Source organism: Sceloporus undulatus, chromosome 4, assembly GCF_019175285.1.
Source record: "Sceloporus undulatus isolate JIND9_A2432 ecotype Alabama chromosome 4, SceUnd_v1.1, whole genome shotgun sequence".
Classification (NCBI taxonomy): Eukaryota; Metazoa; Chordata; class Lepidosauria; order Squamata; family Phrynosomatidae; genus Sceloporus; species Sceloporus undulatus.
The window spans coordinates 979,667-1,041,917 of NC_056525.1; the positions used below are offsets into that span (position 1 = coordinate 979,667).

Sequence of the window (62,251 nt, forward strand, 5' to 3'; positions counted from 1 at the left end):
TTCAAATAGATTAATTATGTGTTATGAATATATAAATATCTACGTAAACATCAAATAGATTAATTAAATATGTATATAAGCTTCAAAGAGATTAATTCTATCTCAATGCCCACTTTTTTATGTGTCTTTAACTGTTTACTGTCCCTTTAAATGGCCAGCGCCCTTCAGCCCCAGTTGGCTTCTGCAAAAGGGCAGCGGAGAGGAAACTGGCCTTGGCTCAAATACAGTCACTGTACTATATTTGAATATATCTCTATAGATCATCAAATATTTCCGCGTGACCTGGGCTGAGGAAAGGAAATTCACTGTGAATTGGCTTTAAGAAAATGAACAACAGCCAATTCATATTATTAGGCCAGACACTGGAAGCCTTTTGGCAGCAGAGCTGTAGACGGACGAAGAGAGTCAGAGGCCAAAGGCAGCAGAGGAACCCAGTCTCTGGAGGGTCTTGGAATCAAGACAATCCATAGGATACAATGTGACCATGCTGGGAGCGGTGGAGCTGCAGCCAGGCCTCTGTGTCCGTGGGGCTCCTGGAACCAAAGCCCCACTGTATTCCCTATCTCTGACTCTGGAGCAAAGGGCCGGGGCTGCTGCTAAACCCGACGGCTAGTCCTCAGTCTCATGGTGTTGTGTGCCTTCCAGCCCTGTCTAATTGACAGCGACCCTAAAGCAAACCCATCCCGTGGAGGTTTGCCGATGCCTCCCCCAAAGTCACCAAGCGGGCTTCAGGACTGAGCTGGGAAAGACCTCCAAAAAGGGCCATCCAGTCCAAGCCCGTTCTGCCAGGCAGGAACTCACAATGAAAGCAGGCCCAAAGGATGACCATCCAGCCGCTGTTTCAATCAAACACTGGTCTCCAGAGCTGAGGTTCAACACTCCCCAGAAGAGTAATTCTAACGGTGACCCAGCTGTAGAAGGGTCAGCCCATAGGGAAACCCCACTGGCTCCATGGGCGTCCTCTGTCCAGACCCAGAAGCCGGAGGGCAGGGACCCCAACATGGCTGCCCTGCTGCCACCCACTTCCCAGAGAGTCCCATCATCACCTCAAGGGTTTGGTTGGCTAAAAAGACCTGTATTATGTTTCAAGGGTTTTCACTTTGTGTTTTAAATGGGATTAATGAAAAAACACACACTATTGTACAACAGGTTTTTAGCTATCCTTTGTGGTAACGGCACAGAAGCTGTATGTGGAGAGATCTTGTAGCAGCTAACTGAAAGGAAATTGGCAGCATGAGCTTTCGTAGGCTCCAGTCTCCTTCCTCAGATGCATCTGCGGAAGTAGACTGAAGTTTACAAAAGCTCATGCTGCCAATTTCTTTCTTTCGGGTAGAAGATTATTGCAGTACACTCTTAAAATGGGGCTAATCCACTTTAACTGCTCTGGCTGCATCCTGTTGCATTCTGGGGTTTGTAGTTTAGGAAGGGGCATTCAGGATGTTCAGCCAGAAAGCTCTTAGGCCTCACAGAACTACAACCCCCAAAATGCAACAGAAGGCAGTAAAGGTGGATTAGCCCCGCTTTAAGAGTTTACTGCAATCATCTACTTAGCCTTAAAGGTGCTACAAGATCTCTCTACATACTGATTCTACAGACTAACACGGCTGTATCTTTGAATTCTACCTGTATAGAAACTGCTCCGGGTTCTGTGAAAATAAATATCATAATTTGATTGATTGATTGATCTCCCGCTCTTTTCCAGGACTGGGACTCAGAGCAGCTTCACAGCAATTAAAAAACAAACAGTACAGTTAAAACATTTTAAAAAATAGATAGATAAATGACATGCATTAAACAGAATGATTCAACTAGTCCAACATTCCTGCCTGTTCTTGTAGTGATTCCTTAAATGCCTGTTTGAACAGGTAGGTCTTCACCTGCCCTCGGAAAGCCATCAAGGAGGGAGCCGTTCTTCTCTCCCTGGGAGATCAGGGACTCCCAGAGTCCAGGGGCAGCCACCAAGAAGGCCCTCTCTCGTGTCCCCACGACAAACGTGTTTGTGAAGGTGTTGGGATGGAGAGAAGGGCTTCTCCAGAGGATCTCAGAGTCCGGACAGGTTCATACCAGGAGAAACGGTCTGCCAAATAATGTGGACCTGAGCCATGTAGGGCTTTGTAGGAAATAACCAGTACCTTGAATTGTGCCCGGGAACGAACTGGCAGCCAATGAAGCTGTTTCAACAGGGGAGTTGTATAGGCTCTGTAATCGGCGCCCGTTAACAGCCTGGCAGCAGCTCTTTGAACCAGTTGAATTTTCCGAACACTTTTCAAAGGCAGTCCTATGTAGAGCCCATTACAGTAGTCCAAACGGGATGTAACCAATGTCAGGAAAAAGCCACATGGGATATATAGTCACAAGAAATATAATATGTATATGGATGTATTTGAAAGTAACATGACAAAGCAAAAGCAATTGAAATGTCACATAGGTGTTGCATATAATGTAATTAGAAGGTCCTAAAAGCCAAGGACATATGTGGCAAGGACAAAGTGAAAAGGTGCAAATTGATATCACCTGAAAGTCATTGAGTGGACAGTAATGTATGATGCAATGTGAGCTCTAGATTGAGCCAAGTATTGTATGTCAATCATAGTGTATGTACACGCCCAGGAGGTGGCAACATAAATGAATAGAGAGACAAAATGTCTATATAAGCAATAAGGTATGGCATACTTTTTTGTGGTATTGAGGAGTAATAGTAGTGTGGGTTTTGTGAGTAGTGAATTGGTTTTGTGCATAGTGTAATATAGAAAAAAGTAGATCTTTTTAGAAGACTACTGTGTTGACTGTGGTGTCTTGAGAGCTGAACAAGAACCAGCAGACTCCAAGAAGATGAGAAGACATCTTCAGCCAATTCTCAGAGCTACTGGTCAAACTGGTTGTTCTTCCGCTGACCAGGGGGTGAGAGTGAAAGCCAGAGAAGAGCTGCAACTCCCATCATCCCTAACAACCAAGGCAGTACCACTGTGGCCAGATCTGGCTTCTCAAGGAACAGGTGCAGTTGCGCACAAGTTTTTAATGTGCGAAACACTCCTGGTCACAGCAGAGACCTGGGCCTCCAAGTTTAAAGCTGGAGTCCAAGATTACCCCAACTGCGAACCGTGTCTTCGGGGGAGTGTGACCCAATCTAACGACAGGCATCCCTATTCCCTGATCTGCCTTCTGACTGACCAGGAGCACCTCTGTCTTGTCTGGATTAGTTTCAACTTGTTTGCCCTCATCAGTCCATTACTGAAGACAGGCACTGGTTTAGGACCAGGACTGCCTCCTTGGATTGAGGTGGGAAGGAGGACGAGAGTTGAGTGTCATCTGCATGATTGACATCGCACCCCCAAACTCCGGACAACTTCTCCCAGCGGTTTCATGTATATGTTCAACAGCATAAGGGACACACAGACCCCTGAGGGACCCCACAGTCAATGGCCGGGGGTTCGAAACAGGAGTCCCCCAGTACCACCTTCTGATTTTGCCCTCCAGGAGGAAACGGCCACTGTAGACAGTACCCCTCCAACCCCATCCCAGAGAGGCGGTCTAGAAGGATACCATGATCGATGGTATAAAAGCTGCTGTGAGGTCCGAAGAACCAACAGGGACACACTCCCACTGTCCAGTTCCCTGCGTAGGTCATGCCACTAAGGCTATCAAGGCTGTCTCTGTTCCATGCCAGGTCTGAAACCAGATTGAAAATGGATCGAGATAATCTGTTCATCCAGAAAACCCCTGGAGTTGGGAAGCCACCACATGTTCCAGAACCTTGCCCAGAAATGGTAGGTTGGACACTGGCCGATAGTTATTTTCATTATGGTGGGATCCAAGGAGTGACTTTTTGAACAGAGGCCTCACAACAGCCTCCTTTAGGCAGGATGGAATTCTGCCTGTTTGTAGGGATTACGTCCTTTACCCACTCAGTCAGTCCCCCTCTGGCCCTGTTTAATAAGCCAAGAAGGACAAGGGTCCAAGACACATGGGGTGGCTCTTATCTTTCCAAGGATTCGTCCCACATCATCAGGCTGCACAGTTGAAAAGTATCCATAACACGGGGACAGCAGAGCCAAGGTAACATCCACTGACATTGTTTAATTATAGCTACCAATTTTGGACCTAATCTGAGTGATTTTATCTGCAAATGATGCTGAGCAAATTCTTCACAGCGAGCTTTGAGTGGTCTGCATTTTCTACTTGAGGGTGAGTGTGTAAAAGACCCTTGACCACTGGAACAGCTCGGCTGAACAGCTCCCATTTGCAGATGCAATGCTGGTAGCAAAAAATAATTTCTTTGCTGCCCGTATTGCCAAAGAGTAGGCTTTCAAATAGGATCTAGCCTGTATTTGATCAGATTCACTCCGAGTCTTCCGCCAACGCCGCTCTAGTCTCCTTCTCATTCACTTTATCAACATCAAATCCCTAGAGAAGCAGGGGGCTGGTGAGAGGGGACACTCAGGAGCTACTGTGTCCACCGCTCTGGCCATTTCCCCATTCCAAAGGCTGACTAGGGCTTCAACAGAATCGCCTGCCAAGGTGACAGGAAACTCCCCAAGAGCCCTCAGGAATCCACCTGGATCCATCAGCCTCCTGGGGCAGACCATCCTAATCGGTCCCCCTCCCCTGCAGAGGTTCTGAGTCCCAGTAAGTCTAAACCTGACCAGATAATGGCCTGTTACAGACTGCCAAAATAAAGCTGCTTCGGTATTTAAATGATGCATGGGTCCTAAGAATCCAGAAGCTGCACCAAAGCTGCCCTCAAGTGCTTAGGAATGGAGTGTGGCGCGACCTCCGGACTCTTAGGACCCATGCATCATTTAAATAGCATACCTCCAAAGAGACCCGAAGCAGCTTTATTTTGGCAGTCTGTAACAGGCCAATGATCTGTCCATGATAATGGAACTGTGGAGAGTTCCACCACACCAAGATCATCATCATCCCACCCAGCACAAAAAGCAAGGTCCAGAGTGTGCCCAGCAATAATGCAACAAGAGTTATCTGGAGGCCTCTCCTTTGTATGATGGCCGTAAATTGAAGCAAACCATGGCAATTAACAAACCTAAGACTTGTATTACCGTATTATCTGGTGTATAAGATGATTTTTTAACCCTGGAAAATCTTCTCAAATGTTGGAGGGGGGGGGGGCTTATATGCCAGGTGCAGAAACTTCCACGCTAGACTGGTCACCACATAGGGTGGGGGGAGCTGAAAAATGGCTGCGGAGCTCCGCTCTGGGCCCCACAACAAACTCCAACTCCCAGAATTCCATAGCAAAGAGCCAGACCTAGAGTTAACGCACTGCCAAGCCTCTTTATTTCTCCAGTGTGGATGCAGCCACAGTTCTCCTCCTCCTCTGTCTCCCCCTGGATCCCATCCTCCATTTCACAACAGCAGCAGAGGAATGCAAAGCTTGCAGCTGCACCATTTTGCAAGCAAAGCAAAGGCAAAGCAATGGGGAAAGCGGAGCCAAAGCCTCTCCAAATGGGACTCCGGAGGGGAGCCTCCTTTTTTCCCTGCCAGGTCCTGAAAGGGGGTAAAAAAAAAAGAGGCCTGGCTTTCTTTCTTTCTTTCAGTATCTTCCTCTGGCCCTTCTCTCTCTCACTCATATAGAAGGAAAGCCAAGAGATAGGGAAAGAGGGGAAAGGAGGGGGAAAGGGTGGACCTTTTATTTTTAAACCCCAGAGTGGGTTTTGTGGTGCTGTAAGGACCCACCTCAATGTCGCAAAATGAGGATTTTGCACTAGAAAGGGAGGAGAGGGAGGCTGCATCCACACTGGAGAAATAAGCCAGCTTGGTACCGCTTTAACTGTCCTGGCTCAAGGCTATGGAATTCTGGGAGTTGGAGTTTGTTGTGGGGTCCACAACAAACTCCAACTCCCAGAATTTCATAGCCTTGAGCCAGAAAAGAGTTAAAGTGGTGCCAAACCAGGTTATTTCTCCAGTGTGAATGCAGACTGAGTGTGCTGAGGGGAAAAAGACACCCCTCTCTGAGGCATCTCTTAGCCTTAGCATGCGCTGGAAGAGGGGTAGTCTTACATGCCAAATATATACCAAACTCTAACTTTTAAAGGGAAAAGTTGGGGGTCGTTTTATACACCGGAAAATAGGGTAACTTAATCTTCAGGCATCTGAGGAAGTAGACTGAAGTCTAGAAAAGCTCATGCTGCCAACTTCTTTCTTTCAGTGAGTCTCAAGGGTGCTACAAGATCTCTCTACATATTGATTCCACAGATTAACATGGCTGTATCTTTCAATTCTACCACTTAAGATTCAGGGATTTTATTGAAACCAGAAATGACTCCAGGCTTCATTTGGAGAGGCTGCTGTATTTCTTGAAGGTCTAGGAGCCAGAGTAGGCCCTAGTTTGTTCTCCCGCACTCAAGGAAAAACTTTCTCCATAGTCCCCTGAACTAGGTACCTTCTCAAAGTGTGTGTGTGTGTGTTGGTGAGGAATGTCCCTTTAAATTTTTCTGGCATAATCTGTCCATCACAAATCCACAACAAGATCTTTGCCAAAATAACCTGGGAAATGAGGAGAACTGGAAAATAAATCCAGCAACAAAGGAGCAGAGTCAAATCTGTATTTTAAACAATTAAATTTGTTCTAATTACATAGCAGCAATCTTGCCCCAAGCTAACAGAGCTTCGAGCAGTCAAGAAAGCACCAGCTGAGCACTGCCAATCTCCCCGCCTCCTCAGTACCAACCAGTTGCTTGGTGAGTGACGGCCCGCCTCCACCCCGGGGCATCAGGGCAAAACAAATGGAACAGGATCCAAAACCAGTATCGCTTCCAGATTGTGGTGCAGCAATTCTTCCACACAACAAAGAAACAAAACATTGCATGTGGGTTTGCTCAAAATGATTATGCCAACGAACAAACAACGGAAAGCAGGGAAAGGATTCATAAGGTGAATCAAGAAAACTGAAGACACTGAAGGAATCCTACCTGGAACCAAGTATCATGGAAATAAACCCTCAGTATGAAGTACTTCCTGATGTCACCCTTGCAAAACCTGAAGGCCCTCACACCGCTTGCAATACTGCCTGTCTCCTGCACAGGGAGGGTGCGTGTGTGAACTGCATTCAAGTAACACGCCTCAGTTGCTACTGAGCAGGAGGAGTCCTCTCTCTTGCACATTCCCCTGAAAGCAAGCACCACGGGGGACATGGAAGAGGCCCTGTTTATTGCTGAGATGCCAAAAGCAACCCTGAGCTTCCTGAATGGAAGAACCAAGTGGGCTTGGGACACAGTCAGACCAGTTCAGCCCAAGCAGCTGTCATGACCAGAAACTGACTGACCTGACGGGGGGTGTGCTCTCAAGCCAGAGATCTGACTGCCTTCCACAGCCGCACCATGAGCTAATGAGGAAACTTTCTATTTCTTCCATCTCTTCCTTCTTCACCCAGAGGAAGGGGAGGTCCCCCACATTCCGGATGTTAAGGGACTTCCCTGTGCTGCCACCCCCTTCTTCTTTGCAGCTCAGAACATTTAGTCCGATGCTCACAATCATCTTGAGGGTGGCGCTACGCTCTCCAGTCTCCCCGTCAACTCTGCAGCAGCAAGGTTTTGCCAAGCTCCTGTTGCTATGATTGGATCTTGTCCTGTCGCTCCTCTGACTCTGCTTGTTGCTTGGGGCTCCGGTGGTTGCCTTTTGGGTGCCCAGGATACTCCGCAAGTTTCTCCCCCAATGGACAATTGTGGTATTTCTTCTGCAACGCTTGGCCACCATGGCTTCCTCCACAACCTGTCGCTTAGCCAGGAGCACAAGACAAAATGTGCCGCAGGGCAACTGGACGGCCGTAGAAGATAAATAGCAGCTGCAGCTCCTACCTCTTTTGCCCTGGTGCGTGTCTCCCAGCAGTTGAACCGCAGTCTTGTGCTGGGATGCATGAGCTGGGTGGACTTCTGTACCACATCCCACTCATTCAGAACAAAGCTGATGATAAGCGAGGTCAGTGCAAGTCTCCTGCACAGACGGCTCAGCCATGGTGGCCACAGGCTTGGTGGACTTGCCTTTGGATGCTTGGGGAATCTCTGTGGCCACTTTGACCGGCAGGTGCTGAGATGCAGTGCTGGGCTGTGCTACAGAGGCCCGGGTTCTGGATTTTTCAGCTCCTCTATGAGCTGCTGGGCTGTCCTCCTCAGGTTGGAGAAACCCTGGTTAGGTTCTCTAGGCCTTTGGTGTTGAAAGCAGTCGGGTACTCCATAAAGCGAAGGATGCTTGTCTCCAGGGACAGTTGGTGGTAAAGAGGTTTGACAGTTTCTGAGTTTATAAGATCCAAGCTGTCTATGTACGTGCTGCAGGAATGGAGACCCTTCTTGGCATGCATGTCCACAGCATCTCGTCAGGAGAACAAGTGGTATGAAGGTAATCGTACACTCTGGGTCTACCAGGCGCTTTCACGGCGAGACAGGGTGTCCGGTTTGTGTTTGAGGTGGAGAAGACAGCCCCCCTCAAAGCCACTTTCAATTGTTTCTAAGGAGAAAGAGGTGCGGGATTCCTTCAGCTTCTTTTCCAGGAAAGCCGCACAGTGTGGTAGACGGAGAGGAGAACTGCGCTGAGGGAGAGCTTCCTGCAAGCACCTGTGTGGAGAAGGACTGTCCACAAAGACACCTGATCTTCTGCGCCTCCGGGTAAATCCCTGAAGGAGGAAGGAAAGCATTTTTGTGCACGTGCTCCTCCGTGTCTCCTTCAGAATGGCAAAGTGTACCAGCTTCCCCACCCGGTCCTTGCTCTCCAGGAAGCATACAGTATGTGGCCCCTCTCGCTCAGCCCTGATGCAGCAAGAGGCTCTCGGGGAACTTGACAAACAAGCTCTTCATTTTGCTGGTCTGAAGTTCAAGCAGCTCAGGTCCTGGTCGTTGCTCATGGTGATGGAGGCCAAAGAGCCTGCGTCCACTCGCAGAAGTTTTTATCACTCAGCAACTCGGGTCAGAAGTAGAGTTAGAAGCTGCCATTTTTCTCTGTCTGCGGGACTTCCAGCTGCTTGAGAGGGGAAGGGCAGAAGTTCCTCAGAATCCACTTCAGGGTCTGCTCTCATCGCTCTCCACTTTGACCTTCATTCCCAGGTCAGCCTCCATATTACAGGCTTCCACCCTGTGGGCCTCCTCTGCGCAGCTTGGGCGGAGGGCTGCCACAGGCTTTTAAAGGCAGCCATCCTGGCTCCAGTCTGGCGAGGGGAAGATTGAGTCGAGAGGCCTTGTCCAGTGGAGTGGTTGCAGTTCAGTTCGGTGATTCACAGCTGGTCTAGCTCCTCGCTGTATTGCAGGACTAAGTTGACGGGCACAAACGGGGTCTGGATGCTGCTTCTTATCGTTGTTGGTTCTCTCAGTCGGACACAGCGAACTTCACCTGCATGAAACCTGTAAGATCAGAGAGAAAAAGACAGGCTGTAAGGGTTGGCATCCAGCCCTAGTTCAAGTGGGGCAATGCTGAAGGACACTGCAGCGCACGGGGCCAAGGTCCTAAGGAAACTTTGTAGGCTAGATGGGATTTGGAGGTCTACAGGGTTTAGAGGGCATGATCATCGGCTGGAGACTTTGGGGCGGCCGTAGGCGCAACTTTCCCCGCCGGATCGGGGCCTCAGCGCCAGACGGACCCTGCTTTGAAGCCCCCCCGCCGCTTTCCGGGTGCGGGGAACGGCAAAAGCCCTTTCCCGCCGCCTAAAGGGGTGTCCTTGGGGCTTCAAGCCAGGCACCCCAGTGGGCGGGGAGAGGAGAAGGGGCCGTTTGGCCCCTTTCTCCTTTGGTCGCTGGGCGCAGCGTCTGAAGGTGCGCCCAGTGACCAAACAGGAAGGGCTCCGAAACGGAGCTCCTTCCGGGGTGTGGAAGGCGCTGTGACCCCAATAAGTCACAACACGCGCCGCCTCGTTTGAGCGCGCGGTCATCACATATAGGTGGCGGTGCGTGTGGAAGGCCGGCACACATTTTTTGAGCGAGAGCGTGCACTAGGTTAGGGCGGTGCGGAAGCACCGCCAGTCTTACCCTAGTAGCGCTCTGGCGTAATTTTAGCCCGTCTGTAACGGGCTAAATTCATTTAGAATTAAAAGGTATTCCTCTACTATCTCTTTACTTATTTATCCTCTGACTCCATTATCCTCAGGTTGAGCACCCTTTGCCTTTTTCTGAGAGACTAGGCAAAGAAGGTCTTGAGTAATTCTGCCTTTTCTATGTTCTTCTCTTAGCATTTTGCCATCTCTTCCATGCAGTGGCCCTACCCTTTCCTCCTTCTTCCTTTTGCTGCGGACATATCCAAAAATCTCTTTTTATTCTTTTTAAACTCTCTAGCAAGCCTGGCTTCATGCTGCCTTTAGCTTTCTGACTTTTACCCCTACAATGCTGCTATTTCTTTGAGTATACTATCAAATTGTGGATGACACCAAATTGGAGAAAAGCTATAATCCAGAGGACAGGACAAATTCAAATGATCTGAATAGACTGAAGATGGACCAAAGCTAAACAAAATGAAATTCAGACAGAGAAATGTAAGGTATTGCACTTAGGCAGAAAATGAAATGCACAGATATAGGGTTATGGGGGACATTGCTGAATGAAACTACGTTTGAAAGGATTAGGAGTCCAAGTAGACCACAAGTTGAACATGAGTCAAGTGCGATGCGGCAGCTAAAAAGGCCAATGCAATTTTAGGCTGCATCCATAAAAGTATAGTGCCTAGATCAGGAAGGAAGTGCATCTATTGCTCTGTCAGGTCCCACCTGGAATAATGTGTCGTGCTGGCACCACAATTCAACAGGATGTGGGAAACTGAAGCCATGTGTCCAAAGGAGGGTGACTAAAATGTGTGAAAGGTCTGGAACCTTGCCCTATGAGGAACGACTCAGGGAGTGTTTAGTTCAGCTGCGAGAAGAGAGGTAAGAGGTGATATGATAGCCCTGTTAAATATTGAAAGGATGCCATATTGAGGAGGGAGCAAGCTTGTTTTCTGTGCTCCAGAGAACGGGACCTGGACAATGGATGCAAGCTGCAGGAAAAAGAGATTCACTTCAACATTAGGAGGAACTTCTGAGAGTAAGGGCTGTTTGACAGGGACACATCCTTCCTCGGAGTGTAGTGGAGTCTCCTCCTTGGAGGTCTTAAGCAGAGGCTAGATGGCCATCTATTGGGGATGCTTTTGATGGATTTCCTGCATGGCAGAAATGGGTTTGGACTGGATCAGGCCTTGCGGTCTCTTCCACTCTATGATTCTAGGATTATAAGTGTCCTGAGCAGGCACCTTGCTGATCTGAGCATGCCTGCACTGCCAGCATCTGATGGGAAACAGCCTCAAAATCCCCCCATATGTGTACCCCTTCGTGGATGGAACGGCAAAAAATGAATGATGCTCACCATAACCAATTAGAGCCTACTGAATTACGGAATTCCTGTGGACCATACAGTTTGGAGGAAACAAACAGGCCTGCCACGGTACTTGAGCTGGGGGTCACAGAGGCCAGGTCTGAGGAGGAGGGCAGGAATCCTCAGGCCACATCAGACTTTGCTGGCAGGGACCTTCCTATGCTTTACTTCAAGAGCCAGTCCCTACTAACCTTCCTGCTTCAGGATCTGCTGCAGTCCTTCACTCTCCAGGCCTGCTGTGGACCAGAGGATTGCCAACGTGGCCCCTCTGTGCTACCAGCCACTGCTCCTAGCTGCCTTTCATCTTTGTTTGCCTAGCACAACATCCTCCTGCACCTGTTGGCCACAGGAATAAGAGGTTTTGCTTCCTTTCTTGATCATAAACGCCAGTTCTTCCCTCTTGACAACAGAGAACACAAGAGTTGGTAGAGACTGCAAGAGCCGTCCAGTCCAATCACATGCCAATGCAGGAACATCCTACATGCTTCTTTTTTGTGAGTCTTTCGAGCTATGTGGCCATGTTCTAATCTAGAAGATGGCCACATAGCCTGAAAAACCCACAAAAAACTATGGATGCCAGCCATGAAAGCCTTTGACTTCAAATCCTATATGCTGTTTTACGAGACCCCAATGGACTTGTAAAACAACAGATTAACCTAAAATCTTTCTTCCAAAGGGAGATTCTCTCCTGCTAGCATCTATTCTCAGCTTCCAGTGATACCAAGGTGACAGCAATCCTTTGGAGAGCTAGCTAAATATCTGTGATTCATCCTATTACAGGCACACACCTTCACTGCTGCACAGCATCTGCTGGAGTAGAAAAACCAGGTTGGAGGTTACAGGTACAGCGCTGGTTCCCAAGCTCAGCTCCATTTATTGCCCATCTTGATCAATCCATGCTCACTTATTCCACACTACAGTGTGGCAACAGTGGAAACTTAAACTATAAGTGTTATTAAAAAATTCAGTAAAGTGCTATGTGTTTTAATGTTATTGTAGGAGACTCATGGAACAACAGGAAACAATCCCATGAAAACGTATCTTTGGTGTAGCATTGGGCAGTGGAAGACAGGGGCTCTGCACGCCAAAGATCCCAAGTTCAATCACCAGCAGCCTCTCCAGTTAAGGAGATGTCAAGCAGCAAGGGACAGCTTGCCAACCTGAAACTTTGGAAAGCCACTGACAGTCAGAACAGCTAAGACGGGGCTTGTCCCAAAGTTAGCAGGCTCAAATGTAGGGCTGAAGTCTCCTCCACTCCTGACTAGTACCATGCTGCCTTGGGATGATAAGGGTTATCTTACAGAGAGAAAATAGGCAAAGCTAGGGCAAGCCAGCCTCTCTGGGACCCAAGAAGGCCTTACAGGGAATTCAGCCATATTTTGAGACAGAAATACTATAAAGAAGGAATTGCTGCCGCTATGGGGCTGCTGTGAACGAACTTGGTTAAAAGATAGAGACTGGTCCTTAGGAAAATGTGTTCTGTAGTTCATCTGGAAAACTGCATTCTGTAAGAACTGCAGTGTGTGTGTGAAATACATTCATCTCTTTGAGATATATATATATATATATACGCTTTCCTTCCAATCTGAGATCCAAAGCAGCTTACAAATATGTAATTTATTTGTTTCTTTTAAATGTTACCTTTCCTTTAATGAGCTCAAAACAGCATATATAACTCCTGTACCTTCTTTATTGTCACAACCCTGTGAAGTTGGCCAGGCTAAAAAATAGCAACAGGCCGAAGGCTATCCATTCAGTTTCATGGCTCAGTACTGTACAGTTTAATCACGCAAGCCCTACTCTGACACTATAAACTAGAACTTTGAGATGAGTAAAGAATGGGATGTTTGTCAGGTCTGAAGAGACAATCTGCTGTTAGGTGGATTTCCAATTGCCTGGCTGGCCGGCCGGCCGAACCCAAAGAGTGCTCAGCAATGGTTCCTCTTCATCCTGGAGGAAAGTGACCAATGAGGTGTCACAGGTTCTGTCCTGGGCCCAGTGCTAGTCGACATCTTTATCAATAACTTGGATGAAGGAATAGAGGGCATGCTTATGTATAAAATTTGGGAAAAAATGAAATGCAGAGATATAGGATAGGGAAAACCTGGCTTGACAACAGTACATGTGAATGGGATCTAGGAGTCCCAGTAGATCACAAGTTGAACATGATTCAACATTGCGATGCAGCAGCTAAAAAACCCAATGTGATTCTAGGCTGTATCAATAGTGTATAGTGTAGACTGAGAAAAGTAATACTGTAGTGCCACTCCTCTGTTCTGCTTTGGTCAGGCCTCGCCTGGAATTCTGGGCACTGCAATTCAAAAAGGATGTTGAGAAGCTGGAGCATGTCCAGAGGAGGATGACCAAAATGATGGAAGGTCTGGAAACCATAAAGTCCTGTGAGAGACTTAGGGAGCTGGGGATGTTTAGCCTGGAGAAGAGAAGGTATGATAGCCCTGTTTAAGCATCTGGTGTCATACTGAGGATGGAGCAAGCTTGTTTTCTGCTGCTCCAGAGAACAGGACCCAATGGAGCAATGGATGCAAATGACAGGAAAAGAGATTCTACCTAAATATTAGGAGGAACTTCCTAACAGTAAGAGCTGTTCAGTGGAGGATGTTGCTGCCTGTCAGAACCAGTTAGCACCAGTTCTGCCATTATAAGAATATGGGCAGGGGAGGGGCATGTTGTGTGGGTATTCATTAAACGTGTACAGTATATTGAGTTATAACTGGTTATATTATTTGTAGGGGTTAGTAATTATTAGGATTTAAAACAGGGAATGATATTAGAAGCTGCTAGGTTTAGGGGGGAAGCGGGGAATGGTTAGTGTAGTTTGTGTGGGAATTGGGGGGAAGGGATGCAGTGGTGAGGCCTGAGAAGTGTTATCTGTTATGACTAGCTTGCCTTGGTATGCAGTGCTGGCAATGGTACCAAGCCACTTCAAGGCTGTGGGAAGAGGGAGGGACTTGGAAAGCAAGGGCAACCATGGCAATGATGGAATGTCTCTCTCTGAACGGCTGGGAGACAGAAGGGAGGCTTTAAGTGGGGTTTGGAATTTGGCAAGTTAGCGTTTGCTTAGATGTGTTCAAGGGACATTTCTGAATAAAGCTTCTTAATCAATTGAGAGTTTTATTTCTGGAACCAGTTCTGACTGCAGATCTCACACTGCCTTGGAGAGCAGTGGAGTCTCCTTTGGAGGCTGTTTTTAAAGAGAGGCTGGATGGCCATTTGTCCCGGGGAGGGCTTTGCCTGTGTCTTTCCGCATGGCCAAAAGGCGTTGGACTGGATGGCCCTTCTTGGGGTCTCTTCCAGCTCTAGGATTCTAACCTGTTTTCGTTTTAGTTCGTGTAAGATCTGAACTATAGATATGAAGTTTTGATAAGGGGGCCTCTTGCAGGGCTCTCATTTAGAAGGCTGTCCCAAGTCAAAGCGGGCTGGATGGCAGAGCAAGGAGGGAAAAGGACTCTTGGAGGATGTGACTTGAGTGAGCAAGCCTAGGCTTGGGACACGCATAGTCTCACTCATCGCCACCCCGCCTGCGCCACTCGCGTTCTTACGTGACATCTTCGCGGATGTTGGTCCCATTCTGCCGGTTGTAAAACCGGACGGAGATGCAGCTCCTCAGGCCGTAATGCAGCCGGTTCTCCTTCTTGTAAGTGCCAAAGCACTCCCGGAAGTCCTCATAATTCTTGAAGCAGGATCCCAGCTTCATGGCTGCAGCTGGCCCTGGGGCAGGCGGCACCTTCCTGCCTTCCTTTCTAAGTCCTTGGGGGCTAGCAGCCCATCTCTCTCCTCCACAAGAACTGCCACTTATTCACTCCCTCCCTCCCTCCACCCCTTGCTCCCCCCCCCCCGCCCTCCTGGTCTCTTTGGCATCAATAGTGTGCCACCCCCTCCCCCCCAAAACCGGGCCCCCGGGGGGGGGGGGGGGGGGGGGGGAGGAAGACTCCCTGGCCTCTCCTGGGGGCCCAAGGCAGGAGGCGGAACCCTTTGCTGCCCACTCAGGGGGCCCTTGCCTACTCCTAGGGCCAAAAGAGAGAGAGGGCACTTACCCCTTCCTGTCTACTGGGGGGGGAGCTGCGTTTCTCCTGGCGCAAAAGGGAGGGGGCTTAACCCAGTTGGGGCCCCTTTAGCTTCTCTTGGGGTCAAAAGAGAAGGGCCATCCCTGTCCCCCCAGACCTAGCCCCTCAGGGCCTCCCTTGGCTATTCCTGTTGGTCTGTCCACTCAGACCCCACTTTGGCTTCTCCAGGGGCCAAACTCAGGAGCCTTGACCCTTCCCTGCCCACTCTGCCCTTGTCCTGCTTCTGGGCTTTCCCCCTTCCTCCCCACTCAGGCCCCGTGCCTTCTCTCCTGGGGCCACATGGGGGCCTCTTGCCTTGGCTTCTCTCCAGAGGGAAAAGGGGGGGCTCTTAACACCTCTCCTCCAGGGACCACGTGCCACTAGAGCAACCGGGCTTTCTCCCTTCTATTGCCCTTCTTCTTCTCCTTCCGCTTCCGGTTGCGCGGGAGAACCAACCAGGTCAGCTCCGGCGCCTGACTATAAACCAAGAATAAAACCCGCCCCTCCGACTCCGCCAGCCAATCGGGAGCCACGGCGTTGACGCTCGACCAATCACGAGGCGGGACGCGGCCTAACGGACGCGGAGGCGGACCAACCACCTGCCAAGAGCGGGACTTCCGGTTTCTACAGCCACACTTCCGGTCCGTCCTTGAATTCTACCCCCGAGGCCTACTTCCGGGAGGGTCACATGACTGCCCAAGATGGCTGCCGCCAGGGACGCCGGCCGGTTCCGGGACGCGGAGGAGGGAGAGGACTTGCGGAGCGTCCTGGTGACCAGCGTCCTCAACCTGGAGCCGCTGGACCTCGACCTCTTCCGGTCAGCGGGGCGCTCTTCCGGTTGAGGCCTACCTCTGAGGGAACCCTGGGATTTGTAGTTCGGGAGGGAGGCGCTAGAGCTGAGTGTTCTGTTCTCCCAAGTTCCTGAGGCTGGAGCCCTTTTACTAAGGCTTTAGAGTCATAGAATCATAGAGCTGGAAGAGACCACACCTCACTCTGGAATCCTGGGAAGCGTAGTTTGGGAGGGAGGCACTAGACCTCCCTGGGACCCACGTTCTTGTTGTTGTTGTGTGCCTTGGTGGCCTTGTCTTGGGATATCCGGAGGAGGCTTGCCATGGCGGCCTCCTCCTTCTCCCCTGAGGAGGCTGGGAGCGTGGCTTTCTCCCAGGGTCAGCTGGGGGCCCACTCCCCAAGCCTCGCCCTGCTGCTTTGTATGACAAGGCCTTCTTCTTAGCCGGAGTCTCAGCCAAGAGCGTGGCCTCCACACGATTAGCCCCAGAAAGAGGGGCAATGCCGGGTTTTGCTGCAATGAGAGCATCTGTGTGTCCCTTCTTCAGTCGGAGTCCGAGCTGCTCATGAGGCGCCTTGGATTCCATCGAATCCCATTCAAGCAAGAGTCTCCTGAAATAGCCACCGCCTTCAACCATTTCTTAATGCCCTGGCAGAGCTTCATTTTGCCCTGAAGTGTTTGTTTGTTTGTTTGTTTACCAGTGGTCCAGGGCAGACATGTTTAGCTCTAGAAAAAACGGAAAGAGCAGAGACACCTTTCATTGAGGATAAACTCTGGGAAACCAAAGAGGGATCTGTTGATTCCCAAGACAAACGGAGGTGTCGCTCTTGGATTTGGCCTCACAAGAACAAGCCTCATGGCCTTCATAGAAGCTGGATGAAAGGGAGTCATCGACAGCTGCTCCCAGCAGAGATGCCCCAATCTTCTTGTAGCACCTTAAAAGGCATGCAAGCCCTGCCACGGTTTTACCAGCGCCTTCTTTGATTGTGACAAAAGATGCGGAAATCATTTCGGGAACCAAGATATGAGAAATGCTGCTTCTGCCGTCAGTGACCCTGGCTCTCAGCCGAAAGAACCTGCTTCAAAAGAGCGCTCCTTTTAGCGCGACCCGAGCCACGCTTGGCTACTGAGTCTTCTCATTTTAGTCCTCTTTTGGGGCAGCCTTACATATTAATACAAAAACTGCCTTTTTATTTTTTTTTAACAAGTAATCTGTTTTAATATTCTAACAATTTAATTCTGTTTTAACATATGACTTTTCTATGTTTTTAATTATATTGTTTTTAAATGCTGTGAAGCCCTTCTGATTCCCAGTTCTGGAAAAGAGCAGGATCCAAAAATATGAAAATAGTAATAAGATTGATACAAAACACACACACACACAACAACCCTGGTTTCAACAGACGAGGTGAGACTCGAACCCTGGCCTCTAGAGTCAGAGTCCACCATCCAAAACCTTACGCCACGCTGGCTCTACTTTCTATCTCTGCAACCCAAACAGACTTTGACCTCACTGTATGGATATAAAGAGATCTTGTAGCACCTTTGAGACTAACTAATTAAAGGAAAGAAATAGTAAATGCATCTGAGGAAGTAGACTGAAGTCTAAGAAAGCTTATGCTGCCAGTTTCTTTCTTTGTTAGGTCCAAAATACACTATAGAAATAATCCAGTTTGAGACCACTTTAACTGCCCTGGCTCAATGCTAAAGAATTCTGGGAATTGTAGTTTATTGTGGCACCAGAGCTCTGACAGAGGCAGCTAAATGTCTCACAAAACTACAGTTCCCAGAATTCCCTAGCACTGAGCCAGGGCAGTTAAAGCAGTCTCAAACTGGATTATTTCTGCAGTGTGTTTTGGACCTTGGAGAGTCTCAAAGGTGCTACAAGATGACTGTGTTTGAGCTCACTATAACTCTTGCGGACACCTGGGATTTGTAGTTTGGGGTGAGGCCTTAAACCTCTTTGGCAGATAATTCTAAGGACTGCACATCCCAGGATTGCTCAGGATGATGGAACTATATGGCAATTCCACTGGGATAATTGTAAAGGACAGGAATTCACTTGCCTTCTGAGGTGGCTATACATGGGCCTAGCCTTGCCCTGCCTGGAACCAGACACAGTGGCCTGGAACAAACGCACCTACCGCCCAGTATAACGCCTTGCCTCTCTCTGTTTCCTTTCCCTCAGCGGGAGGCACTACTGGGTCCCAGTCACGGAGCGACTCTTTGGGGGGGCAGATTGTCGGCCAGGCATTGGTGGCGGCAGCCAAGGCCGTGAGTGAGGACGTCCATGTCCATTCCTTGCACTGCTACTTTGTCAGAGCAGGTAATAAGGAGCCCCTCCTGGGAGGAGGAACATTGATCCTGGAGCAATGCAGCCAACCAAGACTGGCTGTTGAGTTGCAGGCTGAAAGTGGCATAACCCTTCCTTCATCCTTTCTTCCAGGGGATCCCACGGTGCCGGTCCTGTACCAAGTGGAGCGCACCCGCACAGGGAGGAGCTTCTCGGTGCGATCGGTCAAAGCTATCCAGCATGGGAAGCCCATCCTCATCTGCCAGGCTTCCTTCCAACAGGCGCAGCTTAGCCCTATCCAGCACCAGTTCCACATGCCAGAGGTGCCACTCCCAGAAGAGCTCCTGACCAATGAAGAGCTCATCCACAAATACCTTCAGTGAGTGGTGGGGACCATATCTCTTTCCCTCTGCTGGAGGAGATGCTGTGCTTGAGGGTGGGCAGAAAGTTAACCAAAAGCTGAAGTCCTGGGTGTGTATGAGAGTGAGAGTTGCCCAGGTGCCGACTTTTACCACTTGTGCATAACTCAACAATCCTCCATTGCTTGAGGCTGCAGAGGTTCTCTTTTCTGAAAACATGGAGAACGATGGGGGAGGACCTTCTCTAATGTTCTTTAAGCAAGCAGGAACCTCATCTGGGCTAATTGCTTTTAACCTTGCTCTGCACCTGCATCCAATTCAGAACTCACCTGTGGCTCCCCTGCATCTCTGAGAGTTCTGGGCAAACTAAGGAGTGTTCCTCGCCACCCCGGCTGGTCCAAGCAATGGACAGTCAGAGCCTCTGCGGCCTTCAGCAAGTGTGAGATGAGGGTAACCAGCCTGCCAGCCACTTTGGCTGTACAAGGATAGAATCCTAGAGTCGGCAGAGACTCCCAAGGGCCATCCAATCCAACCCCATTCTGCCATGTAGGAAGACACAATCAAAGCCTTCCCTGTGAGAGATGGCCATCCAGCCTCTGTTTAAAAACCTCCAAAGGAGACTCCACCACACTTTGAGGCAGTGTTTGAAATGGTGCCTTTAATATTTCACTTTTAAGAAAGTCCCATCCATCACAAACAGTATTTCCCTAAGTTTACTGAAATCAGCTTTCTTATGTTTTGGACTACACTAGGCTTCTCCTTTCTGCTTTATAACAAAACTCCATGAGAAGGGTCCATGTGATCCCTCCACTTTCACCCCATTAACCAGGTCAACCCTGTTGATTAGAATCAGATCTAAAACAGCTGATCTCTGTTGCTTCTTGGACATTCTGGACAATGAAATTGTCTGCAAGGCAAATGAGGAATTTGTTGGACCTTAACTGTTTGGCAGAATGTGACTTCCAACAAATATCAAGATAGTTGAACTCCTCATTACTGCTACATCTCTCCTTTCTGAATACAGTATGTGGTTACCTGTTACAGAAATACACCCACGTCCTCAGTCTGATTTGGAGATCTGCAGAAGACCCCCAACACCACCACAAAGCTGTTGTTTCTCTCCCCCTTAATTTTTACTCAGTTACTTTCAAGTTGGTTTCCCAGATTTAAGTCATGGATCTCTTCACAGGAGTAAACGTTCTTGACATATAATGCTCCTCCTCCTTTCCTGTTTGGTCTGTTTCTCTGAAATAGGCTGTACCCCTCCATTACTACATTCCTAACCTGAGACTCATCCCACCAGGTTTCAGTGATGTCTATTATATCATATTTGCTTTGCTGTGTTAATTCTCTCTCTAAGAATTGGGTAGGGAAGCTGACTTGAAGGCAACGACTATCAGGGAAGCTATGGTCCTCCAGAGATGCTGTGGGTCTGCAAGTCTTGTCAGCTCTAGGTCAACAGTCAGCAGTAAGAGATGATAGAAGCTGCAGTCTGACATTTCCTGGAGTACCACACATTCCACATCCTGGCCTTAACACAAAGCATAGCAGTAGTGGTTGTTGTTGTATGCATTCTAGTCATATCCAAGTGAGGCAACCCTAAGGCTACCTTATCACAGGTTTTTCCTGGCAGAATTTGTTCAGAGTGGGGTTTGCCTTTGCCTTCTTCTGAGGCTGAGAAAGTGTGACTTGCCCAAGGTCACCCAGGGGTTTCCATGGACAAGCAGGGAATTGTAGCCCACTGCTTGAACTGCTCCAGTACTCAAAACACAGTTGCAATGGTACTCACTCTCCTAAATTTGCCTTTCTAGCCACCTGATTCCTGTCTGTATTTTCAAAGGGACCCAAACCTCCTGGAGCAGTACCGCCAAAGGCTCACCAAGATGTTGGCACAAGAAGTTCCCATTGAGATGAAGCCAGTGAACCCACCCGATCTCTATCACCAGAACTTGCAGGAGCCCAAGCAGCTCTTCTGGGTGCGGGCCAAAGGCTACATTGGTAAAGTATGCCCACCATGCTCCCTCCCTTCATCCCTCTGGTTTGCCACATGCTGCCCTAGAAGAGACTCCATGGCTGGGACTAAGAGAAATCCCCCATATCAAACATCTGTCCCTCAATTAGCTTCCGGGCACAGTATCAGGTGTTGGTTATTACCTATAAAGCCCTACATGGCCTGGGTCCAGCTTACCTGAGGGAACGCCTCCTCCCATACAATCCTTCCCACACTCTCAGGTCCTCTGGTAAGAATCTCTTGCAGTCTAAGAAAACCAGACTGGTATTGACTTCCCAGAGGATGTTTTCTGTTGCCGCTCCAAAAATCTGGAATGACCTGCTGGAGGAGATCTGTCATATAACATCTTTGGAGGCCTTTAAGAAGGCAATAAAAACGGCTCTCTTCCAGCAGGCCTGGCCTTCCCAAACTGACCTCCTTGGAATTTTTCACTCTCCATTTGCATAGCTGTTCCCACCGGACTGTGATCATGATTGATTTTACTGACTATTTTATTGGGAGCATTTTATTGGGAATTGTTGTTTTAACGCTATTTTAGGGTGGGAGGGAGATAGGGAATTAGGATTTGATATGTCTTGTTATGTTTTTACTTGTCACTTGTTGTATCGTAATTTCATTGTTCTTTTGTTTGTTGTTACCCGCCTCGATCCAATACAGGGAGAAGCAGGATACAAATAATAATAATAATAATAATTGTTATGCCTTCCTTTGGATCGAGATGCAGAACTCCAGCCTCCCATCTGCAACCCAGCCTCTATTTTGCCAGAGGAAGAGGGTCATAGAGTGGAAAGTGCAGCTCTGCTGTCTTTCCAGAAGTGTCCCCCCCCCCCCCCGTGGGCTAGAAGTTGGCTTCATAGCATATTTTGTTTGTTCATCTTTGTATTCCAGGAATGGGCAACTGTCACGGTTTAGGCGACCACATTGGGTTCCTTGGATCTTACATTGGGTTCCTTGGATCTTAAAAAAGGAAAGTGTGGCCCTGTAACATCCAAGGAATCTTTTTAAAAGATCCAAGAGATCTTTTTTTTAAAAGGAGAGGGTGGCATAGGGGGCAAGTTAGTGGTGTTTTAGCCCCAGGGCAAGAGACCTTTTTCTGCAAGAGAAGGTGACTTAGGAATTAACCTCTAGCTCTAGGGCACTTCCTGTTGGGAAAAAGGATTTCTACTGAACGTATAAAAGTATGTTTGGGACTATGTTATGTGACAATTTTATGTGCCCTGGAGATGGACCTGAGGGCAAAAAGTCTTGGGGGGAAACTTTTTTGTGTGTTTGTAGGATGCAGCGGTCAGGGCAATTCTAGCAGCACTGCTCTACCTATTTCTCGATGAGCAGCTAAAGAGGGGTCTTTTGGGTCCATTGGGTGGAAGGATTGCTGTTCCCTTTGCAGGCAATGTTTATGTGTTTCAGGGGATTGTGACATGAAGCTGCACTGTTGCGTGGCTGCCTACATCTCCGACTACGCTTTCCTACACACAGCCCTGCTGCCCCACCAACACTACAAGGTTGGCTTCCTGGCCTCCCTCGATCACTCCCTGTGGTTCCATGCCCCCTTCCGAGCCGACCATTGGATGCTCTATGAGTGTGAGAGCCCCTGGGCCGGTAGGTGCTGCCTTTGTGTGGTGAGGAGGGAACACTGCAAGGCAAGGAAGGGTCTTGTGAGAGGGAACTGACGCTGCAGCCTCCCTCTTTCTCTTTCTGCCCCATCCCAGGGGGGTGCCGGGGACTGGTGCAGGGGCGGCTGTGGCGCAGAGATGGTGTGTTGGCTGCCACCTGCGCCCAGGAAGGAGTCATCAGAGTGAAGGAACAGAGAGCTATAAGCAAGCTATAGTAAGTACTCCCTCCCCAGCTATGGTTCCTGGCAGGAGGTGCCAGCTCAGCCTTCATGGATGTGAACAAGGCCTCCACACTTGACCCTGAACCTTAAAGCATCCGCAGCTAGAGGCAAGCTCTGCAAATGGGCAGATGTGCAGAGAGACTTGGAGATGGCAGTACAGATTGTGTGGTTTTTATTGGGCATGTTAATTACAGACTGGCCCGTGGCTTTCCAGATTACCAATAAAGTGACTGAAGCTCCCTGCAAGGCTCTGGTCTCTTGGGGGTGCAGGGTGTGTGTGTGTGTAAGTGAGTAATCAGGGACCCTTCCTTCCCCCATGGAAGGAAGGGGACAAAAAAATCATGGTGTTACATCCCCCCTCCAACCCACTCCCCCCATTACCTTTTCCCTAATATCCCATCTTGTGGTGGTTGCAGTGCAATCCATCCATATATATGAGTCCAGTGAGCAGCAACATCACAGTTCATAAGACCGCTATCCCACCTGCCGCACCTCTGTCCAAGATGCTTGTGGCAAGTGCTATCTTCCCTTTTTCTTGTCAAATCTTCAAGCCATGCTACAATTCCTTCTCAAAAGAGAAGGAAGCACTGAATCCCTGTACTACACAGGCGCGGCGTCTCTGGGCTAATCCTGGCAGCAGCAGCTGTTTCCACTCAGACCAAGGAACCAGAGGGGTCCTGGCTCTCAGAGGCTGGGGTTCCAAGAGGAGAGGGTCCAAATCACCCACGTCTGTTTGATTCCTGCTCACTCCCCAACTGCTGGCTCCTCTCTGGCGCTACGCTAGCTAGGCCGCAGCCGCCCCTTCCTTCCTCTCAGGGCAGGGGCTGTTTGATGAGCAGCTCCTTCAGGGTGGGCGATGGGAGCAGCCCTCCTCCATGGGCTACTTGCAGGCCTTGGAGGCGGGCCTCAGCCTCCCTCTTGTCCTTGCCCAGAGTCCAGGCCAGGTGGACATGAGTCTGCAAGAAGGGGACCAGGAGCGTGTGGCTCTCTTGGGCCCCCAGGAGACGCAGGGCCTGTTCACAGGAGGCATAGGCATTGTCAAATTGCTCCAGCTCCTGATGGCACACCGCCAGACCGGCCAGGGTCAGCAGAAAGTGCCCCGAGTGGCTAGCACCCAGCTTCTCCTGAAGCCGGTGGGCGTTGGTCCAGGCCACCAGGGCCTCCCGGTACAAGCCACTGCAAGTCATGTGCTGCGCTTCCCGCAGGTCCTCTAGGAAGAAGAACTCCAGGTACTCAGCTGAGCGCCGAACCTCTGACAAGGAGTGCAAGTGGGAGAGGAACTGCTCAAAAGCCCGGCTCCGCTTGGCAATGGTTTCTGCGGTGAAGTTGCGCCTTAGCCGCTTCCGGGGGAAGGAGATGTCCACCATGTCAGCCCCGAAGCGCCGGCGCAAGTGTCGGTTCAGCCGCTCAAAGTCTGAGTAGCGGCGGGAGATGGTGGCGGGCGCCTTGTCAAACTGCCCCGCCTGGATCAAGTAGATGGTGTAGAGCTGTGGAGCAGAATGGGAAGAAGGGTGAGGGAAGCTGTCCAGATCTACTGGATCCCCTCCCCATGGCAAAGCCCAATGGCGATCAGCAGGCAGGCGTCTCGCAATCCGCACACACACACACAATATATTCTCTCTCTCACTCCACAAGCAGATTCCAAAAGCAGAGCAGGTGAGGTGGTGGCGGCGGCAGCAACGGCCAAAAGAGTTACCTGAGGCTCTTCTGAGCCAGCCATGCCCAAACCGCAGCAGAAGGAAAGAAGAGAGAAGAGTCAGGGCCCCCATGAGGACAAAGTAAAGGACAGGAGCAGCACAGCCACAAACCCACTGCCTTGGGGGAGATGGAGAACGACTCCACCTGGCCAGCGCTCCTTTCCCTGGCTTAGAACCGTGGCTCCCAAATTCCAGTCCTCCAGATGTTCTGGACTTAGCTCCATCCAGCTGGACCAGTGGGAGTCCAAAACATCTGGTTTGGATGAACTGGGAATGTTGGGTCAAAGGAGGAGGGCCGGGAGAACCCAATCTGTCTCTTTGGTTCCCTCTACTGCCTCATACCCCGAGAGGTTGGTTCACCTCCATCTTTCTCTGCTGACCAACAGTCGAATTCCCCTCCTTCGCTTCCCAAGGGCCCATCCTTCCCCTCCCTCCCCCCGTCACTCACCACGTACTTGGAGTTGCGCTCGTTGACCACACTGGCGCTGGTAACCTCGAACAGGAGGCGCTGGGGTATGAAGCTGCCCCGGGATTTCCGCCAGAGCTCCTGCAGCTGCCTCGTGAGCATGTTGCTGCCCCGGCGCTCAGGCGAGGGAGGGCTGTGCTCTGTGCCAAAGGGGAGAATGGGAGAGGGAGAGAGAGGGGGCACAGATATTGGGGTTGGGGGAACTGGTCTGCCATCCTGCTGGACCACCGCTCCTGCCGCCCTTGGAGTGGGATTCCTGCAGCACTGCAACCACCAGAAGCCCTAGCAGGCATAGCCAGGGATGGGGAAGGCTGGCAGCTGCAGTTCAGCAACATCCAGAGGCCACACCATCCCTCCCCAAGATGGAAAATATGGGGTCTCTTCGAACTCTATGATTCTATCATTTAAGTTAGTGAAAGCTGATGCCACCAACTTCTGTCTCTCAGTTAAGTGTCAAAGGTGCCACAAGATCCCTTTGCATCTAGATGTAGAGACCTAGGTTACATGATCCTAAAGTTGATTCACAGCCCATAATAACCTGATTACAATCCAATTGAAGTTCAAAGGTCTGTCTGCAAGCCTCCCATATTTAAACAGGGCTATCATATCACCTCTTAACCTTCTCCAAGCTAAACATCCCCAGCTCCCGAAGTCGTTCTTCATTGGGCTTCATGGTTTCCAGACCCTTCACCATTTTGGTGGCCCACTTCAGGATATGCTCGTTTCTCCACATCCTTTTAAAATTGTGGGGCCCAGAACTAGACACAGGATTATTCCAGGTGAGGCCTGACCAAAGCAGAATAGAGTGGCACTATTACTACGCTAGATCTACTTCATCAGATGCATACTTAAGCTTATGTTAAAACTTCTTTCTGAATATCGCACTACACCATTACAGTGCTATTATTCCACTTTAACTGCTATTGGTGACTCCTGTGGTATCCTGGGATTTGCAGTTTAGGGAAGAGCATTTAGAATTGTTAGCCAGAGAGCTCTTGGGCCTGACTAGACTATAAACCCCAGAATGCCACAGGAAGAAGCCATCCCAGTAAAAGTGGAATAACAGTGCTGTAACAGTGCAGCACTGTCTCAAAGGTGCTACAAGAACCTTTTGCATACTGATATTCCAGACTGGGATCTCTGCACATGGAGTTATGCATCAGAGGTGCTACACAACCCTCAGGCCAAGTGGCAGAGTTGCACCATTGAGCCACCGCATCTAATCAGTAGCTGAAGGTACATCCATACACATTGGTATATTACATGCACAGTTTTGTTCCTGCTGTTTCACATTGGGCAAACATATCTGTGAGCAACTGGATTCGAGCCAAAGTGTCCTGCTGAGTCTAACAGTGCAGGAAATTTAAGCCTTGTTCCTGCAATGTGTTTGTTTTTCATACCTTGGCCCCATAGCTAACAATACAGTTGCTCCTCCACATTCGCAGGGATCCATTCCAGACCTCCCCTCTGCGAAAACCAAAATGCACATATATTCAAGCCCCATTGGCATGTATCGGGGTGCGTTCCCATGGGTGTGCGTCCCATTGTTTCCCCCTCCATTTCCTGCTCGTGTGTATGCGAAGGACACGGATCTCGAGTCCGCAAAAAGGGGTGGCTGTATATGCTTTTCAAATGATGAAATGTTCCCGAGACATCATGCCCACAATCTGTGTGGAATTGGGAATGCCCCCCTCCTCCTGGCATTGGGGTCCTCCTTACCTCCATTCTCTGCATCCTCTCCAAGGAGCCCAGGATCTAGGGGTCCCCCCTGGCTCTGTCTAGCCACAGTGGGGGTCCCCCCTTCCTCCTCTTCTTCCTCTCCTTCCTCCTCCTCTTTGTCATTGCTGGTGAAGCTCAGGGTCCCGCTCAGCCGTGTCGAGAGGCCCTCCGTGTCGTCCTCCAGCTCAGAACTCTCTGGGAACTCTTCGGCCTCCAAGCTGCAGCCAGCCAGTCCGTCCTGCTCGCCTTCCCCAGTCAGTGCGTGTCTCAGGCGGTGCAGGATGCGGGACGCCATGGGGCTGCGGCCGTGGGGAGCCCTGCAGGGAAAGAGGGCTGTTGGGGTCAAGGTGCAGGGCCTAGTCCTGACTGTCCCCCAGGGCTGAAAAGGCAGCAGATGGGGGACCCTTCTCAGGCCAAATTTCTGGAATCCCCCTCTCTTTGCCTCATTCCTCTCCTCCCTCCTGGCAGATCAGGACTCTTGGAAAAGAGATGCCACTGAGAGTAAGGGCTGTTTGACAGTGGAACACACTCTTTCCTCTGAGATTATAGTGGAGTTTCCTTCCTTGGAGGACTTTAAACAGAAGCTGGATGGCCATCTGTCAATGGGGATGCTTTGATTGAGAGTTCCTGCATGGCAGAAGAAGCGGGTTGGGCTGGATGGCCTTTTTCAGGTCTCTTCCAACTCTACGATTCTATGATTCTATGCTCTCCTGGAAGTGCATGCCACTAGCCCAGGCCTTGGGACTGGCCCCAGCCCGGTCCTGTCGCCAATTGCCGCCGGGGCCTTTGACGTCTCGCGCGAGGGGCATGGTGGGGCAATTGTCTATAGAAGCCTCAGAAACATGCATTTATCTTAACATTTTTTTAAAAATCAGCAAATTTTTTCGTATGACCTCCATTTTTTATTTAAAAAGTGCCCTCCATTTGAAAATTTTGTCCTACATTTCTCCCGGTTTATTTATTTATTTAATGTTTTAAAAAATTATTTAATTATTTATTTTTTGGCTTCGGCCCCCCAGTTGTCTGAGGGACAGCAACCCGGCCCCCGGCTCAAAAGGGTTGCCTACCCCTGCCCTAGCCCATAGGGACAGGGTCTGTGGTCCTTGCTCCAGAGTCTTAAGAAAAGTCCCTTTTCTAGTAGTAGTAATAATAATAATAATAATTATTATTATTATTTATTTATAGCCCGCCTCTCCCCAAAGGATCAAAGCAGGCAACAATCATAAAATCACAATACAGTAACATAGTTAACATAATCCCTAACCCCCAACTGAAAACTACAAAACATCATAAAACACAATCAAAGTTACTAAAATTAATCTAAAATTAACACTCATTAAGATGAGGCAATTGTGGGAAGAATGAAGCAACCAGAGTTATGGGACAGACATGGGACAATGGGGAGCCCGTTTCAGTCGGGGAGGAATTGGAAGGGACCCCAAGGGCCTCCAGCCCAACCCCAGATTCTGCCCCCCAGTCGTTTCCTATGCAAAAGGGCCATCCAGCCTCTGTTTAAAAATAGCCCCCAAAGAAGGAAAGGCACCTCAGTCTCCAAAGGAGTCAAGCAGCTCTTACTGTTCAGGTGGAATCCTTTTTCCTGTAGTTTGAATCCAGTGCTCCATTAGGTCCTATTCTCTGGAGCAGCAGGAAACAAGCTTGCTCCCTCCTCAACATGACATCCCTTCAAATACTTAAACAGGGCTCTCATCGTATCCCCTCTTAACCTTCTCTTCTCCAGGCTAAACATCCCCAGCATCTCCCTAAGTCTCTCCTCAGAGGGCTTCGTGGTTTCCAGGCCCTTCACCATTTTGGTGGCCCTTCTCTGGATACAGTCCGAAGTTCTCAAATCAGAGGCAAGTGTTCTTAACATTTGCTACAAGGGTTAAGCTCCATGGTTGGCTTTCATGATGGTTAACTACCTTGCAGACCTGCTTTACTTCCAAAAAAGGTACATATGTATTTAATGAAGAAATTAAAATGTCATGAAAGCAGATTCAAACTGTGAAGAATCCATGGAGAGCTGCCTCTTGCATTGGAACATCTGGCTGGCCGCTCCGGGTTCTGGAGTGAGAGCCTCAAGGGCTCAGATTCCCCCGTTTGCTGGCCCTCCTTTGGACCTGCTCCAGCGTCTTCATATCCTTTTTGAATTATGGGGCCCAGAACTGGAGACAGGGTTATTCCAAGTGAGGCCTGGCCATACTTCCATTGAGGCAGCCTATTGAGCCTTCCCTCCCTTTGCTCTCTCCTGGAGGCGCATGCTGCCAGCCCCCATTGACTGGGTCGGTGCTCCTTGCTCCAATATTAAGGCAGAACATTTATCCCGCAAGCGCAGCTTGGAAAAGTAGCCCTTCCGTTTCTCTTGGCCAGCAAAAGCTCTCTTGGTGGCAGAGGCCCCTGTGGATGGCATCCTCTAAGGCTGAGTCTGCCCTGCAGAAATAGCTCCTCCTGAAGCCCTGGCGCCACAAGGAGATCCCATGGCACTAAGCCAAGAAAGCGCCAGCGGCATCAAACTGCTTCATTTCAGCAGTGCGGCCGCCATCATCACCCAAGGTTTGTCTGCCCTCCGTCCGACCGTTTCAGGTCTACTACATTGTGGCCGTATTTATTAACATTTAACATTTATGTTAAGGCAACTTTAGAAAAAATTAAAACACATAAAAGTATTATTATTAATGATGATGATGATGATGATGATGTTATTTTTATCCCGCCTTTCTCTTAACCTGGGAGCCCAGGCGGCTAAAGACCTGAAAAAGACCTGAAAACAGCCATTAGAATCCTAGGATTGGAAGAGAGCCCAAAAAGAAGGGCCCTGATCCCGTCCAAGGCCCTTCTTCTTCTTCTTCTGCCCTGCAGGAACTCTCCCTCAAAGCATCCCCTGAGAGAGAGAGACAGAGGGCCATCCAGCCTCCAAGGAGGGAGACCTCAGGATCAGGAAGGTCCTCCTGATGCTGAGCTGGCCTCTCTTTTGCTGGAGCTCCTGCACCTGACCTCCCTTCAAGCCTTTCAGGAGGGCTCTGGTCCTCCTCTCCCCTCTTGACCTTCTCTCAACCTTCATGAAAACCTGTCTGTCTGTCTGGAGACCTGCCTCAGCCTCAGCCTCAGCCCCAGGCCCAGGGCAAGCCTCCTCCCTGGGACAGAGCTGGCCAAGGAAGCCCCCCAAGTCGGAAACAGCTGGAAGAAGGCAGGCGCCCCCACAGCCCCCAACACTGGGCCCTCCGGCCGGGGGAAGAAGCCCAAAGGCCCCTCGCTGCTGGGGCCTTCTCTTCCAGAGGCTGCTGCTGCTGGGAAGCCCAAGCCACCCCGAGAGAGAGAGAGAGCCTGGGCCCCGCCAGTGGCTTGAAGGTCGGCTTCGTCTGGAGCCTGGAAAGGCCTGGGCTGCCAGGGACCCCCGAGGCCTCCTCCCCGAGAGAAGGGGGCCATTCGAGCCAGGAGCCAGGAAGCCGAGGGGGCGGCGGCGGGGGCTCTTCTTCCTCAGCCTCCCTCCCTCCCTCCCTCGGGTCCCTGGCGCCAGCTGAGAGGAGAAGGGCCCCGGCCGGGGGCTCCTTCCTTACCCGCGGCCCAGGCCAGCCCCGGAGGAGGAGGAAGCGAGGAAGAAGAAGCCGGCCAGCGGGCAGCCCTGACTGCGGGCCGCCGCTCTCCGGGCTCCTCCTCCTCCTCCTCCTCCTCCTCCTCTTCCCGCCCGGCGGACCAAGCGAACCCAGCGAAGGGAGGAGGCTCCTGCTCAGGAATCTGCTGGACAACCCGGGCCAAGAAGGGCAGGGCTCCCGAGGGGCCCAGCAGCCCAGCCCTGGCGCCTTGGCTCCAGAACATCTGCCATGAGGAGCAGCCCTCCAAAGAGATCCAGGCAGAAGGCCCCACAGACCTGGAACAAGAGGAGAGCCGGGCAAAACAGGGCTTACTGTTGAACATAAAGCGGACAGCAGACATCAGGACCACCGAGGAGGGCCCTCCCCAAGAAGGAAGAACTAGACAAGAAGGGACCAGAGGGGAGTCCAGGGGGGCTCTGTCCTGGGCCCAGGGCTATTCAGCATCTTTATCAATGACCTGGAGGACAGAATTGGGAGCAGACTTATCAAATTTGCAGATGATACCAAATTAGGGGGAATAGCTAATACCCCAGAGGACAGGATCAACATTCAAAATGACCTGAATAGACTAGAAAGCTGGGCCAAAGCTAACAAAATGAAATTCAACACGGAGAAATGTAAGGTACTGCACTTAGGGCGGAAAAATGAAATGCACAGATATAGGATTATGGGTGACACCTGGCTGAATGAAACTACGTGTGAAAGGGATCTAGGAGTCCAAGTAGACCACAAGTTGAACATGAGTCAACAGTGCGTTGCGGCAGCTAACAAGGCCAATGCTATTCTAGGCTGCATCAATAGAAGAATAGTGTCTAGATGGAGGGAAGTCATAGTGCCATTGTATTCTGCTCTGGTCAGGCCCCACCTGGAATAATATTGTGTCCAGTTCTGGGCAAAACAATTTGAAAAGGACATTGAGAAACTGGAGCCCTGTGTCCAAAGGAGGGAGACCCAAATGGTGAAGGGCCTGGAAACCATGAAGCCCTATGAAGAGAGACTTAGGGAGTTGCTGGGGATGTTTATCCTGGAGAAGAGAAGGTTAAGGGGTGATATGATGATAGCCCTGTTGAAATACTTCAAGGGATGTCATATTGAGGAGGGAGCAAGCTTGTTTTCTGCTGCTCCAGAGAACAGGACCCCAGGGACGTAGCCAAGGCAGGGGGTTCTTGGGGTCCAACCCCCCCCCTTCCATTAGAAAAATGAATGGTGTATGCTGCTGCACTCAAGCCCCATTATAATGGTGGCACTTAGTCTTCCTAAAATCCTAGCTATGTCCCTGAGGACCCAGAGCAATGGATGCAAGTTATAGGAAAAGAGAATCCAGCTCAACGTTGGGAGGACCTTCCTGAGAGTAAGGGCTGTTTGAGTGTGGAACACCCTCCTTCCTCAGAGATTGTGGTGGAGTCTCCTTCTTTGGAGATCTTTAAGCAGAGGCTGGATGGCCATCTCTCAATAGGGATGCTTTGATTTAAATTTCCTGCAACTCTATGATTCTATGATCCCTATCCCTGGGATCAAACATTGATAGAAATGGAGACTGCAGTCAGGAAATCAGAAGCAGATTAAGAATCGGAAGAACAGCTGTGAAAGAACAAGAGAAGATCCTAAAATGCAAAGATATCCAACTGAGCACCAAAGCCATTGCCTTCCCTCTGATGGCCCTGGAGGGATGTGGGAGATGGAGAGTTAAGGAAGAAGATAGGAAGGAAATCCATCCCTTGGAGATGAAGTGGGGCTGGGAAAGAGGGCTGAGGGTCCTGGAGCAGATCCAGCCAGAGACCTCCCTGGAAGAAGCCAAGAGGACCAGACTGAGGCTGTCGTACTTCGGACACATCCTGAGAAGGAAGGGCTCCTTGGAGAAGACCAGAGTCATGCTGGGAAAGGTGGGAGGAAGAGAGGAAGGCTGCATGGCAGATGGACTCTATGAAGGAGGTCACTATGGGATGGAATTAAGCAGAACAGGGGAGGACAGAGGGGGGTCTGGGAGATGTCTCATCCGTAGGGTCGCCATGGGTCCAGATTGACTTGAGGGCAGTTAACAACAAGGGAAGGCAGGGGAAGACTGGCCTATAAAGATACTTGGGGAAATACTGGAAACCTGGGAGAATATGTGCCCATGGGGATGCATAGGGACACATAATAGCTATGTGTCACCTATGTTTCCCTCTGGGCAAGCACTGTCATTTAGTTTTAATATGTCCCTTTGTTTAGTTATATATTATTTCACCCCATTTGCATGCCACCTTTCTCCCAGAAGGGACCTACACTGCTTCTTAGTACCACTCCAAATGGAGGACATCCTTGGAAGGAATCCCTCCTGGATAGGAAGTGGAAATGGAGGACAAGTCCCAGGAAAAGAGGGAGGACATGTCAGGTCACCCTGGATGGAGGACATTTTGGGAATGCCTCCTAGATGGAAGGTGGAAATGGAGGACAAGTCCTAGGAAAGTAGGACAGGTCTGGTCACCCTGGATGGAGGACATTTTGGAATTCTTCCTAGGCAAAAGGCTAGAATGGAGGAAAAGCAGGATGTTTGTTTTGACTCTGAATGGAAGACATCTTTGGAATCCCTCCTGGATAGAAGGTTGAAATGGAGGACAAGTCCTAAGAAAAGAGGGAGGATGTGACTGGTCATCCTGAATAGAGGACACTTGGGAATTCCTCCTGGATGAAGGTTGGACTGGATGGCCCTTAGGGGGTTTATTCCAACTCTAGGATTCTATGACGAACCCTGATCCTACATACTGGGAAACCTCCCAGGACTTTGACCCCTGAGACCCTGCAGTGGGGGCCAGTATTGTGGGACACATGGCAGCCAGAAGCAGGGACAGGCAGGGGCCCAAACCTGAAGAGCCCCAGGCCTCCATCTGCTGCACTTCCAGTCTTGCAACATCACCAAGACACACTCCTTGTTTGCATCCCCACCCTGTCCAGGTGTCTTTAAGGCCTTCCCTGCCATTGAGGTTCCAAAGGAGATGGACATGGTTCGGAGGGGGATGCCTTATTTAGCAACTGGCGGCCACTGCTGCCTCCTCCTCCTCCTCCTCATCAGCAGGTTTTCTTAGGAAGACTTTCTATTAATAGGGGAGGAAGGGAGGGATGACAGGGCCAAGGCACCTGCTGCTGCCCATCCTCAGGGCATTTCCAAACCCTTCTGCCTCCACTTTGGGGCCTGGCTGGGAGTCCCACAGGGAAAGCCCCCCAGCACCTGGTTCACAAGACCAGGACGCAGCCAACGGGGCTGGGAAACAGGGAAATCCGTTGCATGGAAGTGCAAGAAATACATTTTTCAAAGTTTACAGTTGCTCTCCCAAACTTTCAGTGGTCGATATACACTTGTCCCTCCATATTCACTAGGGTTAGGGGCACAAGACCCCCGTGAATATGGAAAAACCCACAGATAACAGAAACACCATGTTTCGACCTCAGAGGACACCTCTCTAGGAATCTCCAGGTCCTCCAGGGCAACTCTGTGGCCAAAGTCCGACAGACACTGGCCATAGAACTGCACTAGAAAAGCTACAAAGGCCTAGTAGAGTATTCTCTCTAGGACTCTCTAGGACCTCCAGGGCAACTCCGTGGCCAAAGTCCGACAGACACGGACCATAGAACTGCGCTGGAGGAGCTACAAAGGCCTAGTAGAGTGTTCTCTCTAGGGATCTCTAGGTCCTCCAGGGCAACTCTATGGTCAACGTCCAAAAGACACGGACCATAGAACTGCGCTGGAGGAGCTACAAAGGCTTAGTAGAATGTTCTCTCTAGGAATCTCTAGGTCTTTCAGTAGAACGTTTAGTTAAAGTTGACCATAGAGTTGCACTGGAGGACTTAGATATTCCTAGAGAGAACATATCAATTAAAATCTGTGAATAATCAAATCCGCAAATATCAATGCCACAAATATGGAGGGATGAGTATATAATCAGAGAAAGGTAGAACTTTAGAGTTGGAAGAGAGCCCAAAGGCCATTCTGCCATGCAGGAAGGCACCATTAAAACCTCCCAGTGATATCTGGCCATCCAGCCTCTGTTTGAAAACCTTAAAGAAGGCGCCTCCTCCACAGGCTCCGTATCTTCCTCTGTTGAACAGCTCTATCTTCAGCAAGTTCTTCCTAACACTGAGGTGGGATCTCTTTTCTTGTAATATGCATCCACTGCTCCGTGTTCCAGTTTCTGGTGCAGCAGAAAACAAATTTACTCCGTCCTCAGTATGGCATCCCTTCAAATATTTAAACAGGGCTATCATGTTCCCACCTTAACCTTCTCTTCTCCAAGCTAAACGTACCCAGCGCTCTCCTCATACTAGCCGATATACAATATGTGCATCATCCATAGTTTTATAGCAACAGATGCAAATATCTGTTAGTCACAGATCTTTGGAGGAAGGTTAGCGACCATAGATCTAAACAAGCCTTCATTGTTTAGTGTCCGTGGCTGACATTCAAGCCCTTTCCATCTTCTTGTTCATCCCAGCCAAATATATCTGTATATAGGCACCAGGGTCATCCCTGGTAAGTCCTTGGAAGGGAAACCACCAACAAATACCAGATGCTGTGGGTTCTCTTTCAGGGAAAGGAACTGGCAGAAGCCCCTCTGAGGAATTCTTGCTTAAGAAAACCCCTTGATATTAATGGGATCCCCATAAGCTGTCGGGTGACTTGAAGGCACACAGACAGAACAATTCCTAGCAGAATGTGAATACCCTTGCTTGCCCCCCCCCCCTGCATTGCCCAGCTCCCCATTCTGTCCTATGCAGTGGCATCACTAGCTATGGCGCTTCTGTTGCTCCATCAGTGGGCTTCCTCCCCAGGGAGAAGCCCAGCATCAGGGCAGCCAAGAAGGGCATGTGCTTGCCCCTCCTGCACTTTTGGGGAATCACCCAGTGCAATCCATATTCCATGCACTCTCCCAGTGATGCCACTGGTCCTATTGGCATTTTGTGTTTCCAGGGCATCAGCCTTTTAGCAATGGGGCGAACTCACAAATCCACCTGTCTCCTGGAGTAGTGCAATGAGTGTGAAGGCTTGGTGTCTTTTCTTCCCGGCCTTCTCTCCCCCCACATTATAGGGAAACCAGATCCTCGTGTCAACAAAACGGGACAGAACAGTTGGGAGCCAAGGAAGGCTGCTGGAAAAGGAATGAAGGCAAGGGGATGAATGCTCCGCATGCCTGCCCCCCCTCCCCACAGCCAAGACCCCAAGGCTGAGTGATGTGGGGGAGAGGCATGCAGAGCCACCCCTTCTATCATAATGAAGACCCCCCTCCTTGCAAGGGAACAGCCTTAGAGGCAAGACCCCCCCCTGAACTGGGCCAATGCTCCCTTCTCCATATGGGGTGGGTCTATTTTTACCCCTCTGCAGAAGTGGGGCAGGAGCTCAGCAGATGGGCATGCCTGCATCCATTGCACACTGACCCCCGCCCCTCATCTGTCGTCAATACCTTGCCATCCCCTCCGCCGTCTGGGGTAGGATTTCTCTCTGAGGCTCCCTGAGCCCAGCTGGACACTGTCAGGAGTGGCTTTCCTAAATTTGGTCAAATGCCTCACTGACCAATGGGCAGGCGAGGAAGAAGGCCATTGGCCATCCAGAGAGCTGCCTCTCACCAGCATCCAATTGCTGGTCCCTGCCCAGATAATGATGGGGTACAAATTGGGCTGCCAGCCCCCTGGACGAGGTGGTTTGCCCTCTGCTTTGGAGCAGCAGAAGTGGGACTTGGTGACGGTTCTTGTCTTTCTGGGTTGCAGTGGGGTGCCTTGATCTGCCAACATGGTAAGCAAGCATGGTCGAACCATGGGCATGAAGGCCCCATATGTGTGTGAGGAAGGCGGTGGTGGCCAAGACGGTTGGAGCTGGACCTCCTCCCAAGGATGCCAAACCAGACCGTGGATTGTGCACAATTGGCAAGAGCTCTGTGTGGGGCTGAGCAGACACTGGGACCCTTTGGCCGAGGCTGCTGGTCTGGGGGCTGCAATGGGGTGGGATTGGGGTGGATGAAGGTGGCTGGGGAGGGAAGCAAAGAAGGAGCACTGAGACACTCCTGGGAGGGAGTTGGCAGAAAGAGACCACTTTTGATGGAAGAGAGAGTGCCAGTCTCCTTTGCTTGGTCAAATCTCCTTCCTTGTGGAGTTTGGGGTGGAAGAGCCAGGCCAGGACTCTGCAGAAAAAGGGTCTGGATGCCTCCGACTGGGGCCCAGAGCTCTCCCAGGATCTGGCCAAGGACACGAAGAGCACAGCCAGAGAGAAAAATGAGCCTCTGGTCACAAGAATTGGCCGGAAAGGAGACAAGACCCAAAGGCTCGAAGGAGTAACCCAATCCGACAGCCAACAGGTGCTGGAGCAGCTGGCGTCCAGCCTGTTGCTCCCCTTACAAGGCGGTCCAGAGGCACTGCTAAGAATAGTCCGGCTCAAGGCGCATCGCCCATCCTGGACGGCGCTGGCTGCCACCACCATGGGAGGCCTCTTGAGGCTCACCAGCCGGACCCAGAAGATCTGGGTGGACGATGGCACCCGGGCGGAAAGAAGGAAGATCAAGACCAGGGTGGAAGCGGGCATCAGTTGCCCCACTCCTTGAAAGAGGACCCCAGGACCTTTGCAGAGATGCTAACAGCTGGGCAGACCTTTCATCACTGGAAACCAAGCGGCCCTTTGCTTGCCCAAGGAGCCCTAAGAGAGCAGATGGCCCCAGGACTTGCTAGAGGGGCTGTGGTGCAAGCAACTGCCCTTTAGGAATGGTAGTGGTTTGATGCATTTTTGGCATGGGCCTCTCCTGCCATGCCCATATGACAGTGCTAGCCTCCCAGGGCCCCAAGGCCCAGGTGCTAGGAATCCCTTTGCAGGGAGGTGCCCCCATGGTTTGGGGGTGATTCAGGTCCCTCTCAGTACCAAGGCCCAGGGCCCAGGGCAGGAGGGGCTTCAGGGGTCCAACTGACCCAAGGAGGAAAGGAGGGTCCTGAGAAACAGCCCCCTTGGGGTGCCTTGGTGGAGTTTGGAGGGAGCTGAGTGGGGGGCATCTGGGCCTCCCTCTGGACCAGTGTTGACATTCTGTGTGCTTGCCTTCCAGACGGACCAGCAGGCGGAGGCCAGGTCCTACCTGAGCGAGGAGATGATTGCAGGTAAGGCGGAGGGAGTCCCGGGAAGGGGGGGGGTAAGGAAAAGGCTAGGCACTACCTAGCTGGTCAAGGATCCCCCAGTGGGGTGGTCAACAGGGGCCTCAGAGGGTCAAATGCTTGACCATTGCCAAGGCTGGAACTGAGATGCTTAGCCAAAGGATTCATTATCTAGGCTGCCTTTTTACCCTGCAGAGTAGAATAGAATCAAGCTAAAAAAAATCAACTAGACATCCAGTGTGGGATGGTGGTTCGAATCCTGGCCCAGCCATGTAAACCCACTGGGAGACCGTGGGAAAGTCACACTCTCACAGCCTCAGAGGATGGCCATGGCAAATTCCCTTTGAAGAAACTTGCCAAGAAAACTCCTTGATAGGTTTGCTTTAGGGTTGCCTAAGTCAGGACTGACTTGAAGGCACACAACAACTACAAAACCAATTTAAAAAGCAAAAGTAGCGATCCTATTAAAAACAAAGGGCTGGAGAGAAGGCAGGAGGGAGATAAAAGAAGAAATGTGTGTAATAGCATAGAGAGCATCACAAACATCTAGACACAGCAGCCATCCAGCTTTCCAGAGGACCAAAGGCCCCAAATGAGAGAAAGAGAGCAGGGGTCTGGAGGGTCAAGTGCTTGACCGCTGCCAGGGCTGGAGAAAAGTGGAGGGTCTCTTCTATTGCAGGCCCAGAAGGGACCCCTGGGTGGCATGTCAGACAGCTCCTTTGCCTCTTGCAAGAGGAGAAATCCTGGAGCCCAAAGGTCAGTGGGGCAAATCTGCTGCTCCCTTCTGGCCCAGTCCTGACCCCTTGCCCAGGGTGTCCAGATGTCATCACCGCAAAGGAGGACAAGGCACCACAAAGTGTAGGACATTCAAGACAAGAAGGCACAACATGACCAAATAAAAAGCTAAGAAAACTCATGCAAATGTAAATTCTTGCTTTTTTAATCATTCTCAAAATGGAGGACATTTCGGAATTCCAGCAGGGCAAAAGGCTGCATTGGAAAAGGAGGATGCCTGGTTACCCTGCCCTTGTCCCATATGGGGAGCAGAGAATGGGGGAGACTGTGCCTCTGCCTCACTAAAGCCCCCAAAGTGTCCTGGGGTCCCGTTGCTGCTTTCAAGGGGTTGCAGAAGCCCCTCAATCAAGGTGGGAATCCAATAGCCCTCCAGATTGTGATGGACTGCAACTCCCATCAGCTCTCCCAGCCAACACACTTTGGCTGCATCCACACTGGAGAAATGACTAGGTTTAGCACCAGTTTAACTGCCCTGGCTCAAGGCTATAGAATTCTGGGAGTTGGAGTGGGCCCCACAACAAACTCCAACTCCCAGAATTCCATAGCCTTGGGCCAGATAGTGTTAAAGTGGTACCAAACCAGGTTATTTCTCCAGTGTGGATGCAGCCTCGGTGGTGAGTAGCAGTCCCAGGTAATCTGGCTAGCTGCATGGTTCCATTCCTTCCCTAAGTAGTTTCCCCCCCTGATGTAATTTTTAGTTATATTTATTGAATCCACACCTTGCGTTATTCTCTGGACAGTGGGACCCAGTGCAGCTCAGGCATTAAAACAAAATATAGTGAAAACAGTGGAGAAAATAAAAAGTTATAAAGCAATTAAATAAACAGCCGTATTAGAAACCTAATAAAAATGATGATTAAATGAAGTTTCCTAGTCTTTAAAGCAGCAGAAAACAAGCAGGCTCCATGTTTAAAGATGGTTATCGTATATTGTTGTTGCAGTTGTGTGCCTTCAAGTCATTTCTGACTTACGGCAACCCTAAGGCAACCCACTAGTGACCTTAGGCAAGTCACACTCTCTCAGCTTCAGGGGAAGGCCATGGCAAACCTCCTCTGAACCAATCTTGCCAAGAAAACCCTATGACAGGGTTGCCTTAGGGTTTCCATAAGTCATAAAGGACTTGAAGGCACACAACAACATAGAATGATAGAATAGAATCATAGAACCATAGAGTTGGAAGAGACCCCAAGAAGGGCCAACCAGTCCAACCACATCTTGCCATGCAGGAACTCCCAATCAAAGCATCCCTTGACAGATGACCATCCAGCCTCTATTAACAACAACAAAGGCAAGGTGTAGTGGTTTGAGTGCTGGACTATGACTCTGGAGGCCAGGGTTTAATTCCCAGCTTGACCATGTAAGACCACTGGATGACCTTAGGCAGGTCACACTGTCTCAGCTTCAAGGGAAGGCCATGGCAAACGTCTGAAGAAACCTGTAAAAAAGCAGTCATGGTAGGTTCACCTTAGGTTGGCCATAAGTCAGAATTGACTTGAAGGCACACAACAACAACAACAAACCTTGAAACGCACAATGCCAGTCGATGTACAAAGACCACAATGACCCACAGAAGCAGGGGAGCACCCTTCCACAAGCCAGTTCACAGCCCATGCTGGTGGTAGCATTTGCCCCAGTGCTTGGTTCCTTGCCTGCACTTGCTTTGTATCTCAATCCCTGCCTGGCTCTTCTCGCTTGCAGAATTCAAAGCTGCTTTTGACATGTTTGACGCTGATGGCGGCGGAGACATCAGCACCAAGGAGTTGGGTACCGTCATGAGGATGCTGGGCCAGACGCCCACCAAGGAAGAGCTGGATGCCATCATAGAGGAGGTGGACGAGGATGGTGAGGAGCCAGTGGTCATCTTTGGGGTGTGGGGGGTGATGGAGAGGGGCCGTGATGGCTGACAAACACATGTGTCTACCCCCAACCCACAGGCAGCGGAACCATTGACTTTGAAGAGTTCTTGGTCATGATGGTGCGCCAGATGAAAGAGGATGCCAAGGGAAAGTCCGAGGAGGAGCTGGCCGAATGCTTCCGCATTTTTGACAGGTGAGGACAGGAAGTTCCACTCCTTGGCAGGAGAGACAGGAGGATGTCAAAAAGCACTTAGGCCCTCACTTCCACTGGGGTTGGTTTGCCCCCTTGCCCCATTTCAAACATATTTTAGGGTCAATTTCCAGGTGGTTTTAACACCCCCCATGGCCTCAAATGCCAGGAAAGCACCTAGAAATGTTCCTGTTAAGCCTTTTCACCAGGATGACCAGGTGTCCTAACGGCAAAGGAGGGCAAGGATCTGCAAAATGTAGGGCATTTAAGAACAACGTAGGGCATTGCAAAATAAAAACTAACAACACCAATATAAATGCAAATTCAAACTTCTTGTAGTTGTTGTTGTTAGCTGCCCTTGAGTCAGTTTGGACTCATGGCTCCCCTGTGGATGAGCCATCTCCAAGAACCCCTCTCCTCCGCTGCAGTTTTGCCCAGATCCTGCAACAAGCCCCTGCCCCTAATGCCCTGATCAAGTCTATCCATCTGGTTTGTGGTCTTCCTCTCTTTCTTCTCCCCTCTACCTTTCCTGACATTATTGTTTTTCCTAGTGATCCATACCTTCTCATGATGTGGCCAAAATAGGATAGTCTCCGCTTGATCATCTTTGCTTCAAAGGAGAACCCTGGTCTGACCTGTTCAAGAACACATTTGTTTCTTTTCTTGGCTGTCCATGGGATCCTAAGTCCTCTTCTCCAGCCTCACATTTCAAAGGAGTTGGTTTTCTTTCTGTCTGCTCCCTTCACTGTCCAGTTCTCACATCCTTTCATGGAGATGATGGGGAATACAATGGCCTGGATCATTCTGACTTTAGTGCTCAGTCATATGTCTTTGCCCTTCAGTATCTTTTCCAGTTCTTTTATAGCTGCCCCTCCCATTCCCAGTCTTCTTCTTATTTCTTGACTGCATTCATGCTTCTTAGCATGGAGAACATATTGTAACTACTCCTGAATAGAAAGGATGAAAAGTAGGGCATATCTTGGAAAAGGAGCATGCCTAGTCATGCTTTTTCACCCACCTTTGGTCAAGTTGGGACCAAAAATGCTCAGAAATGGCACCTGGACCTGATGTGGCATCATGTCTGGTGTGTCTGGATGCCCTGGCATTCCCTCTTGGGTAGCCGGTGAGGCTGAGCGTGGATGTGCACAAGCAGAACCAGCCGTTGCTTGAAGGCTTGGATGCAGAGTCCCCCCTTGGGCTCCCCACTTGCCTTCCAGCCTGCCATTAAAACAAGGCAAGACCGCAGTCCTTTCTAGAAGCTGTTCTCCACAGAGTGTCCAACTGGCTCAGCCTCCGCCGCTCCTCTCAAGTTTCAAGGTGGCTAATTGTGCCGGTGTCCACTATCACCTCCCAGGGAACGTCTCAGCTTTCTCACCAGCCATGGCATGCGCACATTGCAAGGGGCACCGCTGGGCGTCCTGTATGCTTGACCAGGCCTTATGGGGCACATGCCCCACTGCTCAGCTGTGCCAACCCCAGAAGGAAGTGCGAGGATAGGCTTACCTTTTGTCCTGGAAAACCAGGGAAATCCCAGATTGAAAGGTTTGAAAAATGTCCATGCCAGCTGGGCCAGTTGAAGCCACAAACTACAAACCCCAGAATGTAAATGGATGGCAATAGAGATAAATAAGCAACAACTTGAAATACAGTGCGACCTTGGTATATCCACTGGGGTTTGGTTCCAGGAAGACCCAAAATCCATGGATGCTTAGTCAAATGGTGTCCCTTATATAAAACAGCAAAACTAAGGTCTGCTTTTTGTTTATTTGTTTATAATTTTTTGAATATTTTGAAGTCTTGGCGGATGAATCCATGGATATGGGGGGGGTCCAATTAACCCCCTGCTGTCGAACTTTTCCAGCTGCTTTTAAAATCCCCCCATTTCTCTCTCCTCTTCCCACTTTCCCAGTTCATCTTCAGATGCAAACTGAGGTCACAGTGCAAAAGGAGTTTGCATTCAATTAACTCAAGAGAGGAGAAAAGGGGCCAGAATCTTGTCCTTCAGCTGTAGACTCAGACAAAAGCAAGCTGCTGCAGCTTCTTCTGGCCTTATTAATGACATTTCCTATCTGGGCCACACGCTGTTGTTGTTTGGCCACTCGTGTCCCAGTTTTCACTAGTGAGGTGTTGCAGGGCCCTCCTCTCTCAGATCTTTTGCTGGTGGGATTGTCCCTCTGGTCAGTGGGAAGTCAAGAAGCTCAAACCTCCCCGGCTCATGACTGTCCCCTGCAACAGGAATGCCGATGGCTACCTGGACGCTGAGGAGCTGGTGGAGATCTTCCGGGCATCCGGGGAGAGCGTCACTGAAGAGGAGATTGAGGAACTCATGAAGGACGGAGACAAAAACAACGACGGCCGGATTGACTTTGATGGTGAGTGGCTCCAACAGGGCTGACCTCCTCAGTGGGTGGGAGATGGATCTGCAGCAATGTGCCCAGGCCATGCACCCATTCATTCCCATTCCCATAGTCCAGGGTGCAGAAAGAATCGGCTGTGGGCCACATACGGCCCCCTGGCCTCCCTTTTATTTCCACTTTCGGGTCACTTGGTGTTGAATAAAACAGCCCAGAGAGGCCCAGAAGGCTATGCAATTGCAACATGGCCCCCTAACCTCCAACATTTGCCCACCTTAGCTTAATCTCACCAAGGTCCTGGGGCTTCCCTTTGATTTGCACCCTCAACCAATAGACCAGAGATGCAGAGCAACAGGCCTGGCATCTCTTGCTGCTGCTGTCAACTCCACCTGGCTACATCCAGCTCCCTGAACATCTTCCCAGCCAAAAAGTCTGATTTCAGCTCTAAGAATCATAGAATCATAGGGCTGGAAGAGACCCCCTGGGGTCATCCAGTCCAACCTGCTTCAGCCATGCAAGAACACAAAATCCAAGCCCTCCCTGGGACAGATGGCCATCCAGCCTTTGAAAACCTCCAAAGAAGGAGACTTCGCCACCCATCAAGGCAGCAGCATCTGTTCTTCCTAATACTGAGGTGGAATCTCTTTTCCTGTAATTTGAACCCATTGCTCAAACTACGGGAAAAGAGATTCCACCTAAACATTAGCAAGAACTTCTTGATGGTGAGTGCTGTTCGATAGAGGAAGACACTCCTGCCTCGGAGACTGTGGTGGAGTCTCCTTCTTTGGAGGTTTCATAGAATCATAGAGTTGGAAGAGACCTCAAGGGCCGTAAAGTCTAACCCCATTCTGCCATGCAGGAAGACACCATCAAAGCTTTACACCTTGGGACTTGGTGGTATGCGATTCTGGATGGCTGAGTCTATGGGTGGCTGGACATAAGGACCACTGCGCAGGTCTCTGGTTCAGCGCTTGCGCTAGGTCACCAACCAGTCCTTTGCTTGGCTGCCCCACTCCATCTTCGCGGCTGATGGATCTTCTTTCCTCTTCCCACAGAGTTCCTCAAGATGATGGAGGGTGTGCAGTAAAGTGCCTTCGGAGACATTCCTGCGAGTCCGGTGGTCAACACCAGCAGCCCAGACGGCCACCCCTTGCCTCGGCTCCAGCCGCCTCGCCTCGCCGTGCCACGCTCACGCGCACCCTTGCTCCTGTTCCAGCCTGCTCCACACAGCTCCAAGACTCCTTTTTGCGCAACTCTCTCCATCTTCCAAACCCCTGAAATTCTGTTTATAAGATTGACATCTCAATAAAGAGCAAAGGACTGGAAACTGGCTTGAAGATGGAAGGGGGAAGCTTGAAGAGGGTGGTCTGTGGTGGGCGCCAGGGGAGGGAGGGTTGATGGCAGGCTTGGTCTTGGCACCCTGGGTGATGACACACACTCCGTCCAGGTGCCATCGGGTTCTATGCACCACCAACCTAGAACCTGGGAAGGGAGATGCCTCTAAGACCAAACCAAGGAAAGAACCACTGTGAGTTGGCTCCTAGGGGTCACCTCTTCTGGGTCTCCCCATCACTCATGAAGCCACAAATGGAATTGATGTGGGCACACGACATCTCCTCACTGTGATTATACCTCATCTGCTTCCCCAAGTTAGAACTCAAGGTGGATGACGAAACAAAGAATGACAGGTAAAATCACCTGTAAATGCAAGGGCCAAAATGCAAAGACCTTGCAAACCATGTAAGCTGATAACACGGTCATTTCTGTGTTGCTGGAAAGAAGGGAAGTGAGCAGAGATGCCTCCTGCTCTTTTCCTGTATCTGGACATGCTGCAAGGACATCATCTGCAGAGAGACTACCGGAGATTTCAGCCTATGCCAGATGCTGCATGTCCAGCTACAGAGGCTTTGTGAGATGCATCTCTGCTCCCTGTTTTCCAACAACATGGAGATGGCTGTGCTGCTGGCATGGTGGTCTAGACAGCAGTGTTGGGCGATATAGCCATAGGGTGCATGCGTGTCTCCAGATGTGGGATCTCAACCAGTATCAGTGTCCATAGAAATAAAACCATTGACTCAAAAGCAAATAATAAAAGCAGCACGGCACATTAGGAAAAGACCTGGTCTTGTAAAGCAATCAGTTCCCCCAAGGCTGCTTATATAAAGAGAATCATAGAATCCTAGAGTTGGAAGAGACCCCAAGAAGGGCCATCCGGTCCAACCTCCTTCTTCTGCCATGCAGGTGTTAGGAAAACATTCCCAACATGTTCATTTGAAAGGAGTGTCCTTGAGTGAGACACGAGAACCGGAAATGTCCATAGGCAATACGCACTTTATTGATTGGCCAAGGCGACAGCACACCAGCAGATGGTGATAAAATGGCTGCCCCCCCAATAGCCATTTCCAAACGTTTTTATAGCAAAACACAGTTCATTGTTTACATAGCATTAGCCTAATTGGCTATTTAGTACACACATGATTATACCACAGGCAGTTAATTGGCTATTGTCTCAACATCAGGTGATTGGTTGCATTCACTGTCCATGCAGTGTTCAGACACTTTCTTATTGGCATGACATTTGCTTGGAGTCTGGAATGCAAAGAGATACTTGCTAGGATGATCCTGTTCCCTTCAAGGCCACAGCAGAGCCAAGCACTGTCTTCAGAGCTCTCTAGAGAAAGGAGGGGTGAGTGTGTACTATGGTTACACACAGGAGCAAAAGGTAGGAGCCATCGTAGCCCATGCACTTTTACTCTGTAGCTCATTCTATGAGTCTACTGTAACCACTGATTCTTTTGCAAAGCCATGTACAGAAGCAGAAAGCAAGAAAGCATAAGTTCAGCCATATTTATGTCCCTCTCACAGGAACTCTCAACCAAAGCATCTCTGAAAAATGGCCATCCAGCCTCTGCTTAAAGACCTCTAAGGAAGGAGACTCCACTACACTCCGAGGAAGGAATGTGTTCCACTGTCAAACAGCCCTTACTCTCAGGAGGTTCCTCCTAATGTTGAGCTGGAATCTCTTTCTGTAATATAATAATAATAATAATAATAATAATAATAATAATAATAATAATACTTATTTATTTATACCCCGATCTTCAGCCAAAAGGCCATCAGAGCGGCTTACAATTTGTTAATTAGACATTTCCCTGCCCTCAGGCTTACAATCTGAAAAAAGACAAGACACGAAAGGAGAAGGGAATGGCAATGGAGAAGGGGAAAAGTCCAGCAGAGTCGGAGGCCTGTTTTTGCTGGCTGGCCTTTCTCTCCTTCAAGATGGTGGATGAAGGAGGGCCTTCTTGCATATATACATTGCATCACCTTGTAAACAACGCAATGGAAGATAAAAGCCTCCAGAACTTTGGATGAATCAACTAGGCCTAGAATCATAGAGTTGGAAGAGCCATCCAAGAAGGGCCATCCAGCCCAACTCCCTTCTGCCATGCAGGAAGACACAGTCCAAGCCCTCCCTGGGACAGATGGCCACCCAGCCTCTGTTTAAAGACTTCCAGAGAAGGAGACTCCACCAAACTCTAAGGCAGCAATGTATTCCACAGTCAAATAGCTCTTGCCATCAGGAAGTTCCTCCTAATGTTGAGCTGCAATCTCTTTTCCTGGAGCTTGCCTCCATTGCTCCATTGGGTCCTATTCTCTGGAGCAGCAGAAAACAAGCTTCCTCCATCCTCAATGTGACACCCCTCCGAATGTTTAACCAAGGCTATCATGTCACACCTTCACTTTCTCTTCCCTCGGCTAAACATACCCAGCCCTCTAAGATGCTTCTCCCAGCCTGGGCTCGGTGGTTTCCAGACCTTTCGCCATTCTGGAAGATACAGCCCTTCAAGCAGCAGCCCAGGCGTGCATTGCTTTATCGTTCATCATAATCCAGCCCTTTCACAATTATGCCCAGAAACCAGCAGAGCTGTTGCAACAGGGGAATTGTGTGCAAAATAATCCAAAGGTTGCATTGGGGAAGCGGGGGAGGTAGGTAGGGCAAAGAGGGAAAATAGCTCCAGACACCTTTAGGGCACAACTTGAACAGGGACAAACACCTCAATGAGCATTTTTGCTTCCGAGAGACGAAACCAGGCAGGCACTCACAGTGTTAGCTATGCAAATAAATCACTGATCTACCAGCCCAGGACATTAAAGTACTGCAACAACAAGGAGGAAGTCCCTCTTCTCCACAGAGCTTGTAGGGAGGTTCAACACAGTTAAGAGCATGTCTTCCTTCATGGAAGGAGGGGAAAGAGGTCCAAAGCCCAGTCCAAGCCACAGAGTTAAGTCCTGTCCAGTTTGGTGCTTCTCTTGCAAGGAGTACAGGCCGAGTCTCCCTTATTCCGAAATGCTTGATACCAGAACTGTTTGGGATTTTGGAATATTTGCATATACATAATGAGATCTGTTGGAGATGGGACCCAAGTCTAAACACTGAATTCATTTCCAATAACATCCAAACAATGATACCTTTATTGGACCAACCAAGATGCACAATTACCTGCTGCAAGCTTTCGAAGTCACCCTGATTTCTTCTTCATCAGGCAAAGAGGAGAAACAAATGGAAGATGTTAGACACAGGCCTGCATTTTGCAGCTTCTGGTCTTAGTTCAAATGGCAGGGAGGGCTATCTGCAGGCCACACGGTCACTGGGAGATTCTCAAAGTCCAATGTCCATTTGCAATTCAAAGAAGACGGTTCCTTGCAACCCAGCATGCCTCCCTCCTTTGTGAAGCCGCAGGCTCCTATATAGGTAGAGAACACTGGATTTCTCAAGAAGTCTCCATGTTTTGCATCAGGAAAACTTTACGTAGTCTAGAGGCAAAGCATGCCAATCGCTCCCAATATTAGGAAAACATAAGTTTCTTGGAGCCAGAAGCCTCAGGCGGCAAGGTCCCAATGCACTGGCTCTCCCTTTAAAATTCCCTGGCTGCGACGGCTAAAATGCGGTATCTTGAAATCCAAAAAACATCTCAGGGTAGCCCTGCTGGCCATAAAGCAAACCCAATAACATCCAAACAATTATATCTTTATTGGGCCAACAAATTCATTGGCTTATATTAAACAAGGTAATTTTATATACAACATTCTCAATAATTTTGTGCATCAGAAAGCAGAAGGGTGCCGCCGTCTCAGACACTTATGTGGACCATTTTGGGATATTTGGGAATTCCAGGTAAAGGAGACTCAAGCTAGACTCAAAACGTAGGCCAGAGCCCTGCAACCCCATTGGCCCCAAACCCCTGGCAGGGATGGCTGGCCAGAGACTGGGCCCAGTATGGCCTGGCTGGAGGCCTCTGGGCAGTTGCAGTGAGGACTTTGGTTTCCCAAGAGCAAGGGTGACTGACGCATTGCCTGCGGTGGAGCAGAGGAGGGCAGAGCCGGTTTCTCCACATTTCTTCATCAGAACAAAAAGCTGGGCAGGAGAGGGGCGGAAAGGACTTTATATACAAGCATGGCTCAGTGAACAAAGCTGATGCATTCCTCAGCATTCGCTCTTTGATTTAGTACCAGAAATAGAAATAACCTGGGAGAGCTATGCCACAAGGGCAGCTCAGCATGCCTCTGCAAACGCTTTATCCCAAACAAACTATGCCTACAATGACCCCAAACAACCAGGTCAGGTAAGCATTGCATAAACAAGCCAAGGCTGCCTCTGCACTGTGGAATCCATGCAGTGTGATGTTGCTTCAACTGCCAAGGCTCCATCTTACAGAATCCTGGGATTTGTAGTTTATTTGTGCAGCCAGAGCTCTCTGACAGAGAAGCTTAAATCTTTCACGAAGCCAAAACATGGGGGATCTACTAGACCACTTGAAAAGTTTTTATTAAAGCCATCCAAGGGTGACTTTTTTTCACCAGCATCCAACTTTCTCCTAGTTTACCTTTTGGTTGTCGGAGTTGTTGTTGTTGTTATTATTATTATTAACCTTTATTTATAAAGCGCTGTAAATTTACACAGCGCTGTACATACAATCTTTATAATTAGACAGTTCCCTGCCCTCAGGCTTACAATCTAAAAAGACAGGACAAAAAAGGAGAAGGGAAAGGTGGTGGGGAAGGGGATGAGGGCCAGCGGTTCTTCTCTACTTCCAAGGCCTGGACCAAGGCAGATGGACTGGAGGGAGGGCTTGGCTTCTTAATGGATGAGTAAACTTCTTCCAGGGAGGCCTGTTGGAGTAGGATAATACATATAAAGTACATAGCAATACAGGAAATAATTAAAAAAACAGGCAACAAAGAACATCAAATAGCAAGTGACAATTATGCAATGCCTGGGAAGGCTTCTCGGAACAGGATGGTCTTCAACTCCATTTTGAAGCTGGTTAAAGAAGTGATGGCCCTTGTGTCTCGCGGGGGAAGAAGGTTCCAGGAGTGAGGGGCAGCGAGTGAAAAGGGGCAAATCCGGGATGGGGCAGAGGAAATCTTGGGCTGGGACAGCAGACCTTGACTACCAGAACGGAGGGCCCTGGTGGGAAGGTGAGGAGAAAGAAAGTCTGATAAGTAAGGAGGGGCCAGTCCATGGAGGGCTTTAAACGTGGACAGAAGGAGCTTATACTGAATGCAGAAAGGGAGGGGGAGCCAGTGAAGGGATGCCAACACAGGAGAGATGTGGTCAGAGCGGTGGGTGGAAGTGATAATGCCTGCAGCTGAATGCTGGACAGAGATTAAAGGACGGAGGTGAGAAAGAGGAAGCCCAGCCAGGAGGACGTTACAGGAATCCAGTCGTGAGATCACTAGGGCATGGACCAGGATCGTGGCAGAAGAGGCAGAGAGATATGGTCGGATTTTGGCAATATTGTATAGAAAGAATCGACAAGCCTTGGCTGTGGTCTGGATCTGAGGGACACACGACAGAGAAGAGTCAAAGATAAAACCAAGACTAAGGGCTTGCTGGACTGGTTGAATAGAAACGTTGTCCATAGAGACAGAAAAGGAGTGTTGAAGGTTGGGCTTAGGAGGAAAGACAAGAAGCTCCGTCTTGGACATGTTGAGCTTCAAATGCCGATGGCGCATCCACTGAGAGATGGCTGTGAGGCAAGAGAGACTTGCTGTTCAAGCCTTGGAGAAAGTTCAGGGGTGGAAAGATATAACTGGGTGTCATCGGCATACAGATGGTAGGAAAAGCCAAGAGAGCTAATGAGTTTTCCTAAGGACAGTGTGTAGAGAGAGAACAGAAGGGGACCCACTGCTTCTTTAAGATGTCGGTGGTGTCAGAATCCTCCTTCATTCAGTGATTCAGTGAGGATTCTGCCATGAGGATTGTATAAGTAAGTGAGATAAGTAGGGATAGCTTCTAGACATAATCGTATACTTTGGAGATTATGCAATGGGATATTAGTTGACTATTCATATGCTTCAATGGACTGTCATGAATGGGTGGTATGCTGGGATGGACAAGGATTGGAGGGAGGTTGCAGAAGGCAAGTCCAGCGGGTTAAGCTCTCACATATATATAGTTATATAGATACATGGGTAGATAGACAGACAGACAGACAGACAGACATGATGGATCTTATGTCAACAACACCTGTATCTAAAACTCTCAGGGAAAGGCATTCTGGGAAAGAGTTGCTGCCACCATGGGCTATGCTCAGGATGATCATGTATCCGGAACTGTCAGCTGAGAGCAGCAATCAATTCACGCCAGTCAAGCAGTTTTATGACGGGGTGATGTTTAACAGATACCCTCTATCCATATCCATAGATTTATAGATCTCTCAAGGCAGAAGAGACTATGAACCAAATGGTGCTTTCGTTAGGACTGCTTTGATGTAGAATCCCCTCCTCTGTGGCGAAGGGGGTGAGTTGGGGGGAACGATCTGGGTTGAACAGGAAAATAAGGTGGGAGCTGGGGATTTAAAGTGGGGTTTCTCTTTGGAGTTCTTCAGATTCAGCAAAAACGTGATCCAGTGTACTGTATTTCTACCTTCTCTACAATAATTTTAGTTTTACAATAGCTGTTGTGGATGATTGGTTCAGAATTCCCAAGTCTCACAGTTTGCTGAATCTCCTTTTATGATGTCCAAAGAATCCCTGCCACCGGAGAAGATACAAGTTGGCTCCAAAGAAATCCCTGAGGGGAGCAAAACCTAGAGGCCAGTGAGCAGTGGGGAGCCAAGCCCAAAAAGGAGGGCGATGGAGAAGGTCTGCCGGAGGCTCTGTGGTTTCCACCTCCGGAGGATGAGAAGAAACGCCGCAGAGCAGGCAGAGTAACGGCTTGGGACCAAGCCATGGGAGAGGCCATGCTGTGGGTGCCGAGGGAGGAGAACCTGGCAGAAGAGGTGGCCAGCCTTAAGGAGGACCTGAGGGAACTAAACTCCATGAGGTCTCACCTGACGACCAGAGAGCTAGGGAAAAGGGAGGGGAGACCGAACGAGGTGCTGCTGGAGGCGGCTTGCTCAAAGCCCAAACCAGCGACGGACTTGTGGGTTGAAGGTCTGGAGGAGGAGTGCGATGAGGAGGCAGAGGTGACCTCGCAACCGCCCTCACGTCAAACAAGACTGGACGCGGCGCCCAGAAGGGGGAGAGGGGAAGCCGAGGCGTTGAGGGAGCTCCTGGTGAGTAAGCTGGAAGCTAAATTTAATGGGGATCCTGAGCAACTCCCGTTTTTCCTGGCCCAGGACCCGAGGAGAATACTTCCTGGACGAAGCCGAGAAAGTGTGTTGCGTGGCTGGCAGGCCAGGCTGCACAGTGGCTGGTGCAGCTGTATGACTGCAGGGCACCAGAGCTTCAGAACCTGGCGGCCTTTATGACGGCGTTGAGGGCCCGATTTGAGGACCCCTTCCAAGTGGATCGCGCCAAAACTAAATTCATGACCCTCCAGCAAGGCAAGTGGTCAGTGGCCGAGTATGTGTTGGAGTTCAGGATTGTGGCGGCGCAGATCCCCGACTACCCAGAAGCCATGAAGGCTCGGCAGTTCCAGGATGGGCTCAACTCGGACCTACTGGGGTGGGTGCTGATGCTGTTGTACAGCCGTGGGAAGGGAGGGAAAGGGCAGGAGGTGACCTCCACCCCTTCCTTCCCTCCCTGTGGCTGTCAGGCAGCTGGAGGGGCGGGAAGGAGGAGGAGGACCCCCACCCCCTTCCTGCCCTGTCCGAGGAGGAGCTCCTCCTCTTGAGGCTGGCTGGCCAATGGGGGCAGGCTGGTGCTCCAACAGCCCGCCCCCTGCCAGCAGCCATTGGCCAGCCAGCTCCAGGAGGAGAAACTCCTCCTATTTAGCCCTGCAGGCGCGCACAGGGCTACAGGAAGGTGCGGGCGGTGGCAGCAGCACACTGTCTGCGGCCCGCCCTCCTTGGCACCGCCGCCGCCGCCGCGGTACCACCTGTGGCAATCAGCGGCAGGACCGGGCTGAGGCTGATCCTGCCGCCTCTGCGGGCCGGATGCAGCTCGCAGGCCGGGGGTTGCCGACCCCTGGCTTAGACCCTCTGTTACACGAGATCATTTATGCCTACGAAGGGGATAAAGGCTTAGATAACTTGAGGAGTGAGTTACAGAGGACTGAACAAGGATTGTGGGTCAAAGCCAATAAAATATATGTGCCGGAGGGTTTAAGGGCTAAGATAATGGCAACCTGCCATGATGTCAAAGCTGCGGGACATTGCGGGTTCGTGAAAACCTGGCACGCCTTACGCAGCAAATATTGGTGGCCGGGGGTACAAAAGGAAGTGGAGAACTATGTACAAAGTTGTGTGGTTTGTGCCAGAGTTAAGGTGAACACCGGGAAGCCTAGTGGTCTTTTGAGGCCTTTGGAAACTCCCAACCGCCCCTGGCAACATATAGGCATGGATTTCATCACTGACTTACCCGATAGCAAGGGCAGAGACACCATTTGGGTGGTCGCAGACTTGTTTTCTAAGCAAGTGCATTACGTGGGGTGTAAGGGGGTACCCAGCACTCCAAGGTTGGTGGTTGGTCCCTGGTGAGGTGGGCTAGCTATGTGCAGCTCTCCCTTCTTCTGCTTTGCCTTTCCTGCCTGCGCAGCAAGGGACTCTAGGAGGAGTTCTCTCGACCTTCCTTTCTCAGCTGAAGTGCCATCGCATTCTTTACTGCAGACACACTGCTGCAACCTGATGCAAAACATTGTTTTTCTCCAGCTTCCTTCAAATGCTGGTTCTGCTTTTTCCAGCTAGAAAGAGGAGGAGGAGGAAAAAGGGGGCTGAGCAGGTGGAGAAAAGACTATCGGCACTTTGTTGGCAGAGGTTTTGTTAAATGAGGGGTATCTGCAATTGTGTACAATGGGGAGAAAGTCCGGAGACGTTTCTTCTCCCGATACCACTTCCAAACGATGCCACTAAACGTAAACGCATTCTCCATTCGAACAGCGATGGAGTGGCTGGGGAGCGGTTTGACATCACATGTTTTCGTGTATTCTAAATGGCGCTTTCTCTTTGGAATACCATTGGAATTCAGCAACAAATCACTTCAAGCTTGTTTAAAGCAAGCAGAAATGCATCCTTCTGCAATGAGGGTTTTATAGGGTTGCTGCTAAAAACTGGCACTGTGTTTTCCTGTCAAATGTTGCCAACTGTTTTGTGTGAAAAAGCATGCAACCTGGAAGATGCTGGACAGGACAAGACACCTTTTAAAAAATAGTCCCTGGAATGCCAAGATCTAAACTCTCAGCCCCTCGCTGCTATTCTGAGATATTCAAGGTATGTTGTGAGGACAGTTCAGTGCCCTTCTATGAATCCTATGGTAATATCAGCCCTTAGCATTCTTTTGGGGTGCAAGGAGGGGAAGGTGGGCACCACTGAGTAGCGCCAGGGAACAGAAACGCATGGTCCTGATCCCCAAGCCAACCACAGAACAGTCACAACTTAACATAAAAAAGATGACTTTATTTATACATTAAACAGCCGGAGAAAATGCCAAATAAATTTAAAAACAGTCTATAATACAGCATGGTACTGACGCACCAAGCGCGCACAGACAACAAGGAGGAAAGACAGAGAGCGAGAGAGACACCGCCGGGGGGCTGGGGCTTCATCAGCTCTCCTGGCTCTTCATGTGCTTTGCGTACGATTCGTGGAGGTGCTTCTTGTAGGCTGCGGGGAGAAAGAGAGAGATGTGTAACGATGACCCATTCCCATCCCTTTTGCTGGGAGAGAAGGGGTCTGCATCCCACCCAAGCAACCCCCCCTTATTTCCCAGACCCAAGTCGCAGGGAACAGGAGCACCCCCATATCCCCCCAACTCTCCGTTGGGCAAAGGGCCTAGATGGGGGGGCAGTGGTCAGGGTATGGGGGCACCCCTCTATATTCCAGGGGTAGAAGGGCACTCTTGAGGTATTTCAGGTCCCATTTTAAGCAAAGAAGAGGTATGTGAAGTCAAAGGCTTTCATGGCCAGCATCCATAGATTTTTGTGGGATTTTCGGGCTCTGTGGCCATGTTCTAGCAGAGTCTATTCCTGATGTTTCACCAGCATCTGTGGCTGGCATCTTCAGAGAACATGGCCACATAGTCTGAAAAACCCACAAAAAACTAAAGAAGAGGTACATTAAAAAACAACAACAGGGGGACGGGATAGTTAACGTATTTTATTGTTGTGTGCCTTCAAGTCATTTCCAACTTACGGAGACCCTAAAGTGAACCTATCATGGGGCTTCCTTGTTAAGTTTCTTCAGAGGGGGTTTGCCATCCTCTGAGGCTGAGAGAGTCTCACCTGGTGGGTTCCCACAGCTGAGCCACGATTCGAACCCTGGTCTCCAGAGTTATAGTCCAATGCTCAAACCACTAGACCACACTGGCTCTCACCTCTATATATACATGAGCTACAAGCACTCTTCCAGGCTGTTACCTGAGGGATCCCCCAGGACCCCAAAGATATTTTGGGGGGGGAATATGCTCTCCATTCCCACCTAAAGGGTAAGACTGACAGTTTCCTGATGTGCTGCAGGGTGGGTGTGAGGGGCAGGTAGGTCCCGGAGCCATTTTAGATCCAGCATATAATGGAATATATATATACTCCCTGGCAGCACATAGCCAACTTGTCTGCCACCCTCTACAGCGAGCAGAGAGATTACATTTTCCCCAAAATACTTTTAGGGTGCTGAGAGGCCTCCCCCCAAGTACCAACCTTCCTTGAGGATCTATGGGCTGCCTTGCCCAGAACTTGGAGTGAGGGTGGGGGGGGGGTCTCCATGTCTTCCTGACATTTTGGACCTTACAGCCTCTTTTTGCCAACCATGCTTTTCGGGGCCTCTGGGACCTTTGGTTGCCCAAAGGGTCCCAGCCCCCCATCCTTCCCTGCCCCCATTAGACCTGAGGAGAAAAGGCTGCCAAGGATTGTGTGGGGAACTTCCCCCCAGGACTTCAGCTACTAAGGATGGCTCTGTGCTTCAGTTCCCAAACATGGAATTTAATGTGGGGAGTGGGAACCCCAAGTGTGCCCACAAGGCACTTGTGCTCTGATCTGTGAGGCCCCTGAAGAGGAAAGTGTACTCTGTACATGCTCCTGGAACAGGCGGCCAAATCACAGCCCCAACAGCTCCAGCCCCCCAAACCTGTAAGAATGATACCAGAGACCACTCACCTGCTTGGTTTTTCCAGAGCTCCGCGGCATCTGTGTTCAGGGGGCTCTCGATGTTGGGCTCTGGGGGGTCAGTGCAAGAAAGGGGCCATCAGTCCAGGTGCCTGGCTGGCTAAAGACCTAGGATTCTCACCCAGCGCCAACTCCAAGGGCTCAGTTTAATCCTTTGCCCCTTTATTATTACAGGGACGTGGAAGAACTGGCCAGCCAAGACACTCACCAGATCCTGTGGCACAAGTTACCATGCAGAGACAAGGGCCCCATGTGGCCCCTCGATGCCCCCTGCCCACCTCAAGGGGCTTCTCCCTCTTTCCCCCATTGCTTCTCTTGTTCCTTCACAGCTGGCAGGAGCAGGGCTGTCTTCGGGGATGAGGCTTGGCTGGCAAAAGGGATTGGGAGCACCCAGCAGTCACTTAACAAGCAATGGGCATGAAAAAGGGTGAAGGTAAGCTGAGAGAGGAACTATTTGGGAAGGAGTGTGGCGGCTGGTGAGGAATTACTCTTCAAGGCAGTTGGAAAGAATGTGTTTCCCCATACCAGGGGCTGAAACATTGTCAGGGAAGGCCCCTCTCTCAGTCTGGAAGGACATGGGCAACAGGGACTTCTTGGTGGCTGCTCTCAGGCTAGGGAACTCCTTCCCACAAGGGCCTTGGATGCACCACCTCTCTGCTCTCCTTCTGCCAGCAGATAAAGACCCTTTTTATTCAAAATGGATTTGGGCGACTATGGCCCAAAACAAATGGCAAAGAGGGGTAGCTTCCAGCCACTCCGGCCGTGTCCAGAGTGCCCCAAAGCAGCCAAAAAAAGGTAGGCTTGCTGAGCTAATTGAACTACAGATTGTTTTGGCTGTATTTTCATTTTAAGCAATGCTGCAAGCTGCCATGGCTCCCAGATTGGGAGGAAGGCAGGACGACAAACCTGAGAAACACAGCTGGCCTCCCTTTCCTTCTCTCTCGGGGGGTGGGGGGTGTCTTTGCTAAACTCCATCAAAGGGTCCCCATGGATCTCCCCCTGCGCACCCCACTCACCTCCCAGCAGGCTCTGGATGGAGAGGAGGATAGTCCGGACATCGTAGAGGGCTGACCACTTGTCCTTCAGGATGTCCAGGCAGATGTTTCCTTGCAGATCCACATTGGGGTGGTAGCAGGGGGTCAGGAACTTGACTGTGGGGGCATTGTAGGGGTATCCGCTGGGGAACTCCAGGGAGAGCTTGTACCGAAGGTCCTCGTACACCTGCCGGGGGAAGATGGGCACGGATCCTGCTCTGCGCTTCCCATCATCCCCAACCTGTGATGGGTTGCAGTTCCCAGAATCCCCAGTGCTGGAGGGTGCAGTTTGGGATGTGGAAAGCTGGCTCCTGCCTCACTGCCCCCCCCCCGCCCCAATCCACACATTGTGGAAGCATAGAATCATAGAGTTGGAAGAGACCACAGGGGCCATCCAGTCCAACCCCTGCCATGCAGGAAATCCAAATCAAAGCATCCCTGACAGATGGCCATCCAGCCTCTGCAAAACTAATAAGGTTTTAGTAATGGGTCAGGACAGAAGTCTTGCCTTCTTTCTCCACTGTGCCGTCCCAGAGACACAAAACCACACCAGGTTACGGACCTGGAGCATAATTGGATCTCTGTGTGCGTGTAGAGTGCAGAAACCAGACATCTGGGGCAATACTTCTGTCCTGGGGATGTTGGGGAACAATTCCTCCTTCTCTTTGCCCCCGATATTCTTGTAAACACCGGCAGCCCCCTGGACTCACCCCAGATGTCTTGTTTCTGCACTCTGCGCAGAGGTCCAGTTATCCCTTTGCATGTTCCAGGTGCACAGCCTGGTGTGGTTTTGTATCTCAAAGGGAGCACAGTGGAGAAAGAAGGCCCCCCTGGGACCCCCAAAACTGGGACAACAGTAGCCTTGCCACCCCAACAATAATAATAATGGCCCTTGTGGTCTCTTCCAACTCTAGACTCTATGATTCTAAAATAGACACCTGTTTCTATTATTATTGTTATTGTTATTATTATTATTATTGGATAGACACCCTTTTTCATGCCCATCGCCTACCTCAAGATGCTCATTAGGATTGTATATTGCATGTTTTAGACAGATAATTGTTTTTATACTCTGTTTTTACTAATTGTTACTGGAATTGTTTGCATTTGCATCTGTATTGTTGTATTATGTACCCTGATTGTAATCCTGCTTCGATCCATCGGGAGAAGCGGGAAAATACAAATAAAACGTATTATTATTATTATTATTTAGCATCCTAAGTTTACAAGGTGCTTTTCATCGTCATCAATCAAAATACAGATAACTTATCTATAGCATACAATCTAAAATCAAAAGCAACAGAAAAACGATAAAATAACAACTTACCATTAAAGTAACTCTAAAACAAGACTCTAAAACAAGCCATGCTTCATACAAGGAGATTTTGGGGAGAGCCAGGGTGGCAGATTGGCTTGAGCGACCAACTTCACTCTGGAGACCAGGGTTTGAATCCTGGCTCAGCCATGTAAAAACCCACTGGGTGACCTTGGCAAAGCCACACTTTCTCAGCCTCAGAGGATGGCAATGGCAAACCCCCTCTGAACAAACCTTGCCAAAGTGTTTTGTGGGTTTTTGGGCTATGTGGCCGTGTACAGACACATCTCCGACTCTCTTCCATGCCAGCCACAGATCCTGGCGAAATGTCAGCAACGACCCCTTCTAGAACATGGCCACACAGCCCCCCAAAACCCACCAAAAACGATGGATGACGGCCATGAAAGCCTTTGATTTCACAAACCTTTCCAAGCTAAGGCACATAACAACAAACAACAATGTGCCTCTGGGCAAAAGCTTCCTGAAAACTGTGCCTAAAAGAATGGGGTGCATGGGAGCAAGCGGGGTGGGTTTTGGGGGTCCATGTGCAGCCTTTCCCCAGCCCTGCACCCCTGGGCCGAAAGAACTGGCCCTGACCCAATGGCCCCAATTTGCCCCCAGGGGCCCAACTCACCGTCCCGGCGGCTCCGACAATGGTCCCGATCCACTTGAAGAGGTTTTCTGACTCTGGGAAGGCCGAGATGCCTTTGTCTCCAGACATCTGTTAAGGGGAAAGGTTACAGGGGAGGCTGGGATTGGGGTCACGCACTGCAGGGTGAGCGCAGATGCCAAAGGGGATCATGTGACAGCCTGCCCCCAGAAGAGTGGACACTGACTCTGGAGACCAGGGTTCCAGGCCTGGCTCAGTCACCGAAACCCACTGGGCACCATTGGGCAAGTCACACTCTCTGAGCCTCAGAGGAGGCAATAGTGGCAGACCTCTTCCGAAGGAACCTTGCCAAGCAAGTCCCATGATAAATGGATTAATCCCAGGTTGAAGAGACGGCTGGGCCTGGTGCCATGACTCTGGAGACCCGGGTTCGAATCCGGTCTTAGCCAGGCAAAGCCAGTGGGCGACCTTGGCCAAGTCACACTCTCTCAGCCCCAGAGGGAGGCCAAGACACAGAAGAAGACTCTATTCCACGCAGTGAGCATAATGCCTTAAGGGCTAGAGCAGCAGGGCTTTGGAGCTCAGGCTCCTCTCCACACTGGGCTGACCCTGGGTCAAAGTCACACTCTCTCAGCCTCGGAGGAAGAAGCTTGCCTTCTTTTTTGGGGCCCAACTGAATTGTTTACCCTTTCCTTAGTCCCCATTTCTGAATCCACTCACCATGAGGGCCATCAGCTCCTGCTGCAACCTGCGGGGCAGAGACCGAGAGGAGGAGAGTCAGGCCCGGGGCTGCAGGGGCACTCTGCACGCGCCCCGAGGAGCCCTCGCCCGCCCTTCCCTCCTTAGTCCTTACCTGCTCCGGACGGAGCCCCTCGCGGGGCCGCTGCCGGCCTCGGCCGCCTTCCCCAGGGTCCTGGAGGCGGCAGCTGCGCTGGGGTCTGTGTTCTGGGAGGCCATGGCGGGCGGCGGGGCGGGGCGGCCCTGGGTTCGAGTCCTGCGCGGCGGCGGCGGCGGCGGCGGCGGCGAGAGCGGCGCTGCTCCTCTTCCTCTTGCTGCTTCTGCGGCTGCTCCTGCGCCGCTCTGGCTCTAGTTTGAATGTTGCAAAGTTCTGAGCCACTGGCCAATCAACGCCGCGCTGGCTTAGCGGCCGGCCAATGGCGAGGCGGGAGCGAGCGCGGAGGGACCCCATTGGCTGCCGGGATGCAAAGGGCGAGCGGGGCGGAGCCTTAAAGGGGCCGCAGCAATCCCTGCAAAGGGCCCTAGAGACAAGGCAACTGTTAAATGGGTTTGAAATTGGTTGACCCTTTGAACCCAAAGGATTCTCCCAGCCATGGCTGCTTCTCTTCTTCCTGGAGAGAAGGGACCAGAGGGGAGTCCAGGGGGGCTCTGTCCTGGGCCCAGTCTGCTGCTATTCAGCATCTTTATCAATGACCTGGAGGACAGAATTGGGAGCAGACTTATCAAATCTGCAGATGGCACCAAATTAGGAGGAATAGCTAATACTCCAAAGGACAGGATCAAGATTCAAAATGACCTGAATAGACTGGAAAGCTGGGCCAAAGCTAACAAAATGAAGTTCAACACGGAGAAATGTAAGGTATTGCACTTAGGGCGGAAAAAATAAAATGCACAGATATAGGATTATGGGGGACACCTGGCTGAATGAAAGTACAGTGGTACCCCGGGATACGAATTACCCAGCTTACGAATTTTTCGGGATACGAAAAAATCCCATAGGGATTTATTGTTTCGGCTTACGAAGGTTTTTTCGGGTTACGAAAAACCCCCGGCGCTGTTTTAAATGGAGCCGCGGCAGAGCCGCGGCTTTTTTTTCCATTAGCGCCTATGGCAATTCGGGTTACGAAGGTTTTTCGGGTTACGAAATTAGCCGCGGAACGAATTAATTTCGTAACCCGAGGGAGCACTGTACATGTGAAAGGGATCTGGGAGTCCAAGTAGACCACAAGTTGAACATGAGTCAACAGTGCGTTGCGGCAGCTAACAAGGCCAATGCTATTCTAGGCTGCATCAATAGAAGAATAGTGTCTAGATGGAGGGAAGTCATAGTGCCATTGTATTCTGCTCTGGTCAGGCCCCACCTGGAATAATATTGTGTCCAGTTCTGGGCAAAACAATTTGAAAAGGACATTGAGAAACTGGAGCCCTGTGTCCAAAGGAGGGAGACCCAAATGGTGAAGGGCCTGGAAACCATGAAGCCCTATGAAGAGAGACTTAGGGAGTTGCTGGGGATGTTTATCCTGGAGAAGAGAAGGTTAAGGGGTGATATGATGATAGCCCTGTTGAAATACTTCAAGGGATGTCATATTGAGGAGGGAACAAGCTTGTTTTCTGCTGCTCCAGAGAACAGGAAGCTCCAGGAAAAGAGATTCCAGCTCAGCATTAGGAGGAATGTCCTGAGAGTAAGGGCTGTTTGACAGAGGAACACATTCCCTTCGTGGGCAATGGCATCTCCTCCTTTGGAGGTGTTTAAACAGAGGCTGGATGGCCATCTATCCCAGGGGGTGATTTGATGGAGAGTTCCTGCATGGCAAAAGGGGGTTGGGCTGGATGGCCCTTCTTGGGATCTCTTCCAAATCTAGGATTCTATGAAAAGACAACAATATGTAGGAAGGTGATTGTTGTTGTTTGCTGTCCTCAAGTCAACCTCATAGAATCACAGAGTTGACAGAGGGCCATCCAGGCCAACCCCATTCTGCCATGCAGGAACTCACAATCAAAGTATCCCCGACAGATAGTCACTTCATGGTTTCCAGACCCTTCACCATTTTGATGGCCCTCCTCTGGACACGCTGAGCAAAGCAAACTCATGGCGATCCTGTGGATGAGGCACCTCCAAGGCCTCCTGTCCTTAACTGCTCTGCTCAGATCCTGCAAATTCAGGCCTGTGACTTCCCTGCTTTGAGGCATCCATCTGGTGTGTTGTCTTCCTCTCTTCCTACTTCCCTCCACTTTTCCTGCCTTCTCAAGATGTGGCCAAAGGAGGAAAGACTCAAGCATCTTGGCTGCCAGGGAGATTTCTGCCTTGATCAGTTCCAGGACCCATTTGTTTGTCTTTTTGGCCATCCACAGTGTCCTCAGCACCACGTCTCAAATGATTTGATCGTCTTCCTAGCTGCTTTTCCGCCATGTCCAGCTCTCACATTTGTACAAAGATTGGGAATACCTTGGCTTGGATTATTCTAGCTTTAGTGCTCAGTTGTATACCTTTACTCTTTAGGATCTTATCTACTTCTTTCATGGCTTTGTTGACTGGAGTCTCCATTCTGATCATCATTTGATCAGTTATGGGGATTCTTTTATTATTTCAATTTCCTCATCATCTAGGTTGAATTTATGTAGCTCTTCCATGTTTGTTATTTTTGCTTTCTTTGTGTTCAGCAGTGTGCCTGCCTTTGCACTTTCTTATCTGACCTTCTTTAAAAACTGTCCCAAATCCATGAGGTTTTCTGTTAGCAGCATAGTGTCACCTGCACACAGGAGTTGGAGGGCTGTAGAAAGAGAGGAAGACCACATAACAGATGGAAGACCCAACCCAGGAGGTCTGAATCTCACAGGATTTGAGCAGAGCTGTTGTGGACAGAGGAACTTGGAGGTGCCTCATCCACAGGGTTGCCATGAGTCAAAGTCAACTCAAAGGCAGTTAACAACAACTCCACATTTTGGCTGCTCCCGATCTTCTCTCCTTACTGCAAAGAGGACAAGACTCACTTTCCTTACTCACAAGCCATAGCTGGCCTGGGAGTGTGTCCCCCTCCAAAGGTAGTTTCTCGGTCCAGCCCCAGGCTGGATTCGGCCACCCTCCCACATAGTCTTCCAACGGGACAAGAAACATCAAGCAGATGTATGTTTATTTCCAGCCGGTCCCTATGAGCCCAATACAGAAACAAAATGGTGGAGCCCAGGACCGACTCTGCGCTGTCCCTGGACCTGAGTGCTAGAGAGCTGCCCTCCATCCAGCTCCAGCCATGCACTTGTCTCTCCTGCTTTCCATCAGCCCCACGACAGCTGCACAAACCCATCTTCTCCAGCAGAGACAGATGGGAGAGCCCAAGAGTTCTCCCTGAGGGGTTAGGACCAGAGGAAGCCTAGGTTTTGGGTGCTCCTTCTTGCGGCGGAGGAGGCACAGACTGTGGTGGATGCTGCTCCCCTTCATTGCGCAGGGTCTCCATGTATTTCCTCATCTTCACGGTCATCCAAGGTGGTGGGGTGAAAGGCTTCAGTTCATCCAGCTTCAGCTCTGGAGATCCTCTGGGGAAGCCAGCAGAAGAGCAG

At 50.2% G+C, this 62,251-nt stretch overlaps 6 protein-coding genes across 9 annotated transcripts in view; 2 read left to right on the forward strand and 4 right to left on the reverse strand.

Annotated features, from left to right (window-relative positions):
* Nucleotides 1–4,338: 4,338 nt before the first annotated feature.
* Nucleotides 4,339–15,185, reverse strand: ZSWIM3 (zinc finger SWIM-type containing 3). Its single transcript, XM_042462305.1, is given in 17 exon segments — nt 4,339–4,404; nt 6,930–7,125; nt 7,283–7,530; nt 7,532–7,698; nt 7,701–7,874; nt 7,877–7,913; nt 7,915–8,140; nt 8,142–8,316; nt 8,319–8,461; nt 8,463–8,727; nt 8,730–8,759; nt 8,762–8,818; nt 8,821–9,017; nt 9,019–9,096; nt 9,098–9,166; nt 9,168–9,347; nt 14,900–15,185. Coding segments are annotated over 17 exon segments (2,463 nt in total). The 5' UTR covers nt 15,055–15,185.
* An 846-nt stretch (nt 15,186–16,031) lies between these two features.
* On the forward strand, nt 16,032–22,928 carry ACOT8 (acyl-CoA thioesterase 8). Its single transcript, XM_042462596.1, is given in 7 exon segments — nt 16,032–16,220; nt 18,379–18,418; nt 18,420–18,516; nt 18,637–18,862; nt 20,683–20,840; nt 22,261–22,452; nt 22,563–22,928. Coding segments are annotated over 7 exon segments (948 nt in total). The 5' UTR covers nt 16,032–16,104; the 3' UTR covers nt 22,682–22,928.
* Nucleotides 22,837–35,617, reverse strand: SNX21 (sorting nexin family member 21). Of its 3 annotated transcripts, none has more exons than XM_042462593.1 (4): nt 35,595–35,617; nt 26,570–26,886; nt 24,833–24,990; nt 22,837–24,174 (listed from the first exon to the last, which is right to left on the reverse strand). In XM_042462593.1, exons 1-4 carry the CDS (start codon nt 35,600–35,602, stop codon nt 23,500–23,502), a joined length of 1,158 nt encoding a protein of 385 aa, XP_042318527.1. In that variant the 5' UTR covers nt 35,603–35,617; the 3' UTR covers nt 22,837–23,499. The 3 variants fall into 3 exon arrangements, with proteins under 3 accessions (XP_042318527.1, XP_042318528.1, XP_042318529.1); XM_042462594.1 differs by lacking the exon at nt 35,595–35,617 and adding an exon at nt 30,124–30,272; XM_042462595.1 differs by lacking the exon at nt 35,595–35,617 and adding an exon at nt 28,489–30,074.
* A 165-nt stretch (nt 35,618–35,782) lies between these two features.
* On the forward strand, nt 35,783–43,782 carry TNNC2 (troponin C2, fast skeletal type). Its single transcript, XM_042462597.1, has 6 exons — nt 35,783–35,923; nt 37,215–37,266; nt 39,754–39,897; nt 39,990–40,104; nt 42,337–42,473; nt 43,511–43,782. The coding sequence occupies exons 1-6, from the start codon at nt 35,921–35,923 to the stop codon at nt 43,540–43,542; spliced, it is 483 nt and encodes a 160-aa protein (XP_042318531.1). The 5' UTR covers nt 35,783–35,920; the 3' UTR covers nt 43,543–43,782.
* A 9,493-nt stretch (nt 43,783–53,275) lies between these two features.
* On the reverse strand, nt 53,276–59,029 carry UBE2C (ubiquitin conjugating enzyme E2 C). Its single transcript, XM_042461293.1, has 6 exons — nt 58,812–59,029; nt 58,679–58,706; nt 57,983–58,069; nt 56,016–56,220; nt 54,991–55,050; nt 53,276–53,503 (listed from the first exon to the last, which is right to left on the reverse strand). The coding sequence occupies exons 1-6, from the start codon at nt 58,913–58,915 to the stop codon at nt 53,445–53,447; spliced, it is 543 nt and encodes a 180-aa protein (XP_042317227.1). The 5' UTR covers nt 58,916–59,029; the 3' UTR covers nt 53,276–53,444.
* Nucleotides 59,030–61,810: 2,781 nt separating this feature from the next.
* Nucleotides 61,811–62,251, reverse strand: part of DNTTIP1 (deoxynucleotidyltransferase terminal interacting protein 1) — a 9,527-nt gene continuing 9,086 nt past the window's right edge. For both annotated transcript variants that reach the window (XM_042465440.1, XM_042465441.1), the window contains exon 13: nt 61,811–62,227. In XM_042465440.1, coding sequence (XP_042321374.1) covers nt 62,065–62,227 — 163 coding nt within the window. In that variant the 3' untranslated portion in view covers nt 61,811–62,064. The remainder of the gene's footprint in view (nt 62,228–62,251) is intronic.

What these genes read in the sequence shown, in the direction of transcription:
- SNX21 (XM_042462593.1), bottom strand. An exon ending in AGAGGATGCAGAGAATGGAG is followed by an intron (nt 24,991 to 26,569) that starts GTAAGGAGGACC and finishes CCTTTGGCACAG; the next exon opens with AGCACAGCCCTCCCTCGCCT. An exon ending in AGCGCAACTCCAAGTACGTG is followed by an intron (nt 24,175 to 24,832) that starts GTGAGTGACGGG and finishes TCTGCTCCACAG; the next exon opens with CTCTACACCATCTACTTGAT.
- TNNC2 (XM_042462597.1), top strand. An exon ending in TGCTTCCGCATTTTTGACAG is followed by an intron (nt 40,105 to 42,336) that starts GTGAGGACAGGA and finishes CCCCTGCAACAG; the next exon opens with GAATGCCGATGGCTACCTGG. An exon ending in CGGCCGGATTGACTTTGATG is followed by an intron (nt 42,474 to 43,510) that starts GTGAGTGGCTCC and finishes CTCTTCCCACAG; the next exon opens with AGTTCCTCAAGATGATGGAG.
- UBE2C (XM_042461293.1), bottom strand. Translation starts at nt 58,915, where the DNA reads ATGGCCTCCCAGAACACAGACCCCAGCGCAGCTGCCGCCTCCAGGACC. An exon ending in AGGAGCTGATGGCCCTCATG is followed by an intron (nt 58,070 to 58,678) that starts GTGAGTGGATTC and finishes TCCCCTTAACAG; the next exon opens with ATGTCTGGAGACAAAGGCAT. An exon ending in CATCCAGAGCCTGCTGGGAG is followed by an intron (nt 55,051 to 56,015) that starts GTGAGTGGGGTG and finishes CTGACCCCCCAG; the next exon opens with AGCCCAACATCGAGAGCCCC.